This window comes from Ranitomeya imitator, chromosome 2 (assembly GCF_032444005.1).
Source record: "Ranitomeya imitator isolate aRanImi1 chromosome 2, aRanImi1.pri, whole genome shotgun sequence".
In the NCBI taxonomy this organism is placed as follows: Eukaryota; Metazoa; Chordata; class Amphibia; order Anura; family Dendrobatidae; genus Ranitomeya; species Ranitomeya imitator.
The window spans coordinates 109,524,721-109,596,809 of NC_091283.1; the positions used below are offsets into that span (position 1 = coordinate 109,524,721).

The 72,089-nt window shown below is 43.6% G+C and overlaps 1 long non-coding RNA gene across 1 annotated transcript; it reads right to left on the minus strand.

Annotated features, from left to right (window-relative positions):
- Positions 1 to 20,486: 20,486 nt before the first annotated feature.
- LOC138667223 (uncharacterized) lies at positions 20,487 to 43,092 on the minus strand. Its single transcript, XR_011318656.1, has 4 exons — positions 43,056 to 43,092; positions 25,872 to 26,037; positions 22,447 to 22,557; positions 20,487 to 22,099 (listed from the first exon to the last, which is right to left on the minus strand). It is a non-coding gene; the product is annotated as an uncharacterized lncRNA (long non-coding RNA).
- Between the last annotated feature and the right edge of the window lie 28,997 nt (positions 43,093 to 72,089).

Below are 72,089 nucleotides of genomic sequence, written 5' to 3' on the forward strand. Positions count from 1 at the left end.
ACCTTGCATTCATATTGAAATCTTGGTCTTTCACTCCAGTGCACATAATGCAAAACACGATAATGAGTGTCCTTGAACCATCTAACTCCTCTCTGCCAATGCAAATATTTGCACCCTGTATGCGCCATGATCCTGGCTATTAACTGTATGGCGCTAGATATAGACACAGTGTGTACTTTTCCATGGATTTTCGTGGAATCATTCTTTCAATTTGATTCTTTTCTTCCTGTCAAAATAATGACATCATAAGCAGATGTTCCTGATACTGATGTCAGTTTTACAGCTGTAAGATGCACCCTACACAATCATTTCCTATGTTTGGAAAAAGTGAAGCCGGAGAAGTTATAACCAAGCTCGTAAAAATGTCAAAACTGTAGCATCAGTAGGATGTCATATTGCTTAGAGGCAAGTGCAGCGGTGACTGCTTGTAGCAGTCGCTGAAACTACGAATAATTATGAGCATTTCTTATATTTCATTATACTAAGCAGGGAGCAAACAACTAAGGATAATGAAAACCTATGTTCACAGGGTAAGGCCGGCGTCACACATGCGAGTTTTACGTACGTAAGAGCGCAGAAACTACGTGCGTAAAACTCGCATAACATACGGCACAATGATTCTCTATGGGTCTAGTCCTATCAGCCGTATATTACGGATCCGTAGTATACGGCGTTCTACGGCCGCACAAAATCGCAGCATGCTGCGTTTGTCAGCGTATCGCGCAAAAAATACGCCAATGCAAGTCTATGGGAGAGCGTATAATAAGGAATGCATACGGACCATGCGTGTGACTTGCGAGAAATACGCAACTTACTGGCAGATGTCCGGAAATGTCCAAAGGCCTCAATCAGGCAGGTGAGACATGCTAATTAGCTGAAAAAGCCAGACAGTGAACCCGGAAGTCTGCTGCACGCCTCCACGGAGTGATATTCAGCATGGCAAACATTATCAATACGGACATGCTGATAATTTTGGTCCAAGAGAGGCCTGTCATCTGGGACCAAAGAGACCCAAATTATGCCAACAGGGCGCAAAAAGAGGCAGCATGGAGGAGCGTGTGTGGGTCCCTCTTCCCACATTATGACCAGCAGCCACGTGAGGCACAGCGACAGATAAGTAAGTACACCCATGTTTGAAATGTAATGTTCTTGTTAAACAGCAGGCCCTTACTACTTTGAATTTCTCATCCAGAAATTCTTAAATATTCATGAAAGAACTAGAAAGCACACCAGTAGATACATGGTGTTGTACATGATAAACGGATTTCATTAATGTTTTGAATAGGTGTCCCTTACTAACAGTGTTTCCCATTAATTGTCCTTTCTGTGATAGAGGTTAGGGGACTCTGTCCTTGTGGCCTTGCTTGATAATTGTGTGTATTTGTTAAATTTAATATTAAATGTGCTCCACAAATGCCTATTTGTATGCTACAATTAAATCTGTTTAGTCAATTACACCTTGTGTGAGCACTCTGCATAATGGGCTAATCAATGTGTTTAATTTTTGATGTTTCAGTGGGTGATGTTACAACAAGGTGGCGGAGTATCCGTGACCAGTATAGGAGGGAGAGGCAGCAGCGGGAGAGAAGTGGAGCCGGGGCACCTCCTAAAAAAAGGAAATATCTATATTTCGACCGCCTAACCTTTCTTAACCCCAACATGGACCTCAGGCCGTAAGTAAAAACATCACTAACTTTTTCTAATTTTTAATTTTGCGAAAATTTTTCAGTTAAAATTTGAAAAATAAAAAATTATTCTTTTTCAGAACTCAGTCTAACCTCACTGACAGGGAGACAGGGTCTGACTCTGAACTGGTCATTGACCCAGTTGGTGAAGGTGAAGACGTGGCTGGTCCATCTGCTGCTCCCTCAGGCTCCATCCCTCCTGGATCCTCCTCATCTGGCCAGGCAGCTCCATCTGCAGCCAAACCACACCAAGAGGCCCCACAGTTTGCATCTGCAGCATCAGCAGCAGCAGCAGCACCACCACCTAGCCAGGATGACCCTGGAAATAGCAGCAGCCCAACTGTTGCCCTGGATCCATCCCCACAGGCTGCAGTCAGACCACAGCGTTCACGCCGCAGGAGAGAGCTTATCCAAAGCAGGAGAAACGTGGATGCTGGGGTCATGAACTATTTGGCCCGGGTTCGAGAGGATGATGAAGAGGAGGGCTTTACAAGGAGCCTTGCCCAGTACTTAAGGTCCATAGAGCGGGAGTTGAGGCTTCGTGTGAGAGGGTGTTTTCAGATCCTTATTGACGCATGCACCCCCCCAAATAACCCATACAATCTCTTGCAGATGATTGAACAGTGGCAGATGTCACCTGAAAATATTCTGCGGCCTCAGAGATTACAAGGCCTGGCTGCTCAACAAGGATCTGAAGCACCCCCTCCACATCAGCCAACACCTCAACCCCAACCCACAACGAACCCACAATGGCAACCTCAGCAACATATGGCGGGATATCATCAACCATCCCAATATGGCCACTTGTCCACACCCAGTGCTGAAGGCTGGTCCCAACCTGGGTATGGACAATATGGTCATTTTGGGTTGGGGTATGATTCCCGACCATATGGTCAGCAACAGCACAGGTATCTCCAAAATCCTCGCCCCACTCTTCCAAGTTCCCAGCATCATAGCTGGGCTAATGTCCCTCAGGCCACTACAACATCTGCACAGGGTGCTCGACAATTGGGCCTACAAAGGCCACCTGATGCAGACCCTGAGCAATCTACATCTCCTGCACCTACCTACCAGGACTTGTAATTTTGTTATTTTAAGTTTTGTTTGTTTTTTTATACAGTGGGGCAAAAAAGTATTTAGTCAGTCAGCAATAGTGCATGTTCCCCCACTTAAAAAGATGAGAGGCGTCTGTAATTTACATCATAGGTAGACCTCAACTATGGGAGACAAACTGAGAAAAAAAAATCCAGAAAATCACATTGTCTGTTTTTTTAACATTTTATTTGCATATTATGGTGGAAAATAAGTATTTGGTCAGAAACAAACAATCAAGATTTCTGGCTCTCACAGACCTGTAACTTCTTCTTTAAGAGTCTCCTCTTTCCTCCACTCATTACCTGTAGTAATGGCACCTGTTTAAACTTGTTATCAGTATAAAAAGACACCTGTGCACACCCTCAAACAGTCTGACTCCAAACTCCACTATGGTGAAGACCAAAGAGCTGTCAAAGGACACCAGAAACAAAATTGTAGCCCTGCACCAGGCTGGGAAGACTGAATCTGCAATAGCCAACCAGCTTGGAGTGAAGAAATCAACAGTGGGAGCAATAATTAGAAAATGGAAGACATACAAGACCACTGATAATCTCCCTCGATCTGGGGCTCCACGCAAAATCCCACCCCGTGGGGTCAGAATGATCACAAGAACGGTGAGCAAAAATCCCAGAACCACGCGGGGGGACCTAGTGAATGAACTGCAGAGAGCTGGGACCAATGTAACAAGGCCTACCATAAGTAACACACTACGCCACCATGGACTCAGATCCTGCAGTGCCAGACGTGTCCCACTGCTTAAGCCAGTACATGTTTGGGCCCATCTGAAGTTTGCTAGAGAGCATTTGGATGATCCAGAGGAGTTTTGGGAGAATGTCCTATAGTCTGATCAAACCTAGCTGGAACTGTTTGGTAGAAACACAGCTTGTCGTGTTTGGAGGAAAAAGAATACTGAGTTGCATCCATCAAACACCATACCTACTGTAAAGCATGGTGGTGGAAACATCATGCTTTGGGGCTGTTTCTCTGCAAAGGGGCCAGGACGACTGATCCGGGTACATGAAAGAATGAATGGGGCCATGTATCGTGAGATTTTGAGTGCAAACCTCCTTCCATCAGCAAGGGCATTGAAGATGAAACGTGGCTGGGTCTTTCAACATGACAATGATCCAAAGCACACCGCCAGGGCAACGAAGGAGTGGCTTCGTAAGAAGCATTTCAAGGTCCTGGAGTGGCCTAGCCAGTCTCCAGATCTCAACCCTATAGAAAACCTTTGGAGGGAGTTGAAAGTCCGTGTTGCCAAGCGAAAAGCCAAAAACATCACTGCTCTAGAGGAGATCTGCATGGAGGAATGGGCCAACATACCAACAACAGTGTGTGGCAACCTTGTGAAGACTTACAGAAAACGTTTGACCTCTGTCATTGCCAACAAAGGATATATTACAAAGTATTGAGATGAAATTTTGTTTCTGACCAAATACTTATTTTCCACCATAATATGCAAATAAAATGATAAAAAAACAGACAATGTGATTTTCTGGATTTTTTTTTCTCAGTTTGTCTCCCATAGTTGAGGTCTACCTATGATGTAAATTACAGACGCCTCTCATCTTTTTAAGTGGTGGAACTTGCACTATTGCTGACTGACTAAATACTTTTTTGCCCCACTGTATTTATTTTTGACTTTTTTGGGTTTTTTTTATATGATTTGTCTCCACAATATTCTTTTGGATTGTGACTACATAGCAGTCTTTATTGTGGATGTTGTTACTAATTTGTTGTGCCACCCAAAAAAGGCCATTTAGATTCCAAAAAATGGTTATGCCAAAAAAATAACCAAGACCATAACAAATTTGCATTAGTAAAAATTTCTATTACTAACAATCAAAGTCTGGATGCGCTCTATTCATTCTTCCATCACACACACATGATATGCTGATAACCATATGTGAAAAAATTAAATACAAAAGACCGAGTTTATAAATTGGTTAACACATACTTTATAGATCAAAATAATTACACATGCAAAAATGCATTGTCTTGCCAGGGAGTAGCACCTTGAGGAGTCAAAAAATAATTTGTAAAGACATCACGAACTTTAAGACCAGAAAGTGGACGACGCGGAGGAGGGACATATGGGGTAGGCCTAATAACATTGTTCATGAGGTGATCAAAATTTGGAGAGGAACAATCATGTATTCTTGTGAAATTATGTAGAATTACACAGGCTTTGATCACTTCATTGATTGTAGCCTCACTCAGCTGGATGGCAGACTGAAGAACCCGCCATTTGGCAACAAGAATACCAAAGGCGCACTCAACCAGTCTCCGTGCCCTTGCAAGTCTCAAATTAAACACCCTCCGCCGGTGGTCAAGGTTGCGCCTGGGGTAAGGCCTCATGACGTGCCTCGTCAGTTGGAAGGCCTCATCTCCAACCAAAACAAAAGGCACTGCTTCCGCATTGGAGCCTGGGAGTTGTTGTGGTGGTGGGAGGTTCAACTGGTTGTCACGTAGCCGCCGACCCATTATGGACGAATTGAAGACCCTAGAGTCTCCAGTTCGCCCATAGGCCCCAATGTCTACAATTATAAACCTGTAGTTACTGTCAGCAACTGCTAACAGAACTACAGAGAAAAACTGCTTGTAATTGTAGAATTGGGAACCAGAGTTCGGCGGCTTACGCACCCTGATATGTTTCCCATCCACAGCTCCAATGCAGTTAGGGAAGTCACAATTATTTTTGAAACCAGTGGCGATTTTGAGCCAATCCTCCTGTTTGGGCTCAGGCAACACAATTTCATGAAGTTTCTGCCAGATTTGTGAACAGGTTATCCTAACAATGCCTGAAATTGTCGACCGCCCAATCAGAAACTCCAGGTGTAGACCCGCATAGGACAAGCCTGTGGACAGGAAGCTGCAATACAAGAAAAAGGTAAAAAAAACATTAACATGATGACTACAAAAACATGAATAAGCACAAGTGTATATTTAATTTACTATGACATTATTTACAATAGAAAAAGGTTCATTTTACAATCTTAATATACTAGAATATTTACACCATTCTTTTATATGTGCTTGTGGCTTCATGTCCAAGTTAAGTTACTGAAACATAGTAGGACACCACACAGTTTGTCAAAAAACTAAATAAAAAAAACAGTATGTGCGAATGTGGAATACATACCGTAAGGTAAGGAGCAGACGCTCCTCAGCAGAGATGGCTTTTCTCATCCAGGTGTCCTGATAGGTGATCCCAGGACGTAAGATCTCCAACAACATGTCAAAAGTCCTGATGGACATGCGACTATACAGGTAAAACTTGTCAGGATGTGCCCTCAAAGCTGAATATAGTCCCTGGCGTTGGGTCAATAGAGGATGTACCCACAATCTTCGTCTCCTCCTTCGCGGATCAACATTGACCGGATATGGCTGGCCAAAGCGACGAGACAACACCCAGTGAAGCAACACCCGCTGAGTTGTGCTTAAATACACAGGGTCAGACATGTTTGTAAGGTCAAAGCAACACAGCCAAAATATGCTAGAGAACATATAGGGCAGATGGGAGGGCTCCACCTGTTGTAGAGGGCTTAAATAGTGTGGTTAATGATGGTTTAAATGATTTGCAGGCCTGAAAACCGTTAAATGTCCATTTTGTGAGGGTGCGTGAAAAATACGCCATATGGATCACATACGGATTACACACGCACAAGCACATGAGCAAAATACGCGACCACACCTAAGAAACGCATTAACTACGGAAGTCGATTACGGAGACATTTTGGCGTATTGAACGCGTAGTACAGACGTATAATAATACGTTCCGTATTGTCTTACGCCAAGTGTGACGCCGGCCTAAAAGAAATGGTCACCAGGTGATGTCATTTTCTTCATTTCATCTGCTTGATGTCACATCATTTTCTTAAAAAAACAAAGCTCTAATAAACCATTCAAAAGAATGAACATTTCTATGTAAAAATGACTTGCTGTCCATATGTTCAGTTTATGAGCATTTTTAATTGCTTCAGGTTCCCAAAGATACCAAGCAGTTAAAAGAAGTGACCTTTTCCCCTCTGGAGACACTCTATACTTAAAGGGAACCTGTCACCTCAAATTGGCAGGATATTAAAATGATTTGTTACCGGTCCGATGGGCGACGTATCCTCTTCATTTCTCCACCCCGTATGTCCCTGTTTTCTGCAATATTTTAGGGAATAAGAGTATGCGTGTGCCATAGTTGGCACATGCGCCATGCAATCTTCGTATGCTTTGCCCTACTGCGGCCAAAGCCGAAAAGCATTACTGCGCATGCGCCCGTGCACTATGTCCCGGAAGTATTTCGCTGTGTTCCGGGTCATAGTGCGCGGGCGCATGCACAGTAATGCTTTTCAGCTTTGCCGGCAGTAGGGCAAAGCGTACTGCACGTGCGCCACCGAAGACTGCATTGTGCACGCGCCAACTATGGCACACGCATACTCTTAGTCCCTAAAATATTGCGGAAAACAGGGATGGACGGGGTGGAGAAATGAAGAGGATATGCCGCCCATCGGACTGGTAAAAAATCATTTTAATATCCCACCAATTTGAGGTGACAGGTTCCCTTTAAAGAGGATATCAGGGACTTTAGTTAAAAAAAAAAAAAGAAAAAGGCATGTACCTGCCTGTTGTACCTGATGCCGGTCATTAACTGCTCCTGCCAGTTCTTCAGCTACCCCCTATATTCAAAGAATAAATAATTCATAGCACCTCATAGCAAATAAAGGGTTAACTTTTACCCACAAGAGAGGCGCGCGTCAATTCCAGAGAGTCCTTCCCGGAAAACATCTAAACATTCAAATAGAAAATGAAGACAGCACCTCATACGTTGGTGAAAAAATCGCAGTTCCTTTATTCTGCCCTCTGTGGCGACGTTTCGATCTATATGATCTTTTTCAAGCACAGCACGTTACAAAGAACCCCGTTTAAATAGTCTCCAAAACCACCCCTTAATCCACAATAGCCAATCACCAACAAGTAATAACATTAACATGTCAACAATACACTTAATACACTTAAAAACATACCAACTCATCAGCTACCCCCTGTCAACACAGCTATGCGTTGAAAAACGATGAAGGTTGCACCACTATTTATCAAGAATGATTACTCTAGAACCTTGAAAATGCATTACTGCCATAGAAAATAGGAAAAAAGCGCTATACAATGTACACATGAAATATTTATCTGCAAAAATTGCTATGAAAAAATGAAGATACTTCACGCATAAATTGGCCAATGCATGTGAGCCCAATTCCCACATCAAGGTGTCCTTCATAATTGGGTTCCTGTCCTGTTTTTTCACCTCTCTGGGGCAAAAAAGCCTACAATTTAGGGATCAGGAGTGGACCAGCTAACTACTTACTTAAATTCACCTGTGGCTATTGGGAGTGGGAGTGCACATGTCCAAAAAAGGCTTAATACAAATAGAGAACAAGACCAGCACATCCAAGCTAGTGTGAACAGGCGCCAACCAAAAAAAACGAAACAAAAAAACTTCTTTTGGCTGGAGCCTGTGCAGGCAGCTTTTCATTCATTAGACAGTGGTTTACAGTTGGGGCGGTAGCATTAGCACGGCTCCTGGTTGTAAACTATTTAACCCCTTGAGATTGCAGAGTGGGACTTGACTGTACGGTGGACTAGTATGGAATATTAGTACAACAAAACCAGAGAACATGTTTTGAAGAGAGAAAGGGGCCTATTAGCGCTAAATAGTGGTAAGAGACCCACAGCCAAAAGGGAAGGCAACCCACTCCATAATAATAATAGAGATGAAGAGAACAAGGAGTATCTAGGGTATAAAAATATGTAAATTTATTAAATATACAAAATAGTCATAAACAAATGTCAAAAATACAAAAAGTTATATTTCAAAGACGTAAGTAAAAGTGCATAAGGGTGATTTGAAGGAACAGGTATCCACCGGTGTGCAGTGCCCAAAACATAGACCAGTCTGAAATAATCAGCGTGCTGGTAATATAAGTAGCCGCAAGTCGCCGCCGTAATAGCAAGTACAATAAGGTGACACAAAGTCCCCAATATAAAATACATATGATGCGACGCTTACCGCTAAGATTGAGGGCAGTAGAGCACACCAGGCTGGAACCAGATTAGGATGAAAGACCCCCTTGAGATTGCAGAGTGGAACTTGACTGTACGGTGGACAAGTATGGGATATTGTTGTTTTTTTATTTTGTTTTTTTTTTACAGGAGAACGAGGGTTTCTCTTGGATTGACAGTGTAACAAGGATGGAAAACCTGTGTGTTTAATTATATCATTAAAAGACTTAACTGTGTGTGTATTTTTCTAACCCTTTCATACTATTGGATTAATAATGGATAGGTGTCTTATTGACAACTCTTCATTATTAACCGGGCTTAATGTCACTTTACAATAGCAAGGTGACATTAACCCCTTATTAACCCATATGCCACCGCTATAGGGCAATGGGACGAGATACGCTAAGTGCCAGAATTGCCGCATCTTATAGATGCGCCTTTTCTGGGGCGGCTGGGTGCTGGTATTTTTACCCAGGGGGGTCAATATCCATGGCCCCTTCATAGGGTATAAATATCAGCCTGCAGCTGTCTGTGTAGCCTTTCTGACTATAAATTATAGTGGGGCCCCCACGTCATTTTTTGGGGGGTCCCCTTATTAGAATAGCTAGTAAAGGCTAAATATACAGCTAAGGGCTGATATTCATAGCCTGGGAAGATCCATGGGTATTAACCCCTTCCCAGGCTAAAAATATTGACCCTGGACATCGGCTTTCCCTCTCTGGCGAACAAAATTGCGCAGGAGCCCACGCAATTTTTTTCGCTTGTAGGATGGAGCTTGTGGAGCCAATAAATAGGCTTCCACCTTATTTATTCATGACTAGATTGTGGCCCGATTCTAACGCATCGGGTATTCTAGAATATGCATGTCCCCGTAGTATATGGACAATGATGATTCCAAAATTCGCGGCAGACTGTGCCCGTCGCTGATTGGTCGAGGCAACCTTTATGACATCATCGTCGCCATGGCAACCATTATGACATCTACGTCGATACTGTGCCCGTCGCTGAATCAGAAACGTGAGATGTCTACGTCCTTTATGACATCATCGTCGCTGTGCCTGTTGCTGATTGGTCGAGGCCGCCACGCGGGATTTCTACGTCGATGCTGTGCCGGTCTCTGATTGGTCGAGGCCTGGTGGCCTCGACCAATCAGAGACGCGGGATTTCCAGGACAGACAGACAGACAGAAAGACAGACAGACAGACGGAAAAACCCTTAGACAATTATATATATAGATTTTCTGGGCTGGGATCCATTATATGTCCATTTTGCAAGCCGGCGACAAAATCTCGCCATAAGGATGCCATACGGATGTCACACGGATGTTTAGATACGAGAAAATCGCATCCTCGCATTGCACACGGATGGCATACGGATCATCATACGGAGAATATTTGTGTGATTCTCGGCAGACAAAATCGGACTAATTTTTTTATACGTTGTGTCTGACTCCGGCCTAATGATCGTAATAAACTATTTGGTATAATTGTTCCCTCAAACACCCGACTATAATCCTACAAAATCGCTGACTTTCTGCAAGTCTATTAAGAAGAATTTATGCTGTTTTGAAAACAAAGGGCGGTCATAACCAATAATGAAGTGATTTAGATTTCTCTTCTGTTCATTTACTTAGCATTTTATTAATTGATATGATAATGCACGCTGCAGCTGTTTGACTACCATTGCGGCTATATATGACATTTACTCTGCCTTCTTTATCGGCCCTGGCAGCCATGATGACTTCATTCAGCCATCAGTCAATACTACCTATAAAGACATCAGTGAAAGTAATAGTGGGGTTTTGCATGAATTTTTTCCAACCATTTACATGAGTGAAAAATGCTGCAAATACAAGGAAAACATCTTTTTACACACAACGCAGCGCAAAAAAACCTCACTCCGAATGTGATTTTAGAGATCCACTTCATTTTGGTGGTACTTTAAAATGCAGTGTTTTTACACACAAAAAAACACACTGAAAGAATGCTGTAGTAACGCAGCATGAGAACATATCCTAATTGTGTCCGTCAAAATAATGCCATGAGTACACATTCATGATTCTGTCAGTGTATAATCATCGATGCAGTGGCTGTATCATGACAGGATCTGCCAACATTCAACAATTAATGAAAATGAGTGGATATTTTATACCTCATTCCCAAGCAGCCAAATATTTTAAATTGAAATTATGATTATATTGCAGAATTTAAAATCCCCAGCCTGGCACAGGCAGCATCATAAAAGTAGCAGCGGCATTGGCTCTGTGATTAGTGACCCTCCATTTACTATGTCTATTTAATGTCATTAAAATATTGACTGTCTGCCCATTTTAACACAAAGTACTAGCTCTGGATTCGCATCTATTTCTAATACATGGATCTCTTACCTTTTTCGCACAACCCTTTTAAATAGACAGGTGGCTTGGTACTTGCTGCTCTGCCCATTTGCTTCTATGGGAATTTCAAAAACAGATGAGCTATCCGTTTATACCCTACTCCCCCCACCCCTCACTCTTCCCAGCTCAATTAAAGTGGTTGTCCAGTCTAAAATGAGAAGTCTGCAGTCAATCTGTGTGACTGCAGACTTGTGAAACCTTCCAGTGCACGCTCTGTGCACTGCGGGGATTCGCCGTAATACAAAGCACTTGGATTGAGCAATGTCGCGCCCACTAGATGGGTTCTGTTGTATGACAGATCCTTGTGGTTTCTGATATAAAAAGAGGCCAAAACATAGATGTTAATGAAAATGGAGGCCATCACTTTTTTGGCAGCTTGCCATAGATTTTTTTTCTGGAGATAGATTACGGACACATTCCAATCAAACTGAATTTTCACATTCATATTCTCTGCCTGATGTGGTTCTCTGGGTGAGGGACGGTGTCAGATTCTCACTTCATATTTTCTCAGATACTTCCAAAGTGCCTAGCTTTGAGGATTTCCAGGCAAGATATTGGGTTCCTCCAACTGCTAAGTTCCTATATGCAGTATACAACTCTGTCAAGCAGTACGTGCAGTTTGGAGTAGTGCTGGTGTCCCTAGGCTTTCATAAATAGGAGGGGAACTTGAGTACTTCTGACTTACCTAAACCTCTCACACAAGCATAGTCTCTTCTCCAGTCATCTGTTGTCAAGCCTTTTGATAAGGCTTATGTTATACCAAACTTGACGTTGGAGGAATGAGGAGAGGTGGAAGATACATTTTATTCTTCAGTGGTGAGTGCTAGGGACTGTTTGACTATTTCTAAATTGAGTTTAAAATCCTCCGGAAAGGTTGATGAGCATGCTCGGGTGTTCTAAAAGTATTTTGGGCGTGCTCATAGATTTTGTTTGAGTCACCGCAGCTGCATGATTTGTGGCTGCTAGACAGCCTGAATACATGTGGGGATTCCCTAACAAACAGGCAATCCCCATATGTATTCAGGCTGTCTAGCACCTGCAAATCATGCAGCTTCGGGGACTCAAACATAATCTACGAGCACGCCCAAGATACTTGGAGAACATCCGAGCATTCTCAGAAAACTCGAGTAACGAGTAAACTCGCTCATCACTAATATAGGCCCTTTATCACATATGAGAAAAAACTTGATGCGTCCAACCAGTCTAAGGGCTCCATTCAGTGGCGTAGGAAGGGGGGTGCGGGGGGGGGCGGTCCGCGGCACAATGCGGGGGGCGGCCGGCGCTGCAGGAGAAGAAGAAAAAAAAAAAAAGACACCCCTTTAAATCTTCGGGCGGCGCAGTCCGCCGCCACGACCAGGGCCAGCTCCCCCCACCCCCGGACCCCGCCCCCCGCTCTAATACTCTCCTCTCCTGGTTCCTGCGGCTTCAGAGTCCTCTGACTCTGCGACGTCTCAAAGCAGAGGGCGCGATGACGTCACTACTGTGCGCGCCGCTCTGCCTCTCTGTCCTGAGCGTCGCAGAGCCAGAGAGACGCTGACTGCACCGGACCTGCGCTAGGAACGGGAGAGGTGAGGATTTTACTTTTTTTTTTTTCTTTATGTCTGACTGTCTGGGGGCAATGCTCGACACACTGGGGCAATACTGGAGACCATGGGGCAGATTGCTGGACACACTGGGGCAATACAGGAGACCATGGGGCAGAATGCTGGACACACTGGGGCAATACAGGAGACCATGGGGCAGATTGCTGGACACACTGGGGCAATACAGGAGACTATGGGGCAGATTGCTGGACACACTGGGGCAATACTGGAGACCCTGGGGCAGATTTCTGGACACACTGGGGCAATACAGGAGACTATGGGGCAGATTGCTGGACACACTGGGGCAATACAGGAGACTATGGGGCAGATTGCTGGACACACTGGGGCAATACTGGAGACCATGGGGCAGAATGCTGGACACACTGGGGCAATACTGGAGACCATGGGGCAGAATGCTGGACACACTGGGGCAATACAAGAGACTATGGGGCAGATTGCTGGACACACTGAATACTGGAGACCATGGGGCAGATTTCAGGACACATTGAGGCAATGCTGGAGACCCTGGGGCAGACTTCTGGACACACTGGGCAATGCTGGACACTGGGGCAGATTGCTTGACACACTGGGGGTAATATGCTGGACACACTGGGGCAATGCTGGACACTGGGGGTAATATGCTGGACACACTGGGGCAGACTGCTGGACACACTGGGGAAAGGCTGGACACTGGGGCAGATTGCTGGACACACTGGGGGCAGTGCTGGACATACTGGGGCAGATTGCTGGACACACTGGGGGTAATATGCTGGACACACTGGGGCAGATTGCTGGACAACATGGGGGTAATATGCTGGACACACTGGGGCAGATTGCTGGACAACATGGGGGTAATATGCTGGACACACTGGGGGCAGGACTTGAGGCATGGGCAGAATGTAGATACGGGGCATGATTGGAGACATGGGGCAGGATTGGATCATGGGGCATGATGGATACGATGGAGACATATGGGGCAGGATGTGGAGATCATATGGGGTAGAATGGATACTCATGAGGGCAGGATGCGAGAACATATGGCTGGAGCCAGGAATGAGATAAACGGGGCCAGGGTGGGGAATAGTGTTACCATAGGGGATAATTAAGGGATATTATTACTGCAGTGATGTATTTATTTTATTTTTTTGAGTATACTGTTTTAAATGGGGGGGCGGTCCTGTTACTGTGCAGAGTGACACTATATCACCTTTTTTTCTTCATGTGATGTAATGTAGAAGTTGTGAAAAATTAAGTAATGTGTTCTGCAAGCGGAGCTCGAGATAACTGTGTTATTTCCTGCAGAAACGAGTCCTGGCTGGAAGGAATGATGGCGGTCTGTGCTGGATGAAAGATGAAGGACTTCACCTAGAGACATCACTGGTGAGTCAGTGTTACCTATACACTGACACTATACACTGTATACTATATAGAGGTCCTGTGTATAATGTCACCAGTGATCTCTGTATTACCTCTACACAGACACTGCATACTAAGTACAGATCTCCTGTGAATACTGGCACTTATGGTGATAGTATTGTGGTTTTTTTTTTTATTACTGATCAGTATTGTAGTATTCAGTCACTATGTGGTGGTAATATGTGGTCTGGAAATGGTGTTGTGGTATTTGTCCCTTGTATGTAGTATTATTCGGTCACTATGTGGCCTGGTCATGGTGTGGTGGTATTAAGTCACAGGTGTGGCATGTGGGGGTGACACCATTAGGCCCAGTTTAAGTTCTACAAAACAGGAAAACCATTTTTGGTAACCTTTGTGTGTATTGAGCCGGGGGGGGGAGGGGGGGAGGGGGCGGCGCCAAACTCGGGAACAGCCCCGGGCGGCAAAAGCTCTAGCTACGCCTCTGGCTCCATTACATGTCAGTTTTTCTTGTACGGGGCTTTCTGTGTTTTCACTGTTCACAGATAGCACTCGTACTTATGATAGTCTATGGGGTAGTTAACATGTACGTTTTTTTCCTTGAACCGAATGGTCTGCATAAAAGCACGGAAACTTGCCTGATATTGATCCAAATCTTGGGTCAAACTTGCCAATTCAAGACTTCGCCTCCATGAAAAAATCTGGATAGCACACAGGTGCCATCCATGTGTTGTTCATTTTTCACTGTTTGATAGGAAAAACTTAACAAACTTCCATCTGTTTTTTTATCCCCCAAAAAACTGCTGAAGCTTTGATGGCAAAAACTGTCACTGACCAAACTGATTAAAAACATTGATGAATCTCTGACCTTTTTTTGGTGTGCAATAAAAAAATCACTGACGTCTGAAAGAACCCCTACTTTAAGAAATAGGAGTAAGTTACAATAACACAAAAACAAAACCATTAAGCTTTTGTCACTTTGCCCATTTAAAGGGCTGACTGTTGTTTCTTTTGCTTGTTTGAAGAGTTTACAACCAGGGCAAGTTATGTTTTAACTTCCCAAGTGCTGTTGAAGCATGCAGAAGTGAGAACTAATAAACCTGTGCCTTATAATAGACCACGAAACACCTCAATATGTTTGCACGATATAGAAAATTTGATCGTATTGTGTACAAACAATTAATTTGATTTCCCGCAGCCTGTTAAGTAACAGCATAGCTAATCAACAGTCTAAACCACCTCCTGCCAGCATGACCCGTCTCACTTGATAATGCCGCTTCATAGAGATTCTCTGCTCCAGAACAAGTTGTACTTGGCTGCCCGCCAGAGGACTGAGTGATCCTTCTCCCGCGGGATTCCAGAGCTTCCACAAACACAACAGGTCACTTTCCACTAATACGACATGAAAGAAAACATTTTGGAAATCTCAGCAACAATGGTGACTGGCGACCGATATATCTGTGTATTACAAATGTCTATTCACTGGGGCCTTGTAGTAGAGTTGATGTGGTCACAGGAGACAAATGAGAGTTCATGATATTTCCTGTATACCACAATGATCGATATCTCAACTTGCTAAGGGTCAGGCCCTGTCTGAGATGACAATATGTTGCCGTTTTCATTTAGCCCTAAACCCCTGCAGCGAGATTGTGAAGTAGAATCTTCCTCTCAGCCTTTTGCAATAGTTAATTATGACAGCAATAAATCACACGGTCTGGGTAAAATTGCAGATTCTTTTAAACCTGGCAAGGAAAAAATGACAATAATCGTTAGAGCGCTTGGGATAAAGTAGTCAGGTAGTTTGTACTTACGTTCCCTGAAAGATAATAATTTAAGAACAAAATGACTGGAAATAAAAAGATACATGCTGCAGCCTAAATGTTTCACTGTCTGAAAAAGTCACAACTGACTGACTCTGCAGGTATTAAAAAAAATGACCATTTTTCCTTTTTTTATAGTTAAAAAGGAAAACACTGAAATCACAGTGTGTTTGTGATAATAAAATGTTACTATGTGGAGCCTTAGCTTTAAAGGGAATCTGTCAGTAGCATCAACCCTCCTAAGCCATGTATATTATTATTATTTATTATTATAGTGCCATTTATTCCATGGCGCTTTACATGTGAAGAGGGGTATACATAATAAAAACAGGTACAGTACAATACAAGTCAGGACTGGTACAGGAGGAGAGGGGACCCTGCCCGTGAGGACTCACAATCTACAAGGGTTCGGTGAGGATACAATAGGAGAGGGTAGAGCTGGTCGTGCAGTATATGGGCATGTAGGTCACAGGAAGCTGAATAAAATGATACCTTGATATCTGTGATCTGATATCTAATTCCAGAGAAATATACACATTATTCTTAATATATAAATGAGCTGTTGAGATCGATGGACCAGACACAGATCTCCCTGCCTCTGGGGTTGTGTAATTTTTCCACCTGTATTACATTGCCCAATCATAAGCAGGCAGCAACATGCAGGGGAAATAAAAACACCACCACAATAGCTTAGAGCAGGTTTCTCAGTGTGAGACTTGTACTGAAAGAGTCTGCTTTCACTGATCTCAATGCAGTGTTGTGTGTGATTGCATAGTGATCTGAGTAGAGCAGATATACGTGTAATTACTAGCAATTATTAGCTTTCATCACGCCTGATGCCAGTGCTGAAGAAGGGGCAGTACAACAGAGCTGATGAGAGGAGAGCTGACAGAAGTGTTTATAATGAGACAAAGCTAAGCTCTGCTGTACTGCCTCTTCTCACACACTGGCTGCTGTTATGAAATCTGGAGAAGTGTTAGTAATCACTTTCATCTCTGCTCTAGCCCTGGCACGATGTAACCACACACAGCTCAGCAGTAAGATTAGAGAGAGCAGGCTGTCTGTCATTACATTTCTCACACTGACAAACTTTCCCTAAGCTATTATGGTGGCATGTTCTTTACCTTGTATGTTGCTGCCAGCTTATGATTGAGCAATGTACGGTAATACAGGGGCAGACATACCCACCTCCAGAGGCAGACTCTCAGGGAAATTTGTGCCCCACCCATAGATCTTAACAGCTCAGTTACATATTAAAAAAAATTATGGATTCCTCTGGACTAAGCCATCACATCGTTGATACAAATGTATCATTTCAGACAACTTTCCATGACCTGCATTCCCAAGTAGGTGAAGGGCATAGGAGGATTGACCCTTCTGACAGATTCTCTTTAAAAATATGTAACATTTATTCTGATTATGCAATTGGTTTCATGTACCCAAGGGCTTCAAAATACATAAAAAACAAACAAACAGGTAAACTCATTTGTATACAAGCTGTATCTACTTTTGAAGGTATTTGCGATGCTTTTGCTAATGTAATATACTTGTTTCATAGTGACTTAGCAAGTGTGCCAAGATCCCCACCAATTGCTGGAATGAGGTGGTAGAAGCTTCCGTGCCCCTTCAGATATTATAGGATACACTTTCTATAGCCTGTGCATTGCTCTGCTTGAGTCTCTAAGGTGAACTGAAAAAAGGAGATCAGAGGAGATTATGGCTTCAAATGCTCACAACTGACAATTTGATACACAATTCACCACTTGTAGGGGTTAGGTTTGATGCATATACTAAAATGTATTATATTCTGAAAACAAACCAGTAATTATTTGTTTTGTTTTTTAATGGTAGCGCATATATTACTACCATGTATCAGTTCCATTAATAGTAATGGCCCATAACAAAGCAGCTTCCGGCACCACAGATGGAAAACAAGAGTCACATCTTAATCAAACATAGCATGTTGTTTTGAACCAGTAGAATTATCTGCAGCCAAACTCAATGAACCCAAAGAAAATTTGGAAAAACATTATGAAATACTTCAAAGGTCGGCAGCCAAGTTCTAGTGTAAAACTATCACAACGTAACTACCGTAATGCATCTGATCATTTTGTTACAGCTTTGACAAATTCTAGAGAGCTGATCAGAAAAATGAACTATGACTAGTGATAGAAACCTGCTAATATTATTCTACTCATTTAGCAATAGAACGGGATAATTTATTCTTTCTCAATCAAAAATCGCTCACTCCATTTCTCATACACATCGGTACTGAGTATCATACCAGCGGAAAAGGGAGTCTAGGACACTAAGGGTTTATATAAAAATGTAGAAATTTTATTAACATGTAAGTACAGACAATACCACACAAAGATAACAAAAACATACAATAAATAATTATATAAAACAGTCCCAACATATGGGAAAAAGGGGAGGTCAACCAGTACAATAACACGGAGGGCACACACCTGTAGTATGATCTGGGTAAAAAATCTCATGCATATGACTAGTATATCATAGCGAAGGAGCGTACTCAAAAGGGGGGCCAACATACCCAGGCACCTATCATGCCATATCCTTTCAAATTCTACATATCATTGCAAGTCATGCATAACTTACCCATCTTTGTGTGGTATTGTCTGTACTTACATGTTAATAAAATTTCTACATTTTTATATAAACCCTTAGTGTCTAGACTCCCTTTTCCGCTGGTATGATATGCATCCTTTTGGGAGTGATGCTTCAATACGAATAGATTTACTTTGGGAGAGTTTTTTCTGACAGTAATTATGCTCTCGGCCATTAATAATATATGCTTTATGATTTATGTATACATCGGTACTGAGGTTGTAAGTCAGTATACAATGATGATAATAAATAAGCAAATTTAAAAAAACTGACCGTCACATCCAAACATAGATCAAGTGTGAACAGGTGCTGAACCTAGAGTCACCAACTCGTACACAGTCAAATAAATAAGGCAGCACACTGTAGCGCTAAAACGTGCAAACATGAAAGTTAAACTGCATTACTGCACTAGAAATATGAAAAAATGAGAGCGTTTAGCGCATAAATTGGCCAATTCATGTGAACCTGGTAGCCACATTAGGGCATCTCTCTTATACAAGGTCCTAGACTTTCCTTTCCTCGCTGAGAATAAATGTCTTCATCTGAATGGGTACCTGTGAAACCTCTTCCTAGACTAAAATTCTCTAGATACATTTAGTCTAAGAAGAGGTTTCACAGGTACCCATTCAGATGAAGACGTTTATTCTCAGCGAGGAAAGGAAAGTGTAGGACCTGGTATAAGAGAGATGCCCTAATGTGGCTACCAGGTACACATGAATTGGCAAAGTTATGCGCTAAACGCTCTAATTTTTTCATATTTCTAGTGCAGTAATGCAGTTTAACTTTCATGTTTCATGTTTGCATGTTTTAGCGCTACAGTGTGCTGCCTTATTTGATAATAAATAAGCAGTCACATAAAAAAGATAACTCTCCCCAGTCCTAATCAGTAGAACTAACCAGTTCTCTACGTTTCCTTCTTTGGATCTGATTGATTGAACTAAATCAATCTGCATCATAACAATAAGCCGTCATCTGTCATTGACCCACATGTATTCTAACAGAAAGCATCACAGTTACTAACAGCAACCAAATAAATCAAGTCATTTATTCTACAGATCCTGATGCTTTATGATGACAATGTGTTGCAGCAAAGAAATTATCAACTTAAGGAATGTTCATAATATTTACTTAGCTGTCAGTATGAGATCGGCACAATTGGGAGGCCACATTTTAGACAGTACAGCAAGGTGTGTAGCTTTATGAAACCTGTCATCTAATTCATGCTGCCCATGGTGCGGGCCACGTGAATCAGAGTCTGGCTGCACGATTGCAGCCAGATATATTTTTCTTTTAAACACTCTGGTGTTTTAGAAAAATATACTTCAAAGATTCAATATAGAGAGATTATCGGCACTCATAAGTGAAGATAAAAAGGATATTCTTTATTCAAGTCCTTTAAAACATAGTAGCGAGGAGATGAATAGCGGGTGCGGCTGTGCCATTCCTCTCCTTGCTACTCTCATTGCTATTATTTGTGTTAAAGGACTTGAACAAAGAATATCCTTTTTATCTTCACCGTTGAGTGCCGCTAATCTCTTTATTTTGAACTTACTGTTTTGCTTTCTTATATATTAGACCTTAGTGTTGGACGACATCTGCAAGGAGTTTGTATGTTCTCCCTATGTTTGCGTGGGTTTTCTCCAGGTTCTCCGGTTTCCTCCCACAATCCAAAGACATACTGATAGGGAATGTAGATTGTGAGTCCCAATGGGACAGTGATGATAATGTATGTAAAGTGCTGTGGAATATGATAGCACTATATAAGCAAAGCGTAATAAATAAATAATTTAAGCTACAAGACCCACAAGTTGTAATCAAAGTTTATTACGTTTTATTGCCCTATTATCTCCTAAGTTAGCCCTCCGTCTGTTCTCCTCTCCCACCCAGGGAAGAGGGGGTGCTACTGTGCTCCGTAGTACACCAACCCGACAAACAAGGTAACACGAACAAGGGTTAACAGAAAACTCCAGGCATACAAAATATTCACTCACATGTAACAGAGGAATGCACCGGGGTGTGGAGGTAGGGGAATAAACCAAAGTAGAGAAAGATAAGGAACTACCACACATACAAACCAAACAACAGTCACAGATAACTCCTCCAATTCTCCTCATATGTACCCCTCTCACCGTTAGCCATGCAGCAAATGCTAACTCTGACGAGAATTAGAAACAGAGCCCAGACTATAAAAGGAAAATGAGTGGCTAACCGAGCACAGCTGTGAGTACAGGGATTTCCAACATGGCCAATTATCCCCTTTTCTGCCAGAAGAAATAAACCCATTTAAAATGAAGGAGAAATGCTTCTTCTCAGCACCGGAGTAGGAGCAATCAGACGGTACGGTCTTCTGGCTCCACGCTGTTGCGGTAACCCCATGACACCATCCTAGCCTTGTGCAGGTCTACAATATTGTCCCTGGTGTCCTTAGACAGCTTTTTGGTCTTGGCCATGGTTCAAAGGTGGAGTGTGATTGAGTGTGTGGACAGGTGTCTTTTATACAGGTAATGAGTTCAAACAGGCTCAATTAATACAGGTAATGAGTGCAGAGTAAGGAGGGCTTCTTAGAAAAAAAAACTAACAAATCTGTGAGAGCCAGAATTCTTTCTGGTTGGTAGCTGATCAAATACTTATTTCATGCAACAAAATGCAATTTAATTATGTAAAAATCATACAATGCGATTTTCTGGTTTTTATTTTTAGATTCTGTCTCTCACAGTTGACGTGTACCTACGATAAAAATTACAGGACCTCTCCATTCTTTGTGGGTGGGAAAACTTGCAAAATCGGCAGAGTAGCAAATACTTCTCTTCCCCACTGTGTAGATCAGGAGCTCACAGTGCCTTTTGGCTGTAAACTGCTGCCTATGCCACCTCTCCCACTGCAGCATCCCTCATCATAATGTGCATGTGTGTTTTTAAGAGAGGGAGCAAATAACTGTAGGGACCACATCCATTCTCTGAGGCTTTTGTTCTACTGGTTTCTATTTCGATTTTGGCATTTTTTGATGTCTTTTATCCCAGCATGATTTACATCTGACCTTTTGTGTGGCCAGTCCGTGTACCCATGATGGAACCCATTGTACCATATTAAAAGTTAGTGGGGTCCACTGGGCACCACCGGTGTTCATCATAGGGTGGATCTGAGAATGCTTTGTCATTTCCAGTATAGGGAACACATAATGTGAACAAAACCTTAGTTACATGTAAAAAAAAAAAAATTTTGAGATCATGTCACAAGTTAAGGAAATAGTCAGCTTTGTTTAAATACATCAATATGAGTACACTTATTACTTAAGGGGGATGTCTCATGAAGACAAGCCTTGTCCATATTCCCTATTAGGCATGGACGGCACAAGACTGCTAAAACAACGAAAATAGGATGGATGACTCAGATCTGCTATTGCTTGCCCCCGGGAACAATTGGATGAGAAGTTCTCGAGCACAAACTGCTGTTCTGACATGTAAAATTCTGTGCAGGGAAAGAAAAGAGATTCATTAGCAAATGGAAAGTTGGAGCAGAGTCGCACCTTACAAGAAGAGAGAATACATCGTATCAGTTAAAAAACTGCAAGCAAATTGTACAAAGCAGAAAGACAGCGGCTATTTTTTTGCAAAACATACGTTGAAGCAAGTAGAAGGGCAAAGAATTTCAAGAATGCTTGAAGGATAAAGACAGACATCACAAAACCTTGTAGAACTAAACCTATTTCTAGAATTCGTCTATTATGTTATGCAACCGAAAAACGAGAACACAATGTTTAAAAGGGGAAAGCAAATATTTATCGAGGTAGCTATGTACATGTGTACATTACTCACCTCTCCGGGGTTCAGTGCTGGGAGCTGCCTCCTCCGTCCTCGGCCGCTGGGTCCCTCAGCTCCTCTGCGGAAAAGCGATGCCGTGTGAAATGAAATCTACGTTCCATATAACTGTGAAAATGATTATTGGAATTTTCATTGGCAAAACGAATAGATTGCAATAATAACATATTAAGGAATCGCTATTTATGCATGTTTTTACATATTTTCTATATATAAAACTTCACTTTATTTCCCCTTCATCCTATAGCTATATCCTGTAAAACATTGCTGCTATATTTTGATTAAAAAATGCAATTTGGTCATTAGGATTAGGATTTTGGTAAATAGCAGCAGTAAATGTATACTCATCGTGCTTTGATTGGCAGGAACATGTCCTTTCATCTAGGTGTACTCAGCATCTAAGTAAAGAGCCCGAGCCACCTCTTTCACTGGTGACTCATCTTGGTTGTGCTGGCAAATAGATAATAGCGTGTCCCTGTAAAGAACCATTGATATTAATCATCCCACGTCTGGAAAAAATGAATCACCGTTTGTCCTATCTGATATTCCAATTCAATATCCATCCCAGGAGTGCAAGTACTGACAAAGTCATACACCGCTCTCCACAAGGTCTGCTGTGCTTTGCCAATAAAACCTCATTGAAAGAGACCAGACAGGGAATGGATAGCCTGAGTTTATCAACGTATGTTATATTGTTCTTACGATCCTTTGGTTACAGCGATGAGTCAAAGTGAAGATGAGACACTGCGGATCAGAGATTCTTATTTCCTTATCACCAGCACAAAAACTCATTTCTACAGTAACCTGGTAAAAATGCCCTGGCAACTGCAAAACAGGACTGCAACAAAGTGACGTATTCATGATAATAAAAATAATCCTAAAACTCATCCAGCTAAGGCTTTTTATCATATTGTGTACATCTAAAGTAAGCTGAACAGGAACCACTACTGCATTACACTGTTACACACTTGTTCCGGGCTTCACTTCCTTCCCCTGGGTCCAGTGCCCTCTGTTGTGCTCCACATCAAGTTTTACTGCTTGGATCAATGATATCATCTCCCTAGACCTCATTTAATCAGACACCTGTGTGTTGGGATTGAGACTCTAGCTTTATGTTTGGTGTGCTCAATCATCTGTGCTTCTTGTGTCTGTGCTTGCATTCATTCCTGCTGGGTTTTACTCCTTCCATCTGGCTGCTCCTGAGATTGCTGTATGTTCTAAGTCTTTGCTGCCCACGTGCCTTCCCACATCAACCACCAGGGTCCATGTGCCCACCGGGACCCGAGGCTTAGAGAATCCATCTCAGAAGGTAGCCTAACATACTCTAGCAGTGGCCATACTCATTAGATATCTGTTGGCCGAGTGAGAAGGTTTTTCCACCAACATAGAAGAGGATTCTTTACTGTTAGGGCAGTGAGAATCTGGAATTCCTTGCCTGAGGAGGTGGTGATGGCGAACTCAGTCAAGTGGTTCAAGAGAGGCCTGGATGTCTTCCTGGAGCGTAACAGTGTTGTATCTTACAGTTATTAGGTTCTTTAGAAGGACGTAGATCTGGGGATTTATTCTGACGGAATATAGGCTGCACTGGATGGACAAATGTCTTGCTAACTATGTTACTATGTCACTATGAGTGCTTCTCGGCTCAACCAAACATTTATGTATTTTGTATGGGGCAGAGGAGTAAGACAGGCCAGACAACTCTGGAGGTTCATTAGCTGAACTGAAAACAAAAGGATCAGGCATGTTAAAATTGTCTGAACTTTCTCTCCCCCGATATTCAGGGAGAGTCGAGAGACCCTCGTACACATTAGATAGCTACCCAGTCCTGCTGCTAATGACGGGTTCAGCCAATATTATTCTGGTGCTTGGCCTGCTTTAGCTCAGCAATCGCTTGGGTTCATATTAAAATTATACCTTTATCAAGATTGCAATGAGTTTCACCAAGCACCGTGGGCCCTGCCATCTATCCAACTTTGCTGGGTGCTGCAGCAAAACCTGCTGATATTAATACAAACTCAAAAGAATTATTAAATTAATAAACATAAGAACTACCAACTTCATCAACAATATGCCCTAACTTATGATGGCATCATCCCAAAACAGAAGGAAAAACAAGACTTATTTTGCTTTGCTTATGCCGTCTGGCACAGTGAAACAAATGACTGTTTTATTGTTATTGTTTTTGTTTTCCTTTTAATATAATCATTTTAATTGTCATGGTTGCTATGGGTTAAAATAACAGACACTGCAAACCTACCTTGTGAAACATGAACACAGCACTTTTGTACTTCTATTTTACATACTTAATTATCATCTGCTTTATAAGGCCGGTTTCACACGTCAGTGGCTCCGGTACGTGAGGTGACAGTTTCCTGAAATCAATGTGTCACTGCACATGTCAGCGTGTTTTCATGGTCCGTGTGTCCGTGTGCAAAACACGGAGACATGTCAGTGTTCGTGGGAGCGCACGGATTACACGGACCAATTAAAGTCAATGGGTCCGTGTAAAACACGTACCGCACACGGACGCTGTCCGTGTGCAGTCCGTGTGCCGTGCAGGAGACAGGGCTACTGTAAGCGCTGTCCCCCCCACGTGGTGCTGAAGCGGCCATTCATATCTTCTCTCCAGCAGCGTTCGCTGGAAAGAAGATATGAAAAATCCTTTTTTTTTTGTCCTCGTGTTTAAAATAAAGATCCCTGTCCCCACCCCCCTCCCACCCCTTGTGCGCCCCCCGCTGTTAATATAATACTCACCCGGCTCCCTCATAGCGTCCTGTCCTCGCTGCACCTTCTCCTGTATGAGCGGTCACGTGGGGCCGCCGATTACAGTCATGAATATGCGGCTCCACCTCCCATGGGTACAGGGATCTTTATTTTAAACACGAGGACAAAAAAAAAAAAAAGGATTTTTCATATCTTCTTTCCAGCGAACGCTGCTGGAGAGAAGATATGAAAGGCCGCTTCAGCACCAGATGCAGGGGACAGCGCTTATCTCTAGCGCTGTCTCCTGCACGCTCCGTGTGGTACCCAGTTGGCACACGGGCAGCACACGTGTGCTGCACGTGTGTGACACGGATGGCCTACGTGAGCTCACGGAGACACGGATAATTCCGGTACCGATTTTTCCAGTACCGGAATTATCTGGACGTGTGAGACTGGCCTAAAACAGTCAGGCCAAAAAGGTCCCATGAATACAGATAGTTGATGATACATCTTCAACTGTCAACACTATGGCTATTTTTGGTACCACTTGTGGTACCTAATACTATCTGTGAACCATGGTGGTGGTAGTACCATGGTTTTGACCTGGTTTGCTGTATCTGCACCAAGATAGTTTGCAATCATTGATGAAACAATTAATTCTGAATTTTATCAGGAAATTCTTAGCAATAGAGTGCTTTCCAGTAAGTATTTTATCTCACCTCAACGCTGCATTCACAGATACACTGCTCAGTACTGCTGAATCACATCCTCCAAATCGTCGCTGCTTCTGAACATGTTTTAAAGAGAAGCAGGAGAGCAAGAATCCCTGCTGTCTCTGTGTACCGTGTCTGCAAGATATCATAGCAGCTTGTCTCCACCTACAAACTAAAAAACAACTGAACCTTAGAGTCTAGAGACTACAGAAGGAAAACCTACTGAGAAAATTCAGAATACAAATCATGTAATGTACAGAAATAATTTAATTCCTCATATACTATACACACGCACACAACTTATTATGACAAATCTAAATCTAGGGGTATGCTTTAAGAATCTACAAACAACTAACTCCACCTTCTTCATAGCTGACATAACTAATTCAACATTTCCTGGAATGGAGATTTGGACATGCCAACCCAAATGAGTTGAACAGGTCTTCAACGCAGTGATAACTGCAGTGAAACTTAATTTTATGCATCCCAACTATATGGATAGATAAACGCCATGATCTTTAGGAATACACAACATATTATGGTCCTGGATTTTCACAGCAAAATCCAGCTTAAAAATGTTAAAGTTATAGGTGTTGCATATGGGGTACTACTATGTGACCTAATATCGCACCGTATGAACAGGGCAGTAAACCACAACCACCTCTTCCTTGGTCTGAGGGCCCTTGCTCCTTCCAACCATACTGTCACTGTTATTTAAGATAGAGTTGAGTTAACTCTATACATACATGACTCTCCTTGCTCCATCATTGTTTTCTGCCCAATGTATTGTCTTTTTGCACATAATAGGTACCACATTGTTTATTACAATTATAACTTTTCTTTACACTTCTTTTTTTCCTCTTTGCTTTATCATGGTACTTGTCTTTGACATTTTGGACACTATTCTGTCCATCCTTCCACGGAGGCCATTACAGCTCCCATTTGTAGGTTTCAGACATCAGAGCACTAATCTATTCATCTATGTTTCCCCTACAGCACATCTTGCTCACAGTAATTGTAACACTGCTCAGTTTTACGACAGCAGCGCAGCAGTAGGTTTCTTCCTATAGGTGAAGCTTTGGAGATAAATTGTGACTGGATGTTCTTGTGTTTCATATAACTCCTAATTCACCACTGATGCACTGGTGATGTGAAAGGGGACATCCTCATCCTCACTATATATTTTAGATCAAAGTATCAGGTAGCAGATTGTTGCTCACGCTCATCTATCATGTTCCCTCAATTAAGATTTACCTTAAATACCTGCATTCCTTATGAACTTTTTTTTGTGTGTTGTGCTGCTCCTCTGTTAAACCTCCTGAAAATGTATGAATAATTTGATAAGTGGGTGTCATCGTTCCACGTATTGAACGGGAGTGTCTCTAGACGGCCTGCTACTATGATAACTGATTGGACAGTGTTCGATTGCTTACGGACGCCCCCTCCCCAACTGGTAGCACCCAGTTGTCAAACAGTTCATAAAGTTGTAGCATGTACAATGGTGAAATGGTGCAGTGTAAATTCTATAAAAAGTTGCTCCAGAATGTCTTTATTATAATTTTATTAGACGAGCAGTGAGAATAGAGTCTACAGGTTCTCTCTGACTTTTATATTTTGCAGCATACAGCACATTTTGGAAAATCCATGTATGTAATTACTTGAGGATGTTCTAACACTGAACAAATATTTTATTTATTTGATTCACTTATATAGTACCATTATTTCCATATCCCATTGCCAACATCATCATCACTGCCCCATTGGGCCTCACATCTACATTCCTTATAAGTACGTCTTTGGAGTGTTGGAGAAACTCCAATCACCAAAAGAAAACCCACAGAAATACGGGAAGAACATAAAAACTCCTTGTAGGTGCTGTTCTTGGTAGGATTTGTCCCCAACACACCAGCTCTGAAAACCAACAGTGCTAACCACTGAGCTACGGTGCTAACCACTGAGCCACCATGCTGCCCATATCAGACTATCCATCTGACAATTAGGAAATCTTTTTGTTCATGTCTACCAAAGCAAAGTTTACATTGGAGAGTGAGCAGATACTTGTACCTTTGATGTCCGTGGTATGCAGAAGATCACTTGCGGTTACATGAGGCTTATGTAGGTTACAAATTAAATGAACCAAAGGATTCCTAGGGTGATGATTCACATAGCGTAACAATAACAGTCGGCACTTCTCTTATGTCCTAGCTTCCACATAAATGTGATTTGGCCACAATGCCCCAATCTTCACTGCCTTTAGATATATTAAGATAACATTAAGTAATTTGGTTTCCCGTACAAGCAACGACGTAGCGTAAGGTACAGGACATTTTCCTTTACATATCTGGCTATGTTGTTACTTATATTTCTATTGTCTCGTTCAACGCCGCAATTTGTGTTCTCTGCCCAACATTAAATTTTAACCAGTATATGCCCACGTAATGTAAAGTATCAAAATGTACTTAGGGAAGGTAAGTGCATCCATAATCAAGCTGATAGTTTACTTAGCAGTTAGTGAGAAATATTCAGCCCTTCAGACCCTCCATGCTCGCTAATAACACATCTTCGATTGTGTTCATTAAATGGAGATTTTACAGCGTGATTAAAACTCCCTGCGTTGGACAACAGGTGCTTCCAGAACAGAGCCCTTATTAGCATATTTTTGCTAAGAGATTACATAGGTGATGTTCCAAGCTGATTAATTGAATAAAAGCACATGGAGAAGACACCCATTCATAATGAGAGGACAGAATCCACCGAACTACTTAATAACCTGCGAAAGGCTGGCGGCGATCAGTGAACCCTGTAATGGCAGAAGAAAAACAAGTGTTGCTCAACCGCGAGCATGGAAACTGCCGGACGATTTTTGTGTTTGGGCAGTGTTTGTTTTTATTGTAGCCGAGATGGAAGATGAGACGAAAACAATAATTAGAGAAGAAGGTGTGGCCCTTTATAGTAAGACAGACAATAGTACCACATTACATTAGGGAATTACTTACATCATCTTGTTCCTATTTCAGTCCAAGTTCCCCAGGGAAAAAATAGAACTGGTGATTGAAGTTCAATGTGATTTTATAAGCAGTCAGGTTGGGCAATTGAGACAGCTTTATTTTATATTTATTTACTATGTGCCAAATGATTACTCAGCACCGTACAGGTTGGGTATACCGGGAAAGCAGGTGGCTGGGACTGGATGTGCTGTAACTAAACAGTAATGTTCTAGTCTTAGGCTACGCTCACACAAGACCATTATCCATCCAGGTGCTGTCCGTGAGAACAAAACTGACAGCAGATTACAGTCTCACGTTGGTGGGATTTAGACATTCACATGTCATATGTTAACGACGTGTACTCATAACTTACCCACAATTCCACTCTCTGGGAGGTGAGTGGGCGTGGGGGGTCTTCGCCGTGCGATATATCAATCGCATTAAAAACTATGCATGCATTTGCATTATACTTATGCATATAGATTCCTGTCAGAGAGGAAAGATACTCATTTACATCACTGCCATGGAATGCTACAGATCTCTTGCAACGGCAGGAAAGAACCATTGTAACTTAGTAATTAGAATATACCGTCAGGCTGATTTTTGTATTTTTGAAATATTAAAGAGGTTTTACATTTACTTTTATGTCCATAGGCTCGTGCTATGAAAATAAACCGGTACTCACCTTCCACTGGTTACAGGGGTTGCACAGGGTTTATCAGGAAAATCTGCAGTTACTCTATGTGACTGCAGACTTGTGAATCTTCGCATAGCATGCAGCACACATTGTCAGGATTCTCTGGTGCCAGAGACGAGACCGAGTAGTCGAGTGACCACACGTATGCAATATGCATGCTCCGGGCCACATTCCAATTAGACATTAACGTCCCTGTTCAATTTTAGACTTGTAAGTCTAGTTGGAATGTGAACCAGAAAACATGAAGAAAAAGTACATGCATATAACAGGGATCACCCAAACCGATAAGAGTGTCAAAAAAGCTTTATTATAGAAAAAAGTTGGAATGTGATCAAGAGTATGAATATCATACTTGTGGTCAAACGACCACTCGGTCTACCTACTGGCATTGGAGAATCCTCACAGATTCACAAATCTGCAGTCATGTAGGGGGGAGGCTGGGAAGAAGATGTTGTGGCAACAAGCAGGTTGTGACTATGCTGTTGAATTTTATATACAGGGTGGGCCATTTATAAAGTTGCATCCAAAATGGCCGCCATTGTCACCACCCATCTTGAAAAGTTTTCCCCTTCCCATATACTAATGTGCCACAAACCGGAAGTTGATATCACCAACAATAGTGATGAGCAAGTGTACTCGTTGCTCGGGTTTTCCCCAGCACGCTCGGGTGACCTCCGAGTATTTATGACTGCTCGGAGATTTAGTTTTCATTGTGGCAGGTGAATGATTTACAGCTATTAGCCAGCTTGATTACATGTGGGGATTCCCTAGCAACCAGGCAACCCCCACATGTACTTAGCCTGGCTAGTAGCTGTAAATCTCCGAGCAGTCATAAATACTCGGAGGTTATGCGAGCGTGCTCGGGAAAACTCGAGCAACCTTGCTCATCACTAATCACCAACCATTCTCATTTTATTTAGGTGTATCCATATACATGGCCCACCCAGGTGTATCCATATAAATGAGCGTCCAGAGAAAACAGAAAAGGTGGCACTCACCCAGCGATGTAAATGAAAAAGTCCTTTATTTATCCATACATTAGGATGCGGACATGCCTTTCGGGCTGCAGTTTAAACGAGAGGTGCAGGGAGGGAGCCGGATGACGGTGAGTGCCACCTTTTCTGCTTTCTCTGGACGCTCTTATATGAATTGCTGCTTGGTTGTGCACCACTATGCGATATTAGTCCACGGATTGTCTGTCTGCCACATGAAACTTTGTTTATTTGCAGCGATTTGCCCATCTCAACTACCATCGGAAACCATTCATCCTGGTGCCGTCATACTTTTTTTTTGTATCCATATAAATGGTCCACTCTGTATATTGATGTGTGATAATGATAAAGTAATGTTATATTTTATCTCTATGGCGACTGTTGTATGTTCGATTCTCCTATGAGCTATGCCTATGGCCGTCCCTGGGAAAGCGGAAGGTCTGTCCACCCTGGGAACCACGTCTGGTTCTGTTAATGTTTAGCCTTGTTCTCCTTCAAGAACTTGCACTTGATGAGTCCCAGACTCTGACTGCCTGTAACAAGGAAAACATTTTCTATAAAACCTCAGCTAACCCCTCCCAAACTGTGGGATAATCCCAACACTATTATCTATCTAATCCCTAGTGTAGTGCAAACTGTATCCCTACTTACTGTATGGTTTCTCTAGTGGACAGACCTCCCAGGGACGGCTGTAGGCATAGCCTGTAGGAGAACCGAACACACAACGCCGGCCATAGGGATCAAATATAACATCACTTTATCACACATTAATATATAAAAACAACAGCATCATCACAACTCCCCTGTTGCCACAACATCCTCTTCATCCCAGCCTCCCCTACAGTCACATAGAGTAAAACCTGGATAACCCCTTGAAGCAATATCTATGCAGCTGACACCAGTCTTTGTTCATGGTCTGCAGTTATCTCTGGGCCCATGGATTGCATTTCTTAGCCTCACCTGCCTATTAAGCAGTAAAAAACAGGCAGCACCCGGCCGGCATCCATGTGCTTTTTTTCCACAGGGCCATTGACTTGCATTAATGACTTTGATCTGCAACATAGAGAAAAGTAGGACACGTCTGGAGTTTTTCTATAGAGAATCGTCTGCAAAAAATGTATGCGTAAAAAAACACAACAGACGTACAAAAAATAGAGGGATGCATGAAAAAGCCATAGTTGTGATTCATTTATTTTTCCCTAGGCTTAGGGATATAAAACATTTTTAATTTGACACCCAAATTTAATATCCATATCATTTGATAAATACAATTTAATAAAGAAAAACTAAATTTCTGGTCAACTTCTGGTCCTAAATATGATTTCTGTGGTTGCTTTACAATAAGAGTACTTTAGCTGTGCATGCCCGAAATATAAATGAGGGAGCCGAATTCCAGCAGAAGTGCAGCTAGAAGTGATAATGATAAACAGTGACTCATATAAGCCAGATAGAGGCTTTTAAGTAAAATTCAGAATACAGAACAGATAACAAAAACTTCCTGACTTGCAAAACACTTGTGAGACTTTTTTCTCAAAAAAAAAAAGTAAACTGTGTTGTAGATGGACCCTGGTCCTTTGTAGATAATCAGTAGTGTCCCTATAAGGAAAGGTGATAAGACTGAAGTATTGCTGAACATCGCCAGCAAGCGGATATGGCTTCGGAGTGTTAAAAAGTGATAAATTGTAGCAAGCATGTGTTCTAAACTGTGCACTGTTCTTCCTTGTTTTACTAAAAAAAAAAAAATACTGACACACTTAAATATTTCCTCTCTTCTTCAAAATCTTGGCAAATGAATGAGTTTTAAACTATTTAGAAACAAAACTAGTTAAAAAAAATAAAAAACTTTTATTCCTTTGTGTCTCTTTCTCCAGTTCTCTGAATGCAGCTAAATTCGGTGGGTCCCCAGGCCCCCTTGTCTTAGGCTGAATTCACACACCCCTGTGAGTGAGATTTACCAGCTGAATTAAGCCGACTAATTTTTTTTCTCAGGTGTCATCCTAGTTGCATGATTTTTTTCTTCTATTGAAGACTTTCTGAATTTTTTTTACAAAGTCTGTCTTCCGCGTGTAACTATTATACATAGATCACCAAAGACTTTAAGGGCTCATCTCCACTTGTGTGAGAAAAAAACGGTCCGATTTACGGACCGAAAAAACTGATGTAACGTCTGCGAGTGCCATGCGAGTGCCATGCGAGTGTCATGCGAGTGTGATGCAATTTTTTTATCGCAACATCCGTATGACATCCGTATTGCTGTCCGATTTTTACGCACGGGTCTCCTTAGAAAAGCCGGCAATTCAGCGCAGAGTACAGTAAAATCACACTGACAGGTTAGATTAGAGTAGATATATACACATAGAATAGGTATATACACATATATATATGTCAGGGAGACACCTATATATATATATATTTATATTTCATCCAGCGCGATATAGCAGAAAGCCGGTAATTCAATTACCGGCTTATGCTTTCTCCTTCCTAAACCCGACATGATATGAGACCTGGTTTACATACATTAAACCATCTCATATCACCATTTTTTGAGCAACTACAATTTTCTTTTCTGAAAGCTGTTGTCATCAGAGCTTTATATCCATATTTTTCAGTATTTGATCAATGTGTCAGCTTTTGCCATCAGTGTTTCGGCAGTTATTTTCACTGATGAATAGTAAATTGCAAAGCTTCTATCCACTGCAGTGTTAAAGGGGTTTTCCGTTCTGGCTATAAGTCTGCAGTAACTCTATATGACTGAAGGATTGTGTATCCTTACATCGCACCCACTGCATGCTAGGAGGATCCTCTGGTGCCAAGAATGGTGGGCGCTTGACCACAAGTATGTGCAGACTAGATGGGAGACGCCTCGCATCTATTCAGAATGTGGCCGGGATTATGCAAACCACATGCTTGCAGTCATATGACCACTAGTGTCATGACTCTGTTGTCGGGTGACCCAGGACCATGGCCTCCTTCCCTGTCCCAAATGCTAGGGAGGCCCTAGTTTGCCCTGTTCCCCAGGTTACTTCTGATGGTGAAGAGGCCGGGGCCACGTACCTTGCTTTAGATCCTGAATCCGATCTCAGTCTGTGCCCGTCCCCATCCAGGGAAGAGGGGAGTAGTTGTGTACCGTAATACACCAACCAGACTAACAAAGTAATATGAACAGGGATAAAGGAAAATACGAATCACACAAATATACACACATAAACAACAGAGGTAAACACCGGTGAATGGAGGATGTGGTTAAACCAAAGTAGCAGAAGAAAGGGATTAGCACACATTCAAAACCTAGCAACAGCCACAGATAAATCCACCGAACGCCTTCCTCCAACAACAACCACCAGCAACCTCCAGCCATGCAGCAAAAGCTAACTTTGACAATGGGTGCTAGCCAGAACACAGATTATACAGGAGATGGGAGTGGCCAACAGTGAACAGCTGAGAGCCTTAATGCAGGAAAGCTTCAAGTAGCTCTCAACTGAGCAGATTAACCTCTGCAGTGCTAAAAGAAATATACACTGTTTAATATGAAGGTGAAATGCTTCTAATTAGAGCAGGAGTAGGAGAAATCAGACGCTGCGGTCTTCTGGCTCCTCTCTGTCATGGTAACTCTGGTAAAGTCCTGACTCCGGTGCCGGAGAATCCACATAGCGCGCAGTGTGTACAATGTGAAAATTCACAAGTCTGATGTCAAACAGAGTAACTTCAGAATTCTGGCCTAATACCGGACAACCCCTTTAGTCATGACCTGCATATGGATGAAAACCTTTTGGGTCCCTCTATGCTCCAAGGCCCCAGTTTGACTGCAGCACCTACACTCATGTGTATGAAATTCATGATTCACTGCATGCTACTGTAGTAACGTTGCCCAGTTTCTCTGTCATATTTAATTTTATACTGTCTAATTCTAGGTAATAATAAACCTTTCCCATTGTTTTCTAAACAGCAGTTATTGTTTCAAGAAGCGGCTTGTCTGTCCCACCCCATTGCTTATGGGGAGCTAGGAGGAGATGACTTTTGGCAGTGCATGCCTTTGTCAAAGAACTACCTTACGTGTAAGGCCAGCTTATGGGATTTGACTCATCAAAGTGCACCCCCTACCCCTGACTGTCCTGATCTCGCTCCTTACACCCTCGGCAAATAGTGGATTTTGCTGACAGAAAGTCACTGCAATCCAGGCAATTATAGTATCACATGGGGACTATTGAGACAAAAGGCTATATTTGTAATACAAGGATGTCTCGAGTCTGCCAGATCAGGAGGTGTTTTCTGTTTTCCGGTAGTTATGCTTCATACTCTAGGTTACATATCTGACATGCTTAAGCGCTTAGTCATCTACTGCCTGCACTGGTCAAAATACTTTACTCCTTCAGATCAGATCATCTTTCGACCCACATAAAAATTCCCTACCCTAGATGATAACATTTGCTATCAAAGGTTGTGTCAGCACGATGATTAGATGGGAAACACGCGTATGAGGCATGATCTGACCCGGCAAGGAAATTACGAAACAACAATTACTACTGGCATTGAAGTAACTTCCCCACATTTGTCTCAGTTCTATCCACATTACCTGGAAAACTAGTTACAGAGGACCTTTCATTGGATTTTGTTTTATTTAAATTGAGTACTTCCTCCAATTGGGGCTGTTTCACTAATTCTGGAAAAGTTTTTTTCTTTTTTCTGAGCCCATCCATCCGAAAATTATTGTAAAAAATATGCATCTTTTTAATCCAACCAACTGAGGGTGCACCACAGAATTTTTGACATAGAGGAGAAAAAGCACACGCCCTAAGAGAAGTTCTGTGGTATGTGCTCAATTAGTTGATGGGTAAATTTACACCATGATTACCAGGGGATATAACTGTGGAACAGAGGGGCACAGAAAATAAAAGATAAAACCGTTTTAGAGTCAGTGGAGTAGCGGCAATTGAACTCAGTTTGCAGAGAAACATATGCCCAAAACAATATATAAATATAAATAAATGTATATCCTTTATTAATGACATTAATAAAAATCGAAATAGTTGAAATGGGAAAGATCATAGACATAATTGACATGGGAAAATATGTTAAGTATATTTGCAAGGAGCCTGACTATTACATTACAAAAGTGATGCCTGGACTGTGTAGCCACAATCAAACCATAAATGGGGTGAAATATAGAGAGACAAAAGTAAAAGCACACAACCAAAAAAGGTAAGTATAAAAAATTAAGCCATTTAGCAAGAAATACATAAACCCATCTGTAGGGAAACACACCACACGCGCGTTTCACTAATGCTTCATCTGGGGCATCCTCAATAAGAGACAGGGATTTCATTATTTTCTACTGGGCTAAGCAACTATCAGCAGGTAGTTGCTGTGGAGACATGGGGGGGTCGGCGGGCACCCCAATCCGCTAGCCAAAACCGCATGGACCAGGGATTGTCCTGCCGAATGCCCACTCTCCTTTTAACGTGGGCATAATGCTGTTCAGATAACACAGGATGAGGGTAAAACAGTGTGGCAATGCTTTAATGAACCACAAAAAAGGCAGATAACACGCAAAACAGTCCCAAGACGATACCCAAGATGGTGCACATTACAGAGTCTCACCATTCCACTGACACGCCGGGATAATAGCAGCTGTTACTTCAGAGCTTCCAGAGTTGACTAGCCCACTTATGGCACACACACAGAGAGGAGGTAACGACAAGCTTAGGAAGATGACAGTCCATCGAGGTACAACGCCAGCTGACCTGAGGGTGACAACCTGGCTTCTCCAAACATCTCCATGGATCCAGGTGACCATCGGGTCCTGATCTTGGGTTTTTCCAAACATATCCATGGTTCAGCGATGGTCAATGGAGCAGATCTGTATTCTTCAAACTGAGGCCGAAGTTCCGTAGGTTGAAATCCTGTAGAATAATAAATCTGTGTCCCCTGTGGTGGAGTCATATCTTGGCTGCTGTGCTGTGTCTGGTCCTTTGAATGTCTTGGCTGAATCTCTGGCTGTCTCTCAGTCTCTCTGTCTCATAGAGGCATATCATCTCTTTTTATGTTTAATGCAGCGCCCCAGAGTCCTGGTCACTGCAGTAATGTCGTTCTTCCACCAGGGGGAGCGATGTTACGTCTGATGGCACCAAAGGAGTTCACCCTGCCAGGTATCACAGCCACACACACACTTCACACGCCAGCCACCAGGGGGAGAAAAAGGTTCTATCTATTAGGCCACTCCTCACACTTGGGTAAAACTGGGGGTTGGTTAGGAAGTCAGGCAGAAGGAGTCAGGAAGTAGAAGGAGTCGGAGCCAGGAGGAGGAGAGGAGAGGAGCAGACTGGGCTCGGCCCAGGAAAGGGAAAGAAAGACACGGAGCTGCGCCTGCAACCCATGCGGCAGCCTCCTAAGAAAGGACAAGAAAGGAAGTGTGCCGTAGTGAGTGAGCACAGAAGTCATAGCAACAGGAGTGAAACATCAGTGGGAGACCAGCTAGAAGCAGGCTGCCTCCATCTGAGCGCAGATCCGGTGGCCGGAACACCGAGGGAGTAATAGACTCTACGCTTTACTTCAGAAGCCGGCAGGGCAGTCAATTCCAAGTTGGCTGTCCGACCTAAACACCTAAGCAGACAAGGTGGCAACGTGGAGGAGGGGCGACGCTAGGGTCCCTATAAAATAGCCTCAGGCCACCACCGTCATACGGGTTATGTCCTATCCATCTGAGGGACAGAGAGAGAGAAGTAACAAGAGTGAGGACCTTATGGTAGCTAATGCAAATAGGGACCTACTACATTACTGTGCGCAAGGGGAAGGCTACTGATTTCCACCTGGATAAGGGGACTCTGGAATTGCCATCAGACCGGCCGGACTCTGCCTACCCTGTCATCCGGCACCCTGGACTGTGGCTGCTGAAACCTTCAGTAAAGGTAAAGAGACTGCACCCATTGTGTCCTCGTTATTTGCCGCACCTTGCACCATCCACCATGACCATCTACACTTCTGGGAAGCCTGGAGACATACTTCACCTGTGGGAAGGTATACCATCTAGCTGCCATTCCATCACCCCAGCGGACCCCTAAGCAGCGTCGGTCACCCTGACCGAATACCACAGGTGGCGTCACGAACACTACCGTTATTGTTATGAACAGGTAATTCAGAACCACAATGGACCTTGAAGTTCAGAGCACACAAAGTAACCTGACAATTACCAAAAACATAGGACGAGCTCTGAGACGTGGGAACTCTGCTGACCGCAATTCCTAATCCTATCACACCACACTAGAGGTAGCCGTGGATTGCGCCTAACGCTCCCTATGCAACTCGGCACAGCCTGAGAAACTAAAAATGCAAAGTCCAATAGTAGAGAAAACACACATCCGCACTGCTCAAAGGTCCAACTCAGTGACCGTATTATAATATCGGTCTAGCACCACAGAAAGTGATACTGGCTGTATGAATCCTTTACACCTGAATCAACGGGGTGCTGCTGCCAGGAAAAATGTGTGCAGAATCCAAATGGCAAAAAAGAAAAAGTAGGCGCGCACTTACCCTGTTGCGGTGAATATCACTTTATTAGGACATATAAACAAACGGATAGCAGGGAGGGATAGGGTCAGCCACGGACAACGATCGTTTCGTGCTCTACGGCAGGGGTCCCCAACTCCAGTCCTCAAGGCCCACCAACAGGTCATGTTTTCAGGATTTCCTTTGCATTGCACAGGTGATGCAATTATTACCTGGGCAAGACTAAGGAAATCCTGAAAACATGACATGTTGGTGGGCCTTGAGGACTGGAGTTGGGGACCCCTGCTCTACGGCACTTCAACGGGTCCTAATGCTGAGTGGAACAGGAAGGAGTTTTATAGACCCATCTGGATCCCAGACTCCTCCCCCTGGACTCCAAACATAAACAGTGTTACATTTAAAACAAAATGGTATTAAAAACAACAATAATAATATAGCACATGCTGAGAACTACAAATAAACCGAATACAGCTTTTAGAAACCAAGATTGAGACACTTTTATAAGAAAACCGACATGTCGACTTTGTCATTTAAACCAGATGGTCCTGCTGCGTCTGCGCGCAGGATCCATCTGGCTTCTCTGCGCAGCAGGAGGCGGCGCAAATCCCCTCCTCCCTCAGGCAACGAGACCCGCTCCAAACCCGCAAATCTTAGTACTTGGGCATCTCCTGCATGGCAAGTGTGTAGATGGTCTATTAACCTTGGAGCTCCTTTCCCTGTTCTAATGGAGTAAAAATGCTCCCTAATCCGAACAAACAGTGGGCGGAAGGTTTTGCCAATATAGAAGCGTCTGCATGGACAAAAAAGAACATAGACGACATGGGTAGTCCTGCAAGAAATAAAGTCCCGTACAGTGTGCTGGATATGACCTACTCTAATTCTATTACCTGTATGATGGTACTTGCAGAAGTTGCAACCCCCGCATGTGAAGTTGCCTTTAGGGATACTATCTGTGAGCCAATTATTTTTGGTAGTGACAAAGCGGTTGCGGACTATGCTGTCTCTAATGTTTGTACTGCGACGGCTAGCAAAGAGAGGTCCCCTATCTATTATTTCTTTGAGGTCAGTATCTTGACGTAAAATACACCAATTTTTACGTATGACGGTTCTGATGTGGTTGTCAAGAGGGCCAAACTTAAAACTGAAGACAAACTTTTTTTCTTCTTTTTGTCTTTTTTTGGAGGTGGTGGAAAACCTTCTTTTAAAGGAAAAACAAGCTTTGGGTGAAATACAGGGCTGGTCTGATGTGATTGTCCGTAGTGCGGATAAAGGTGGCAACGTGGTGCTGCTTACAAGAGAATATTACAAAACAGAGGCATTGAGACAGTTGTCAGATGATACAACGTATTTGAAGCTTAAGGGGGACCCTACGGTAAAATTTAAAAATCTCTTGCGTTCGTTGCTAAGAGATTTTGTGGATAAAAAGGTGTTTTCTTGTAAACAGGCTGAAAAGCTACTACCGGATTTTCCGAGACGCCCACATTGGTATCACATACCGAAATTACACAAATCAGTGGAAGCCCCCCCTGGCCGTCCCATAGTGTCAGGGGTTGGTTCGTTAAATGAGCCTATCTCCTCTTACATCGACTGGCTGCTGCGCCCCCTGCTGTTGGATGTCCCTTCGTTTATTAAAGACACGGGAGACTTTCTGAATGTGATTAAGGATTTTGAATGGCAGGAGTCATATGCTCTGACTTCGATTGATGTCGAAAGTCTTTATACACGTATTCCACAAAAGTTGGGGGTGGAAACAATTAGAAGTATTTTGGAGAATACTCCCACTGGTCATGACACTGTGGAGTTCATTTGTGATGGACTCTCGTTCATTTTAGAACACAATGCTTTTTCTTTTGACGGCCAGTGGTACCTGCAGACGGTGGGTACCGCTATGGGTACCCCCGTCGCATGTACCCTGGCAAACCTCTTTCTTGCGAGGTTTGAGGAGGAATATATTTATTCCAACAAAAACCCATTTCTTCGACATATCAAGCTATATGCTAGGTATGTGGATGACATGTTCATGGTGTGGGATGGGCACCAGGATGCCTTCACGGAGTTCGTGAGGTACCTGGGGACATCCAATACCATGAACATGGGGTTTACCTCGCAATTTGGAGGCACCAACTTGGTCTTTTTGGATGTCCAGTTACGCATTGAGGACGGGGGGATCTCCACTAGAGTATATCGTAAACCCTCGGCATGTAATTCTTTATTACATTATAACAGTGCTCATCCGCCATACATGAAGGGATCTCTGCCCTATAGTCAACTTCTTAGGGTTAAGAGAATCAATAGTGATCCTGCAGGTTTTGCGCAGCAGTCAGTCGATTTGATTGGAAGATTTAAGAAACGTGGGTACCCCCCATCTATTTTAAAAAATGCCTACGATAAAGCAGCAGCCACGGATGTTTCCACCACCTCCAAAAAAAGACAAAAAGAAGAAAAAAAGTTTGTCTTCAGTTTTAAGTTTGGCCCTCTTGACAACCACATCAGAACCGTCATACGTAAAAATTGGTGTATTTTACGTCAAGATACTGACCTCAAAGAAATAATAGATAGGGGACCTCTCTTTGCTAGCCGTCGCAGTACAAACATTAGAGACAGCATAGTCCGCAACCGCTTTGTCACTACCACAAATAATTGGCTCACAGATAGTATCCCTAAAGGCAACTTCACATGCGGGGGTTGCAACTTCTGCAAGTACCATCATACAGGTAATAGAATTAGAGTAGGTCATATCCAGCACACTGTACGGGACTTTATTTCTTGCAGGACTACCCATGTCGTCTATGTTCTTTTTTGTCCGTGCAGACGCTTCTATATTGGCAAAACCTTCCGCCCACTGTTTGTTCGGATTAGGGAGCATTTTTACTCCATTAGAACAGGGAAAGGAGCTCCAAGGTTAATAGACCATCTACACACTTGCCATGCAGGAGATGCCCAAGTACTAAGATTTGCGGGTTTGGAGCGGGTCTCGTTGCCTGAGGGAGGAGGGGATTTGCGCCGCCTCCTGCTGCGCAGAGAAGCCAGATGGATCCTGCGCGCAGACGCAGCAGGACCATCTGGTTTAAATGACAAAGTCGACATGTCGGTTTTCTTATAAAAGTGTCTCAATCTTGGTTTCTAAAAGCTGTATTCGGTTTATTTGTAGTTCTCAGCATGTGCTATATTATTATTGTTGTTTTTAATACCATTTTGTTTTAAATGTAACACTGTTTATGTTTGGAGTCCAGGGGGAGGAGTCTGGGATCCAGATGGGTCTATAAAACTCCTTCCTGTTCCACTCAGCATTAGGACCCGTTGAAGTGCCGTAGAGCACGAAACGATCGTTGTCCGTGGCTGACCCTATCCCTCCCTGCTATCCGTTTGTTTATATGTCCTAATAAAGTGATATTCACCGCAACAGGGTAAGTGCGCGCCTACTTTTTCTTTTTTGCCATTTACAGCCTGAGAAACTAACTAGCCCTGAAGATAGAAAAATAAGCCTACCTTGCCTCAGAGAAATTCCCCAAAGGAAAAGGCAGCCCCCCACATATAATGACTGTGAGTAAAGATGAAAATACAAACACAGAGATGAAATAGATTTAGCAAAGTGAGGCCCGACTTACTGAATAGACCGAGGATAGGAAAGATAGCTTTGCGGTCAACACAAAAACCTACAAAACAACCACGCAGAGGGGCAAAAAGACCCTCCGCACCGACTAACGGTACGGAGGTGCTCCCTCTGCGTCTCAGAGCTTCCAGCAAGCAAGAAAAACCAATATAGCAACCTGGACAGAATATATAGCAAACAAAAGTAACACAAGCAGAACTTAGCTTATGCAGGCCACAGGAACGATCCAGGAGGAAGCAAGACCAATACTAGAACATTGACTGGAGGCCAGGATCAAAGCACCAGGTGGAGTTAAATAGAGCAGCACCTAACGACTTAACCTCATCACCTGAGGAAGGAAACTCAGAAGCCGCAGTACCACTCTCATCCACCAAAGGAAGCTCATAGACAGAACCAGCCGAAGTACCACTCTGGACCACAGGAGGGAGCTTGGCCACAGAATTCACAACACGTTATCTATGAACTCTCCTTTTTTATTGGGCACCCCTCATAGGGCCACGGTCCGGGTCGGGCCACCGTGACATCCTCGCTGAGGGAACTGAAGGACCCGGTACCAAGTACCCCATTGCCCTTACGTGGGGGCGATCCATTTAACAAGTGTCCTTCAGTCCAGCATCACAGGTAAGGGGAAGAATAGCCGTGTTTGATTATGTAATCCATTTGCATACATTTTTCTCCTCTGTTTTAGAAATCAACAAACTATCTGGTCTAGAGAATGTATAATTAGCATATCAGCAATCATCACTGTAACATCATTCTGACAGATGTTGATTGACAACGGCCTCCCGCTGCGTTAGGCTGAGTCAGCTGTCAATCAACATAATGTTGGCAGTGAAACCACGCCAATAGTGCAGAGCTGAAGTGAAGGAACCTCTCTGTCAATGTGACGTCACAGGAAACAGGAGAATCACCACTAAGAGCAGTCTGTCACCCCTCTGAGCCAGGAGACATCGCACGGCAGAACAGGCAGTTAGTTATTGAATACTTTCCAATAAGGGCATAGCCCCATAGAAAAATGAGTGAAAGACCCCCAATAATCCCTTTAAGAAACTCAGCATCTTTTCACTTTGACTCTATTGCTCAAGTGAAATGTTTCATTCCTGTTTTATATAATACCATTCATTGGCATTTGTTTGGGCAGGATAACACCGTGTAACATACGGCTACGATAATGTAAAACAGTCAGTGCAACTTCCTCTAAGAGAATATGAAAAAATGGGTGAAAGATGCAAGAAAACATACTCAGCAGCTGAAATCCCTCAGACTGTGACGATGACACCTGAACAGGGAACACTGGAATAAGCTTAAAGCAAAGCAGCAAGTGTCACAATGGGGGGCGAAGTTAAATAACCCACATACGTAGAATATCATTGTAAAAGCGGCTTGTTCTGCGCCTACCTTACTTTCCTCCAGGCTGACATTGCGTGATGTGATTGTACAGGTGACGCTGCAGTCTGACTAGGTGTATGCTAATGTGCAGATTACAACAGAATTTGGACTATTATGAGCAAAAATAATTCAGATGTTTTATCGTTCACATTTACCCCGGTGTTTCTCAGCAGTTTCACAGTAACAAGGTGGAATGCAGGGTGTTTCACTAGAACTGTAAATTCCGGCTTACGGCACCCTTCTCCCTGCTGTGCTAAAGACAAAACAAAGTGGGAAAACGCACTGCAATGTCAATGCTCAGACACAGGAAATTTGTGATAATCTCATCAATGTTTTAATGCTATTGTTAAACAGAATGTCAAACAGAGGTTTTTAGGACAAATGTTAAGTCAACATGATGGAAACATTTTCATTGAATATTAAAGGGGTTATTAATGTTTTTTTAAACTACTTAGTATGAGTTAAAATTACAAGAAAGTCATATTCACCTAAATTATCCTAAATGATCCTCTACTGCACCCATTTATGGGGCTTCCTGGTCTTCGTTGGTCTCTTTACTTACTGGTGTTCCACTGGTGCAGTTGTGACCCCCCCATACAGCCAGTGATCAGTTGCAGTTGTCACATGCCCATGTCTAGAGATCTCCGGAGAATATTATATTTCTTGGATGGATAACCCCTTTAGCTCATTCATTTCACATTCATTTTACAGCTCTAACAGCGAAGAACAAAACAACATGGTCAATTAAATGTCAAGGCTCTCCAGGTGAGGTAGATCTTCTAAGCCTATGTCCGGCATGTGGGCAGCGAGGACTTGGCACACTCTGAAATCTCAGGAGCACCAGAATGAATGGATGAAATGTGGAACCCAGCAGGGATGGTAGCAAGTAAAGTTCAGTATGCACAGACGGTGGAGCCCACCAAACATAAAGGGCTAGAAACTCAGGTGTGTGTGTGATGGATGTGTGTGGTGTGTGTGTATGTGTGTGTGGTGTGTGTGTGGTGTGAGTGTGTGTGTGCGGCGAGTGAGTGTGTGTGTGGTGTGTGTGTGGTGTGAGTGTGTGTGTGGTGTGTGTGTGTGTGTGTGTGTGTGTGTGTGTGTGGTGTGTGGTGGATGTGTGTATGGGCCCTAAATAGTTCTAGGGAGAAGATGTAATTAATCCACATTGGGTAGCCTGCATAACCCAACGTGGAGCTCAACAGAGGGAAGTGGACCAAAGAGAAGGATGTGAAGCCAAGAATACCTGGGACAGGAGAGTAACACTACACAGGGGGCCAAAAAAACTAACATTTCATACAGCTTTACGAGAAAGGGTCCATTTACATGGACCAACCAGCAGCACGAGATGAGTAAACGGTTCTCAATAGGCAGTCATTTAAATGTCTGTTTACGCCAGCAGACCAAAGTAAAGAATGTGCCCTGAGCGACCCATACTAGATCATTCAGTGCACATAGGCAGCGTTGGTTCTCGGGAGCACGAGTCCTGTTTACACAGGACAACGTACATCCAAGAATGACAATCTTTTATGCTGCACAAAATATAATTTCAACGAGCGTTTAGTTTATTCGTCTAATGATCACAGCCTGTTTACACGGCAAAATTACCATGATACAAGCATTTTTAACATGGCTTGATCATAATTATCTTGCAGTGTTAAAGCCCCTTTTCTCTCACGTATAAAGGCATAATAATTAGTCATGAGCGAGTGTACTCATTGCTCAGGTTTTCCTGAGCATGCTCGGGTGGTCTCCGAGTATTTGTTAGTGCTCGGAGATTTAGTTTTCGTTGCCGCAGCTGCATGATTTACGGCTGCTGGACAGTCTGAATGCATGTGAGGATTGCCTGTTTAGGAATTCCCACATGTATTCAGGCTGTCCAGCAGTCATAAATCATGCAGCTGAGGCACCGAAAACTAAATCTCTGAGCACTAACAAATATTCGGAGATCACTTGAGCGTGCTCTGGAAAACCCGAGCAACGAGTATACTCGCTCATCACTAACAATAATAATACATCTGGTCATTAGAAGATCTTACAATTTGGTAAATGCATCTTCAGGTGAGCAACACCAGACAAATTACATAGATTCATTATTTAGCAAAACTAAGACAAAATGAAGAAACAGTAAAAGAAAAATTAAGCATACATCATGAATTATTTGCTTTTATACATATTAGTCCATATAAATCTAGATAGAACACATTCAAAGATCTGATGCACAAAGAAAGCCCCCCAAGAATATTATTCAGGGCAACGAATGTTTAGTTCAAACATATAAAGTTTATTTCATCTATACTGTAAATAAAATCTCATTTTTAAAAAAAAACGTCCATAATACAAGTGTGCAAGTACCTCCAATGCAAGAAAACTACTAGTTATATGTGCTTGATAAACAATCCTGATATATAACTGACACTAGTTTAGTACATGACTTATTTTATGTCAAATTTTATATAACAAATGTTTATACAGGATCTAAATATATCTTTGCAAGGAGAATATAGCAGCTTTGATTTTTAACCTTCTAAAGTGCCAATGCGCATAACTGAGTACCTATGTGCATAGATTTGCAGAGAGCAGACTACAATAATCCTTATATGCAAAAGAATGGTAAGTATAGCGCTACTTTTACTGTCCCTCAAATCTAGGCACAAGATCCCTACATAATTAATACATGCACCCTTAGAACGAGAAATGGTAAGTATATAAATGAAAAAACTATCTAAACATATTCACCTTGTCAAGCACACATAAGACCAGGGATCCCTAAGCGCGTTTCGATATGTTCTTCACACGAAGAATGAGATTTTATTTATAGATGAAATAAACTTTATATGTTTGAACTAAACATTCGTTGCCCTGAATAATATTCTTGGGGGGCTTTCTTTATGAATTATTTGCTTGTAGAATCACCTTTAGCAGTAATAACGTCTGCAATATGTTAATTAACGTTTGTGGGTATCATTTATGCACATCTTTCTTAAGTTCCCATTGCAGCGTTTCCATTGGGTTGGGGTTTGGACTGTGACTGGGCCATTGCAACACCTTGATTTTTTTTCTTTCTTTTTTTTGCCATTCTGATGTAGGTTTGCTACATGACCCATTTTTAGCCAAGCTTTAGATTTTAGACAGTTGGCCTCACTTTTGACTCTAGAATACTTTGGTACACTGAGGAGTTCATGGTTGGCTCAGTGAGAGCAAAGTGCACAGTTACTGTGGCTGCTAAATAAGCTGAAATCATCACCCTCCACCATCGTGCTGGAGGCTGGTATGAGGTGTTTGTTCTAATATTCTGTATTGCAGGGCATTATGGTTAAACACCTCCACTGTGGTCTCATCTGTTCAAAGGACATTATTCCAGAAGTCTTGTAGTTTGTTCATATGACATTTTACAAATGTTAGCCTTGCTGTCATACTCTTTTTAGACAGAAGAGACTTTCTCTTGGCACTCCTTAGAAATAACCTATACCTGTTCAATCTTTTTCTAATTGTACTGTCATGAACTTGAATATTTATTTGCTGAGTCCTTTAGGGTCTGAGCTGTAGCTCTTGGTTTTTTTTACAATTCCTATAAAAAGTAAAGTCTGACCTTGGGGTGAATTTGCTGAGATATACACTGCTGGGAAAAATTGTCAACTGTCATGAATGTGTTCTACTTGTGAATGTTTTTTTTACACTGATTGATGGACTCTAAATTCTTTGGAAACAGTCTTACAAACCTTCCCAGATTGATGTACACAATTGCTTCTCTAATCCCTGTTGATAACTTTTATCTTTGGCACTGTGATATCAAATGGCTGAATGTTTCAGACCAGCAAACTGCCCAAACTTCTGTTTCTACAGAGGTGGTCATACTTGCTGATGTACAATTAATCACGTGCATTTTATTAGTAACACTTGGCTGCTACTTACATTCTTAACTCATGTGGAAGCTGTAAGGGTACACTAAATATTTTACATACTGCTTGCAGTTTTGCTTATTTGTTTTTTAATAATGACATGGTATAATTTGTCATTGTTGTTCATCTGTGGTTGTATTAACCTAATTTTAAGAATTTTTAAGGACCAAATGTTTTTTATTTTCTCTTGATATGTAAAACCATAGAATTCAAAGAGGGTGTACTTTCTCCAGACTATATGTCTTTGATTTTATGAATTTAGATAATCTGTCCAGCATCACCAAATATATACAGATTAAATTATATTTGTTTTTGGCTGATTCACTTTCCAATAAATGTTGATGCTAAAACGACATAATACCACCATAAAGTAAAAGAATGATGGCATCATACACATCTTTAAAGGGAACCTGTCACCCCCAAAATGGAAGGTGAGCTAAGCCCACCAGCATCAGGGGCTTATCTACAGCATTCTGTAATGCTGTAGATAAGCCCCCGATGTATCCTAAAAGATGAGAAAAAGAGGTTAGATTATACTCACCCAGGGGCGATCCCGCTGCGGTCCGGTCCAAAGGGTGTCGCGGTCCAGGGCCTCCCATCTTCATCAGATGACATCCTCTTCTTGTCTTCACGCTGCAGCTCCGGCGCAGGCGTACTTTGTCTGCCCTATTGAGGGCAGAGCAAAGTACTGCAGTGCTCAGGCGCCGGGCCTCTCTGACCTTTCCCGGCACCTGCGCACTGCAGTACTTTGCTCTGCCCTCAACAGGGTGGACAAAGTACGCCTGCGCCGGAGCCGCAGCGTGAAGACCAGAAGAGGACGTCATCCTATGAAGATGGGAGGCCCCGGACCGGACCGCGACGCCCATCGGATCGGACCGCCCGAGGTGAGTATAATCTAACCTTTTTTTCTCATCTTTTAGGATACATCGGGGCTTATCTACAGCATTACAGAATGCAGCAGATAAGCCCCTGATGCCGGTGGGCTTAGCTCACCGTCGATTTTGGGGGTGACAGGTTCCCTTTAAAGTGGTTGTACACCCGAGAAAATTTTCGGCAAGTAGTGTAGCTTGCCAAATCCCAACGGTGTCTATACACACACATTAGGATTCGGTTCTGTTTGCCTTAATGTGTTGACACTCTAGTCAGAATGTGATGGCAAGTATGCAAATATCATATCCTTGTAGTCATGTGACAACTGCTGGAACTAACAGCCAAAGCCAAATCCTAACGGTGTGTACATTACTCACAGTTAGGAATCGGCAAGTTGCAGTGTTTGCCGAGCATCTACTCAGGGCGGACAACCCCTTTAACAAATACGACTGTACCAAGAAGGATATTAGGATAAATATGGCAATATAATAGCGGAATACCGCCACCCTATAACCAAATATATAGTAGTGATAATACCACCATACTGATCATTAACCAAAAGCACTGTGCCAAAAAATAGATTTTATCACCATACAGTGACCATATAACGGTAATATCAGGTGTACACCAGTGATCATTCAGCTTTCCTTTTCTCTTCCTTTCGGCCCAAACCGCCATCTCTTCTTTCATCCATGACTTGTCACTGCAAAATGTAACACAGAGACATCTTCAGCTAAAGGTACCTTCACACATAACGATATCGTTAACGATATCGTTGCTTTTTGTGATGTAGCAACGATATCGTTAAGGAAATCGTTATGTGTGACAGCGACCAACGATCAGGCCCCTGCTGGGAGATCGTTGGTTGCTGAACAAAGTCCAGAACTTTATTTCGTCGCTGGATCTCCCGTGGACATCGCTGGATCGGCGTGTGTGACACCGATCCAGCGATGTCTTCACTGGTAACCAGGGTAAACATCGGGTTCTAAGCGCAGGGCTGCGCTTAGTAACCCGATGTTTACCCTGGTTACCAGCGTAAAAGTAAAAAAAAACAAACACTACATACTTACCTACCGCTGTCTGTCCCCGGCGCTGTGCTCTGCACTCCTCCTGTACTGGCTGTGAGCGTCGGTCAGCCGGAAAGCAGAGAGGTGACGTCACCGCTCTGCTTTCCGGCCGCTGTGCTCACAGCCAGTACAGGAGGAGTGCAGAGAAGCACAGCGCCGGGGACAGACAGCGGTAGGTAAGTATGTAGTGTTTGTTTTTTTTACTTTTACGCTGGTAACCAGGGTAAACATCGGGTTACTAAGCGCGGCCCTGCGCTTAGTAACCCGATGTTTACCCTGGTTACCGGCATCGTTGGTCGCTGGAGAGCTGTCTGTGTGACAGCTCTCCAGCGACCAAACAGCGACGCTGCAGCGATCCGGATCGTTGTCGGTATCGCTGCAGCGTCGCTTAATGTGAAGGGGCCTTTACTGTTTTTCCAGAAACCTCATCACATTTCTCCACATTTACACTTGCCATATCTACATATATAATCGACAGTTGGGACTTCCGGCCGCTGTCCCTGAATCTCATAAGGCACCGCGGCAGTGCCACTTGCGCAGGCGCAGTTCGTGGCTGCAATGCCACGAACTGTGCCTGCACAAGTGACATACATGTCTCCGCTATTCCCATGCAGGCGCAATACCAGCCGTTTCGTTACTACGCATGCACGGGAATAGCGGTGACGTGTATGTCACTTGCGCAAGGCCACAAACTGCGCCTGCACAAGTGACATTCACATCACCACTATTCCCGCACATGTGTAGTAACAGCCACAACTGTGCGCTCTACCCGCTCTACACGTGCATGCGTGGTAACGACGCGGCTGTTACTGTGCCTGCCTGGGGAATAGCGGTGACGTCTTTGTTTTACTTGTGCAGCCATAGTAACAGCCTTACAGCCACGAACTGCACCTGCGCAAGTGAGAGATATACGTCACTGCTATTCCCAGTAACAGCCATAACTGCGCGGTGTACCCGCGCATGCTTACTTACGATGTTTGATTACCTCACGCAGCACAAACTTCTCGACAGTACCATACTGTGTATCAATTTTGTCTACTGAGACACAAAAATACTGTCTACTACTGATATGTACATAATTCATACCACTGAGGCACTGCTTATGGATTTGCCATTTTAACTGTACTCAACAAAAAAATAACTAAAAATATTTGGCCTCATCACCATACAAAAATGCAGAGGGATGATATAGAACAGATATGTTGGAAAGCGCAAACGGTGTGAGACTTGTCCGTTGCTCCTGTCAGCACCACTAAGTATACACAGATGTTAATTTCACCGCACTCCCAATGCGATAGCATTGGGCCTATTTCTAGTAGTGCTATAACCAGTGCCTTAGACAGTAAAAGTGACTCCTCTGTGCCCTGCACAGTTATAGTGTCCCACATAATAATAGTGCCCCCTCTGTGCCCCTACACAGCAATGTTCCCTGTGTACTTCCACAAAATAAGAACTAGGGGCATGAAAACAAGGAAGCACAATGGAGGGCTTTATAATAAGGCATAATAGGAGGACATTATTATATTAAAGAGGCCTACGGGAACATTATTTCAACTAGGTACCATGGTCTTCTTATTAGAATGTCCCCTATTTTGACTTATTAGAAAGCCCCTCATTGTACCCCCTTATAATGCCCACCACACCCTTCATTATGCCTATGCAGCACCCCAGGTGGCCGGTTGCTGCAGTGATGTTGCCTTCCCTTCGGGGAAGGTGATGTCATGCTTGGAGGCAAAGGGGATTCTTTCTATCAGGTAAGGCACTTACATTCAACACATCTGAATCTAGGCCAGTAGGGGGAGCTCAGGACCCGGATTCAGGGGAGCGTCCCTGAGCTATAGGAATCCTAGTCTGGAGGAGGAGCTAGTAAGTCTCAGTGAGTCTGAGGGAGGAGAGAAGGACGTCTGGAGCAGACGTGGGGGCCGAGCAGCCACGAGGGAGATGCTACCCCTGGAAAGAGTGAGAAGCAGAAGGAGAGTTGAATTGTGGAGGACCTTAGAGGGAAGAAGCACAGTGGAGGAAAGGGCTCAGGAGGGGAACAGTGGAAGGACACCCTCAGAGCCAGAGCGCAGAAGCCGGGTACGGGGAGCCCGAGGTCGTGTTGTTCTCCATTACGCGCGACAGAACCGGAAGGGCATAGAATTATATGTCAATTGCCTGTAACAAGTCTGAGGTGAAGCAGTAGCCCTAAGAGCCAGGTCATCTAAGAGATCCTATAAACAGGCTTAAACTGCCTATCGTACAGACATCTGTCTTAGGACAGGAGAGAGGGGACTCTGTCAGCAAGCTTTAAGCCGCAGGGACCTCACCATCTGGCGCAAGTAGGAAAGGCTTACGGACCTCACCTGAAGTGGGATCCCTAATTGCCTCCAAGCCGGCCAGACCACAGCTACCCTGCACTTGGTACCCTGGACTGAGGACTACAACTACCATCAGTAAGCCAGGTAAAGACTTTGCAAACCCGTGTCCTCATTCTTTGCTCATTTATTGGCTTACACCATCTTGCCATACACTTGGGAAGCCCTGGGGATCCCGCTTCACCTGTGGGAAGCGTCACCATCTTGCTGCATACCATCACCCCAGAGGACCCCTTTAGGCAGCGTTGGTCCTCACTGACAGAAAACCACAGGTGGCGTCACGAACATAGACATTACAAATGCCCTTAAAAGACCTTCCCCTTTAATTGGATGCCCAGGGCCACGGACTGAGTCGCAGCCACCGTGACATCCCCTTTAAGACCGGACCCGGTACCGAGTACCCTGCTGCACTGGCGGGCGTTCCACCTACTCATAGTAATAATAATGCCCCTCTGTATCTGGCAAAGTATAAAAAAGCTAATAATCACCTCACTCCGGCCTCTTGCAGGTCAGAAGCAGCTTGCAGTCTATCCAGGGGCAGACACAGACAGAAGACGGCTCTTTGTGATAACAATATGAGGGTTCCTTGCAGTCCAATTGCTCAAAATTCCATCTGCTTTAGTGGTGGTCATGGGCCCCTTTACCTCTGGGGCTCCTGTGCGGCAGTACCAATAGTATATCTGCCCCTGAGCCTAACTGTGCAAGTGATGGAGCCGGGAGCCAATGCCTCTCTGCTCCGCTACAGTTGTTAACAGAAGCCATGTCCTGAGGGTCCCGATATTGTTGGAGGTGTGGTAGGCCAGTGCGGCCTATTGCTGGAACAACCCATCTGGCATTTGACCGGTCCGGTTCTGGGCAGAGCATAGTGGATTCTTGGTGCCCTCCTCTAGGCACATGCCCTGGCAACCTCCCCCCTACACAGCTACATCTTTCATATATATAATCATAATTATGAAAAGATAATTAGTAGGTGAAGATTGAACACATATGACTTAATGAAACCACCTTTTAGTTTTGAAAAAAAAGAACATCACACACAGAACAAAATTAAGAATTTTATATTCACAGCTTTGATACAAAGGTGTATGTAAAATAGCATCACATCCAATAAACCTGATGAAAAACAGCCATGGAGACGGGGGACACGTGCGCTAAGTCACTGATGGCACAATTTTCCCTGAATAAAATCTAACGCAGATTGTGGTTTCTAATATATTACAACTTTTCCTCTGAGGGAAATGCGCTTTTTTGTTCAACGGCATCTTTTAATTACACATGTGATTTGTTTTTAATAATGGGAGGAGTGCTCAGAGTGAGACATAAATATGAATTAATGGAGCTCCGGCTTGCAATTTATTCATGAACATCTCAATAAAACGGCATGATTTAATTCTCTCAGTTAACCTCTTTAGTACTGACGGGCTCCTTCATGAAACTACGATGATTAAAATAAAAGATGATGCTACCAAGATGGAGTTTTAATGAATATTGAAATTTGATGACAAATGTAAGCACAGCTATAAACAATAGATTTTTTTTTCAAAGAGTAAGATATAAAAAGACAATAAGATGGCAACAGACAGAATGGAGGTGGGGGAAGTAGTTTAATTAAATGGAGATTTTCATCATGTTTTTGCTACCCCTTCTGAGAGCAGCTGTCATTTTGATAAAATCACAGTTTTCTCTTCAACAGATCTAGCAGTTCTCTGAATTCTGAGCTCTGTATAACTCCGCCCACACCACTGATTGGCAGCATTCTGCTTATGCACAGTCTACATACAAAGCTGCAATCAGTGGTGGGGGCGGCATTATACAGAGCTCATGAATATGGAGGACTGCATGGCAGCAAGTTTACTAGTCCTCTGGTGATAATCTCCTGCTGATAAAACAGTGATTTTATCAAAACTACAACAATCAGTCCAATAAGTGGCACATCGCTGGAATCAGGTACTTTGCCTTTACATTATGCTGCTCTCAGATTAAACGGCAAAAACTTGTTGACAGATTCCCTTTAAAAAGAAAATGATTCTGTCTATAGGAAATAAATCTAGCTATGTATAAAAATATGCTACAAAGAACTGATACTTGGACCCGCTGCACCATGATAGTACATTTAATTCAAGGCCCAGACAGGTAACCACCTTTGCCTGTTTTTCTGGTGTTTTTTCTAGAATAGTGGAGGTTTTTTCCTCTTTTTCCTCCTTTTGTGCTTTTTGCTGTTAGAGTAGGACTGGCAAGTGTGAGGACCCATGCCATGGGTTGCCAGCTTACATATTGTGGCCATAATACCTTACATATCTTGATATTTGTATTTTTCGGGGTGCAGTTGGGCCCAGATGGTTTTGTAGACTGTGGCCTCTGTTCACACAGTACGCATTACAGTTAGCACTGGGCAGCCTGCCACAGGGTGTTATTAATAGGCTATGATCCAGATGCTGTGCATTCTCTGTGTGAACACTGCTGCAGATTATTTGTTTGCACTGGTGTGCCAAGCAGCCAATCCCTGATTGTAGGCCGGCTGTCTCATTGGTATTACCGCACCAGTGCAGTTGCCATCTTTACTTGGGTCCGCTGCACCATAATAGTACATTTGATTCAAGGCCCAGACAGGTAACCACCTTTGCCTGTTTTTCTGGTGTTTTTTTCAAGAATTGATATGGCCTCTTGTGTCGCTGAGAAATCAGTTAGACATATAAAAGTTCAGTTGCATATGTCTGCCATGTACTCGTACTCCCAGTATATAGCTTCCTGGCATTTTTTTGTTGTCTTGCAGTTGTAACTTAAAGCAATATTGGCTAAGGCATAAGAGTAATTGAGTGAAGCCTGCCATCGGACAGTAGATCAGTGCTGTGACCCATCATAACAGGTACGCTGTACCTTTAAGTCCACATAAACGCATAGGCCGGGTTCACATTAACGTTCGGCTGAGCTGCAGAGGGCTGCGAACTTTCTCCGTTAAGCTGCACCCACTTCCGCATTTCTTCCGGTTAGCTCCGCCCACTTTTGCATGCGTCCTGCGTACCTATCTTTAACATTGGGTATGCAGGACATGCGGATGTATGCGGATGCGCCATTTTGACATGCCCACCGACCGCACGGGGACACAACAAGTTGCAGAAGTAGGCAGAGCTAAGCAGAAGTAGGCAGAGCTTAACGGAGGAAGTACGCAGCCCTCCGTAGCTCAGCCGAACACTAATGTGAACCCGGCCTATGTGTTTATGTGGACTTAAAGGTACAGCGTACCTGTTATGATGGGTCACAGCACTGATCTACTGTCAGGCTTCACTCCATTACTCTTATCCTCCTGGTGCAGTGCCATTACTCATCCCCTGCTGGGATCATTGAAGCGGCCTCTGAGGGACACGCGCATTGACTTTCAGTTGTCAATGTTCTCACCCAAAGTCCAGCTGAACGAGCATACTTAAGCTGAACCTGACAGCTGATTCCTATCACCCGAACCATGGTCCAAGTGAATCAGACACTGATGGCATTATTGCAGCCTGCTGACCTCATCATGACACTTCTCGTTGTGGCTGACGAACGCTTCTCTGCCGCAGTCCTGGCGCCACAGTGATCAAATGTATTTGCTCTGAAAGATACAAATACATTTGAATGTGGAAAGAAGAGAGTGGCGTCTCCCAAACAGCTCCGGAGGTCACAACAAACCCTTTGGGCACGTGGGCCATATGTTATGTGGATCTGGACTTAAAGGTCCCCAATCATTGACCAGTGAATGAACGATTAGCAAGAGTTTGCTCCTTTATCAGTGATCTTATGTTTAATATATTGCCTAACCAGCACTGTGACACTTAATTTTGACTATGGGTTAGGTCTGACTCCCAGTGATGGCACGATATCAGATGAGGATACCCCTTTAAATGAATTCCTGTTGACAGAATATTGCCGCCATCTTATTCTGATACATATTTTTGGTGAATCCCACAAAAAAAACAGCAAGAATCCAAGAAAAATCCTACAAAGTCTATAGTCTTGAAATATTATCAATGTGTGAATGCCTTGGTGTACGTGACGGAAGCCTGGTAGATGCCATTGCGCTGTATTATGCAACTCATCAATGAGGACTTGCAAAACCGTGAATACTGCATTTATACACATCACATTAGGTGACAGACCTTAACCCTGTCTGACTTCATGGGTAATTTTAAGAAGAAAACATGTAAAAAAAAAAAAAAAACTTCTGTGAAGGACGTATTTGCCATAATAACTCTTTCAGATGTAAATGCAGCATTGTGCGCAGCGTACACGAGGGTCTGAATACATGCAATTTCTGGTACAGTCATTACACCCTTAAAGTGGATAATAATAAGTGACAGATTTATCAGCTGTCATAGCAAATAATTTACAGGTATTAATAGGGAGCTGAGTAGTTTCATTTTTTTTTTTATAAATACATTTAAATGCATTAATGATATTGAGGCAACTAGAAGAAAAGGAATTACCAAACCACGAGGAAGAGTAAAGGCCACTATGGACATACTATTAATTGAAAACCAGCTGTACTTTGTGTACCTTTAGTGATAAAAGAATCAATTACAACTTGATTTTTTTCCTGCATTTGACTATGGATTCTTAAACAAGGTAAAAACTGTAAAGAACTGGAAATATCTTTAATGGCATCGTCATCTAGAGCATTAATGGCGTATTAATCGGATATGGGATAAATGCTTGATGGGACCCTCACCTATGAGTAGAACATACTTGAACTCAGACTCAACTTGATTACATAATTTTAGGTGCTTTTGATACCAATTTTTTTTTTTCTGAAAACGGTACTAAAAAGTGTATAATTGAAGAGACCCTTCTGCTAAAAGACAAATGGAGCCGTCAGACATTCCACTAATAAACACTTCCTAATTATTAAATATGAGCCGCAACTAATTTTGTTTTCGGTAAAATTTGCTTCTAACGTTGAAAACATTGTAACCTTGACATTAGCGCACCCAGCGCTGAATGCAGAATTATCACACAATGCTTTCGTTACAAACGAGGTAGAAAACATGACCCCTGTAGCCACTTTTGAAAACGCTGTTTGAAAAATATTTTTTTCCAAAACTGAGAACTGCAGGATGACTTCATAATTACATATCTGAACCGGGTAACAAAGGAACAGGCAATTAGTAACAAAAAGGATTTTGTACACCAAATGAGCGAACACCAAGATAATCCTGGTTCATTGGGATCTGAAGAGAATGAGAGTGTTGTTCTCAAAACACAAATGTTAATTCTCTCCCAGCAGCATAGGATTTGATTGGTCTGCTCTGGAAATCACCGGAGAAAGTTTCAACATTACAACAACAAAAAAATTGATGTTAAGTATTTAGTAATCAAAACTGGACAGCATAATGCATATATATGGTATCAGAACTATTACATTACAGAATATGCTGGGTGCAACAGGTCTTATATATTCATGCTTTACTGTTCCTCCGAAAAAACAACAGTGCTGCCCAGCATAACATGGTATATAAGATGCAAGCCAAAATAGTATGTTGGAGAAAATGGGATGCCGCCAAACTGCAAAACGGCACAGCCTTCATCAGGGAGGGTGATATGATATCCCAACAGGAGACGCCTTAGCTTGTAGTGATAACACCTTAGTTTGTATATCCGTAAACTAAACCACAGTGCTGCTATCTTCTCCTTTGATAGCTCTTCCAGATCCGATGTAGCAATATAGGTAAGTTTGAGGCTACGTGCACACGCTGCGGATTACTCTGCGGATTTTTCCAGACTAATTTTGGTAAATCTGCAGGTAAACTGCACTGCGGAATTACTGCAGAATTACCGCGGAGTTACAGCGTTTTTTTTTTTTTTTTAAGATTTTGTGCGGATTCCACCTGCGGTTTTACACCTGCGGATTCCTATTAAGGAGCAGGTGTAAACCGCTGCGGAATCTGCACAAAGAGTTGACATGCTGCAGAATAAACAATGCTACGTTTCTGCGCTTTTTTTCCGCAGCATGTGCACGGCGGATTTTGTTTTCCATAGGTTTACATGGTACTGTAAACTCATGGAAAACTGCTGCGAATCCGCAGCTTTCAATCCGCAACGTGTGCACATAGCCTGAGAGGTTTTCCACTACTACCCAGTGTCTGATCAGTCGGGGTCCGACACCTGACACCCTCGCCGATCAGCTGTCATTGGTGGCAGCTGCAGACAGCAATGCTCAATTGAGGAGCTGCTCAGTCTTCTGCACAGGTACTGCACATCCACCTCCTACAGATTTGAAGCGGAGGCAGATGGGCAGAACCCAGCTGCATCCGCTATCAGAAAACGGAGCAGCTCCAACACTTCAGCACCAACATGGGGAGCAGCTGATAGGCGGGGGTGCCAGGTGTCGGACCCTCGATCGATCAGACACTGATGACCTATCCTAAAGAAATGCATTCCCCACTCTGCTTCCTCCATGGTCAAGGCAACTATGCAATTGGATGACAAGTGATGGATGAGGCTGTGGCTGATTCCACTGCTAGGCTGGTTATTGGCAAACTCACAGTGAGTGTATGGTATATACACCTCCGATTCCAACCCATGGAATATATGTATATATCCTGGTACGGTAACTGCCAACTCCACAACAACAAAAAGAACATGTAGCTGCCACCACCGATTGGGCACCCATTACAGGTAGCATATGGCTTCAGGGGTGCCGTTTAGGCTATGTGCACACGTCCGGAATAATTGCAATGGTGCTGCGGGTAAAACGCATGCGGAATTGGCATGCTTTTTTTTTATCTGTAGCATCGCTTGGAAAACTGATTGACAGGTTGGTTACACTTGTCAAACATAGTGTTTGACAAGGGTGACCAACTTTTTACTAGTGATGCTGCCTATTCAGCATCAATAGTAAAAAGATATAATGTTAAAAATAATAAATCGTGATATTCTCACCTTCCGGCGCCCCCGGCAATCTTCCTGCTCCTTGCGATGCTCCCGTTCCCAACAATGCCTAGCGGCAAAGACCTCAGATGATGTAAAGGTCTCACAAGACCCACGTCATCACAGGTCATTGCCGCAAAGCATCACTGGGAACGGAAGCATCTCGAGGAGCGGGAGCGCTGCGAGTGACACCGGAAGGTGAGAATATCACGATTTATTATTTTAATTCTTTTTTTTTAACAATTATATGGTTCCCAGAGCCTGGATGAGAGTCTCCTCCCCTCCACCCTAGGTACCAACCGCACATGATCCGCTTACTTCCTGCATGGTGGGCATAGCCCCATGCAGGAATTAAGCGGATCAATGCATTCCAACGCAACATGTGCACAAAAATTGCGGATTGCATTCTAATAATAGGATGCTTAATGTATGCGTTTGTTTCGTGGTTTTATCGTGTTTTTATAGTGAAAAACCACAAAAAAAACACGGAAAATCCTGAACGCGTGCACACAGCCTAAGGCTGGGTTCATACTGCGTTAAAGCAGCCCGTTCAACGCATGCGTTAAACAGACTGCGTTAACGCAAGTGCCGAAATGCGATCGCGCTTGCACAGATAGAGATGCTTGCAGATGCTCTATTTGCACTAGCAGTGACGGACCTGGAAACACTGCAACCCGCGTCTGAGCGTCCGTCACAGAATGACGGCACATCGCTAGCACATGCCCATTATGGCATGCGTTGGCGATGCACCCGAAATAGGGGTTAATTGCAGCGTTAACGGACTGCGTTACACCGCGTTATGCCGCGGTGTAACGCAGTCTGTGTAACAGACTGCCATAACGCAGTATGAACCCAGCCTAACAGATAAAGAAAAACAGAGCTATTAAATGTTATATATTTAATCCAGAAAGGTAGGCGGTGTTTATAAAAAATGTACAAAGATGATACCAAATGGAAACAAAGCCATACGATATATGCAATTATATAAAATAAAATGGAATAATGAAAGAGCATTACTAAACCTGATGTCACGAAAATGGTTCAGAGCTTAGCAAAGGGAAGCACTCCGATTGGGAAAATGGACCACCCTGACACTATGACTTTCAAAACGAACAAAGACAGAGACCAAAACTATCAATTTTATTAGCTCATTGCTTCTCCCTCATACCTCATGTGGAGGCTGATTGTGGGATGTGTTGGATGTTTATGAGGAAAAAAAAATGTAGTCAGCTTACCGGTCTTCAGAGAAATCCCCGGACCTGCCAACGCCCAGAACGGATCGGGGTGAGTGCCCACGCCAAATGGAGACAAGAGGAGAAATGATCCAGCTGAAGGCGGAGGCAGTTCAAACTTTGTGAAACTTTATTGGACAACTGAAACAATATAGCGTTCATCAAAAAAATCTTTGCATAGCGAACACCTGATACACCAGTGAGGACGATCAACGCGTTTCAACTATGAAGTCTTACTAATGATCTATGTTCATGAGATCCCCAACTTACAACATAGCTAAATATTGGATCAATGCAAAACCCCCAAACTCATATCTTGACATCGGAGACAAAGGGTCTAACTGCAATTGTCCGGTTTTCTTTGATGAGAAGAAGCTCCTTCCTTGGAACAAATGAAACTTCTGCACTTCTCTGCCTCTGCATAAAAAATCTCAATCTGTCTCTGTGGCGCCCCAGGGTCCTGGTCGTCGCAGTGGTATTGCTTTCCTCTCGGGGAGAGTGATGCTACGATTGGAGGCACAGAAGGATAACTACATCTAGGTATCACAAACATGCAACACATTTCACACTCCAGACCACCAGGGGGAGCTTCTGCTCCTATTTATTAGGTCACTCCCCACATATATACAGTATAACTTGTAGTCTGTAGGGAGAGTTAGTAAGTTCCAGACCAAAGTCTGAGGATGATGGAAGGTTAAAGGAGCTGTGCATGCCCTCAGAGCTGCAGCTTCCAGAAAGAGACATTCAGAAGGCAGAACTGTATTGCAGCGAGCGTGAAGGAAGGCGCAGCAAAGGAGAGGATACCAGAAGGGGACCAGCCCTGCACAGGCTGCCTCCTTCTGAGGTGCAGAATCCCAGTAGCCAGAACACCGAGGGAGTGAGGACCTTTATGCTTTACTCCAGAGACTGGCAGGACAGTTAATTGCAGGTTACCTGTCCGCACCTATACCCAGGAGGCACGGTGGCACCCCTCAGAGGCCGGGGCGTGATAGAGTCCCTATAAACAGCCTCAAGCCACCAGTCATACGGGTTTGTCCTATCCTATACGGGGGACAGAGAGAGAGACACCACATCTGGGAGACCCTTATGTGAAGCCATAGGCAGTAAGGGACTACACCACTACAGCGCAAGGGAAGGCTACTGATTTCCACCTGGACAATGGGACTCTGGACTTGCCTCCAAACCAGCCGGACTCTGCCTGCCCTGTGATCTGGTGCCCCGGACTGTGGATGCTGAAGTCTTCAGTAAAGGTAAAGAGACTGCAACCTTGTGTCTTCGTTCTTTTCTGCGCGTCTCTCCATCCACCATCTACACACCATCTATTTCTTTAAAGACCTTTCCCTTTTACACGGATGTCCCAGGGTCACGGACCGGGTCAGCCACATTGACATCCCTCTGTGAACCGCAGGACCCGGTACTGTGTACCCCACGGCCCCATGGGGGCGATCCAAACTTGGCATCACGAACAGGATCTACTAAACCCCGTAAATCGGGTCATGTGCGCCTAAAGACTGTGCCTAACTGATTTGTGCTAAAAGACTGTTTAACTAATGGACTGTGATTTGCCGCCAAAAATTGCCGCCAAAACCGCCGCCATTACAGCGTCACGAGGAGCGCCGGAGAAGAAGGGCATGCCATCATGGGAGGAGACTACCAAAGTGGCACGAATAGTGATGAACGCCCCCTACGAATGCTATTACTCAATGAGGACCTGCCCATCTGCCAAAGAGGTCCGCCTCATGATTTGCAATGGCGGGAACCAGGAGGAGTCCCGCCCCAGAAAATGGAGGAGCAGCGTGCGTGTGCGGCCACAGGCCCAGGAGTAGGGATGGCGACCAGCGGGTACCTGAACGTCGACAAAGTGACCCAAGACCGTTTCGAGCCACTGGAGGAGGACACAAGTTTGCCACTGCTGGAGGATACGGGCTTCCTGGAGCCGCAGGTGGAGCCGCTGAGCCGCCAACTCCTGGATACGGAGCTGACCACAGTGAAGAAATGGAAGTCGGCCCTGTGCAGGAAGATCGCACTGGAAGAGTTGCAGTCCTGGCAGCAGCTGACTCCAGCATCCTCATCAGCGGAGCGGACCGGCATCGGTGGAACCACATCAGACGCAGGTATAGAAAACGATCCTGCCCCAGTGTCTGATCCTGCCCTATACCGTCTAGCTGCCATAACATCACCCCAGCGGACCCCTTAAAGCAGCGTCGGTCACCCTGACCGAATACCACAGGTGGCATCACGAACACAAGCTTTATCCCTTTAGAGACCTTTCCCTTTTACACGGATGTCCCAGGGCCACGGACCGGGTCAGCCACCATGACATCCCCCTGTGAACCGCAGGACCTGGTACCGAGTACCCCACAGCCCAATGGGGGCGATCCATCTCTCCTCAAAACTTTTCTCTGCTGTGATTACCTGGTCACTGCAAGAGATCCCTGCTTTAAAGGAGGTTGGAGTGTCAGCTCTTCCTATATTTCAAAACTTCCTCTGTTAACTAGTTTCTCTCTTCCCTAGCTTTAATTAATCCCATATGTTCAGTGTGAGGGTAACATGTCCCCTCCCTGGAGATGTCTTATGGATTTTTTATTTTTTTCTATGACCGGCACCTCCTCCCACCACTCCTTGCCCCATCATTGGATCACAGTTGTTTGTCTCTGGATCCTGTGGGTGCATGTTTGTTCTGTCTCTACTGCTATTAACTTGGCTCCTTTACCACTTATCCTGACCTCACCGCTCCTACCTCAGCTACATATACCGAACCTGTGCTACCTGCCCTGACCTCGAGTTGTCTGACCAAGTCTTTGCCTCTTGCACCTTGTACCCCTCTCTCTGCCTCTCCGGTCAGCTGCTGCAGGCCCGGGGACAGCCCTGGAGTGGTACCTGGTGTCCACCGGCGGTTCAGCCCATCCTCACATCAGGGGCTCCAGTGACGACCTGGTAGACACTTCGTTACTCCCCTCCAAGTTAAGCCTGGCCCATGGAACAGTGGGTCCACACCCACCAACGTTACATCGACAGCCTGTTTACACTGCGAGATATTCATAAAATGAGCATTTGAAAGAAAAAATAGTAATCTTTCAGTGAAAATCCAGCTTCATACTATTTGACCCCCATAGAAAACAATGAGATATTCAACTGTATAATAAAAACAGGGGTGTGCACGGGACTGTATATGTGTACCTTGTATCCGAAGTTGGAGTCACAGTTGTAAAGTAATCTGTATCTGAATAAACCTTCATTCAGATATCAGTGATTTTTCTTGTACTCAAAAGACTATACACATATACTATATACTATAACAACACATATAGTGTAGATATCGTATGTGAGAAATGGACTAAACCTAGTGTCTAAATCTCATGAAGGAAAAATATATATCTTTGTACCATGTTAGTCAGTAGATAGAAAAATATTCAAATTATAGAGTCCTCAGTGCTTGATACCCTTTAAAGGCTAAATGAAAAGATCGTAACAAATTGCAAGCTTTCAAGACTACTCAGGTCTCTTCATTTTTACTTTAATTTGTTTTTCTGTGATTTTATATTTCAGACGCTTTTGTTACTTTCAGAACATTGAAACTGACAGTTTTGCTGAGAGGACGGCACTCTCCAACGGTGATGATACCTCCGATCTGGACGGATGCACAGACATGCTCTTGTGGCGTTTCTCAAATCGGTTGACCTTGCGGATGTAGTACAAGTAGTCCCGGAAGGTGACAATTGTGCGGTGCATATTCATCTTGGTGACCACTCTGGTCAGAATGCGACCATGAATGTAGACGTTACCAGTGAAGGGACATTTCTTTTCAATGTCTGTGCCCTCAATTGCCTCTTTGGGCATCTTAAATTCAGACTAACATTCTAGTAATAGAAGGGTAGCTTCTCTTTGCCGGTCACACGCTACTTGTTCTGGAAGATAGTCGGCTGCTTCCAGGGCCGGACTGGCCATCTGGCAATTCTGGCAAATGCCAGAAAGGCCTGTCTGGTTGTGCGCTGCCTTGTCTGCAATGTTGTTAACAGAATCGGTGTTCTTAAGATACCCATACTGTTAAGAGTTGTGACTGAGTGCAACGTCACTGACTCAGTCACTTACCCCACCTGGCCACCGGCATTATTACCCCACCCCACCGGCCACCATTATTAGAAATATTGGATCTTGTAGTAAATCTTGCTTGACTCCATCCAGGGTAATATTAGTAATATATCCCATTGGGGACGGGGACAGCATGGGTCTGTGTGATTTCAAATGCCAGTCCTGAATTTCAGCTCCAGTCCGTACCTGGCTGCTTCTCATAAGCGCTCTCAGCATGGATATCCGCCAACTTTGCCTGCTAGGTGAAAAAAAGCTAAAAATGTCATGAAGGCACACAATTTCTAGTATCTGTCCACATATTACGCTACAGAATAGAGATGTGAATACCTGTGTTTGCACAAGGATCGAAGGTATAGGCCGTAACTGAGTGGAAGTATTCAGTCATGATGATGTGTGTTCAGGTAAGGAAAACTAATATACCACAAGTCAGTCCAGGCCAAATAACAAAATATTTACATATGTTCTCACGATTTTGCAATGACTTTTATAAAATCATAATCTTCCTCAGCAGAGTATTTAAGGTCAAAAGTAGCTCTACTGCTAACATGGGGTAATTACACACTTGATGCCTGGGGCAGCAACACTAATACAGAGTGTATTGAAAAAGTATTAATGAGCACACCACCATGTACGGTTATGAAGAAAATAAATTAATGTAAACTTGCCGAAACCTCCATTGTGAATTCTTTCCAAAATGTCACAGCTGTTATTATATTGTTCAGAATTAGCTGGGAAAAAAAAACTTTGGTTGATTTCGCCCCTTTGTTGCTATGGTGGCGAGATGCTAGAGAAATAGTTATTTTTGTGGCTGTCGCTGACTTCTGCGCTATATGTTTTAGGCTATGTGCACACGTTCAGGATTGCTCGCAGAAAATTCCTGAGAAAAACCGGACATTTTCTGCAAGAAATCCGCAAGAAAACCGCATGCGTTTTTGCCGCGTTTTTTCCGGACACTTCCCAATGCAGTTTGTAGTGGGAAATCCGCAAAAAAACCCGCAAAATTAATGAACATGCTGCGGTTTTTACCGTGATGCGTTTTTTTCCCGCATGTGCACAAAACATGCGGAATTCATTCTAAATGATGGGATGCTTATTGTATGCGTTTTTTTGCGGTTTTATAGCGTTTTTATTGGGGAAAAAACGCAAAAAAAACGCAACGTGTGCACACAGCCTTATAGTTTTATCATTGCTGACTATAAACAAATGTAACCTCCCCTGGAAAAACCATAAATAATAAAGAACTATCTGCCATTGCCATTTGATGATGTAATATTACATTATAACATAGGCGAATTGTGAATATTTCAGATTTCTATCATTTCATCTGTGACCCTAATTCCCAAAAAGTTGTGACCCTGTGCAAAATGTAAAGAGAACAAGAATGCAGAGATTTGGAAATCTCTTACAACTATATCTCATTCACAACAGAGCAAAGAACTGAAAGCAAGGAGGTCAAGATTACACATTTTTCCATTTTATTTGAAAAAATTATTTCATTTTAGAATTGATGGCAGCAACACATCTCACAAAAGTAGTGACACGGCTTCTCTTTACAACAATCTAAACATCTTGGACCTGAGGAGACCAATTGTTAGAGTTTTAGGAGAGGAATGTCCCATTCTTGTCTGATGTAGGATTCCCGCTGATCCATAGCTCTGGGTCTTTGTCGGATTTTTCATTTCATATATGTTTTCTATTGGTGAAAGATCTGGACTGCAGACAGCCTGGTCATCATCATCTTCTGTGAAGCCATGCTGTTGTGATGGATGCAGTATGTGACTTAGCATTGTCAGGCTGAGATATGCAAGGCTTTCCATGAAACAGACATTATCTGGATTGGAGCATATGTTGTTCTAAAACCTCTATCTAATGCTCAGCATTGATAGTTTTAAGATGTAAGAGCTGCCCATGCCGTATGCTCTAATGCCGTCCCATACCATCTGAGATGCAGGCTTTGGAAATGTGCATTGATAGCAAGCTGGATGGTCCCTCTTCTTTTGAGTCCAAAGGACATGGCGTCTGTGGTTTCTATGAATAATTTAACATTTTGATTCTTCCAAAAGTAGAACAGTTTTTCATATTTCCATATTCAATTAACTTTGACCCAGAGAAGGCCATAACGTTTCTGAATTGTGTTGATATACTGTATGGATGCTTCTTTCCATGATAAAGCTTTACATTTTATTTGTGGATTAAATGGTGAACTGTTTCCACACTCATTTCATCTTGGAAGTATTAAAGGGAATCTGTCACCCCAAAAATTGTATATGAGATAAGGCCACAGGCATCAGGGGCTTATCTACAGCATTCTGTAATGCTGTAGATAAGCCCCCCGATGTATCCTGAAAAATAAGAAAAACAGGTTATATTATACTCACCCAGGGGTGGTCCCGCTGCGGTCCGGGTCCGATGGGAGTCGTGGTCCGGGTCCTGCGCCTCCCATCTTTATACGATCACGTCCTCTTCTTGTCTTCCTGCCACAGCGCTGGCGCAGGCATACTTTGGCGCAGAGCAAAGTACTGCAGTGCGCAGGCGCCGGGCCTCTCTGACCTTTCCCGGCACCTGTGCACTGCAGTACTTTGCTCTGCCCTCAACAGAGCAGATAAAGTACGCCTGCGCCGGAGCTGGAAAACAAGAAGAGGACAACATCGTATGAAGATGGCCTTATCTCTTATACGATTTTTGGGGTGATAGATTCCCTTTAATGAGCTTATGCAGTGATTTGCACAACTGAATCATGCCTGTTTTTAATGCAGTGCCTCCTGTTGGCCCATAAATTATGAGCATATAATGTTGACCTTGCCTCTTTTGCACGTGGATTTCTCCAGAAATCCTGGAGGCGACAGGAGGTGGCAAGAGTTTGGACGTGCGGCTTGAAGGACAGGGCAGAGTCGAGAGCTACCCCGTGGCAGCGGATTTCAGGTGCAGGAGAGAGCGTGATGCCGTTTACTGTAATAGATAGATCAGCTAGGGGGGATGCGCGAGGTGGGTGAAAGATGATGAGTTTGGTTTTGTCTACATTTGAGTTTTAGGAAGCGAGAGTTGAAGAAGGATGATATGGCTGATAGACACTCCGGGATTCTGGACAGCAGAGAGGTGACATCTAGGCCAGAGAAGTAGATCTCAGTGTCATCCGTATACAGGTAGAACTGGAAGCCATGAGGCTTTATGAGTTGTCCTAGGCCAAGAGTATAGATGGAAAAAAGTAGGGGCCCTAGGACAGAGCCTTGAGGGACTCCAATAGAGAGAGGGTGGGATGAGGAGGTAGTGTGGGAGTGGGAAACGCTAAATGTGAGGTTGGAAAGGTATGAAGCAATTCAGGAGAGGGCAAGGCTGTTGATGCCAAGGGAAGAAAGAATCTGTAGCAGTAGGCAGTGGTTGACTGTATCGAAAGCAAAGGATAGGTCGAGAAGGAGGAGGATGGAGAACTGTCTGTTAGCTTCGGCTGTAAGTCATTAGTAATTTTGGCCAGAGCAGATTCGGTGGAGTGGTGGAGGTGGAAGCCAGATTGGAGGTTGTCAAGAAGAGTTAGATGAGAGGTGGGAGGAAAGTTGAGCATGGACATGCTGCTCAAGGAGTTTGGAAGCAAACGGGAGCAGTGATATGGGGCGATAGCAGGGCATAGCAGTTGGGTCAAGGTTAGCTTTTTTGAGGATGGGTGTGATGGTGGCATGTTTGAAGGCAGAGGGGAAGGTACCAGAAGATAGCAATATGTTGAAGAGATGGGTTAGCATGTTAGTGAGGTCGGGGAGCAGGTGGGAAGGGATGGGGTCAAGTGTACAGGTGGTGAGGTATGATTTGGAAAGGAGGTGAATAAGCTCTCCTTCAGTGATGATGGAGAGGGAAGTTATTAGGGAAGAGCAGAGGTCTAGTATATGGAGTGGTTGGGGTGGTGGAACAGTAAAGATTTTTCTTGTTTGATTGATCTTGCTTTTGAAGTAGGTGGCAAACTCCTCAGAAGAGATGAGGGGAGTTGGAGGTGGCAGTGGTGGGCGGAGGAGAGAGTTAAATGTGCCTTACAGTTGTTTTGGGTTGTATGATAATGAAGATACAAGGTCAGTGAAATAGGTCTGTTTAGCAGAAGTGAGGGCTAGTTTGAAGGCAAGTGTAGCTTGTTTGAAAGCAGTGAAGTCGCCTGGCAGGCGTGTTTTTTTCCAGCGCCGCTCCGCGACCTTGGATGCTTGTCGGAGTTTTGTGGTGAGGTTGTTATGCCAGGGTTGCCTATTGATTTGTTGCACTTTTCCATGCATGAGAGGGGCAACTGAATCTATGGCTGATGTGAGGGTGAAGGTATAGAAAGCGGTGGTGCTGTCCATGTTGTGGCGTGAAGATATGGAGGACAGGGGTAGAAGGGAGTCTTTGAATGTCTAGGTGTGCAAGGTTCCTGCAAGGATATGGTAGTGGCTGGACATGGGCAGGTGAGGAGGACAAGGATGAGAAAGTCAGATAGGGGGAAGGGAGAGTTTGTGAGATTAGATAAGGAACAGAGGCGCTTGAAGATGAGGTCTAGTTTATGTCCATCTGGGTGGGTGGCTGTGAAGGACCACTGTGTAAGTCCAAAGGATGAAGTAAGGGCTAGGAGCTTGGAGCGCCAGGGACGCTAATGAAGAAAGAGGAGGTGGCGCCCGGCTCGCACAGGCCCGGAGTGACGACTGTGCTGCATCTGATTATAAGCGTTTATTTCGTGTGCAGGGAGCATAACTCAGAATGCAGCATTTGAGCTGCACATGGTGGCTCTTTTAGTTACAAACGCCTGAGGGGGGTGACAGGTTCCCTTTAACATTACACACAAACCTTGACTCTAACATTGGGCATTATATTGAGGGCAGAATGCATAGTCCATCCCAAGTAAATTCTGCTATAAATGATTCAACATCACATCAGCCTTTAAAAGTCACTGTACTACATTGTGAAGTACAACTCAAGTTTTCCTCTTGAAAGAACCACCTGAGTGTTTGTTTTCACTTCCCCACTGGAGTGGTGCTTAAAATCCAAGTCCCCTGCCCAATCTGATACTCCTGTTCATCTCATGCAGTTTGTGACCTGCTGACTGCTCCAGTGTTTCATTGTTTTATGGAGGGAGCCGGAGGTCACTAATCATTGTAAGTCTTTGAGAGCCTCATTCTGTCCTCGTTCCGGCTCTCATAGACTTGCATTGAGAGCTTGTGATGAAGCTTCTGACTTCCGGCCATTTAGAAGCTGATCTCACTGGCCCTGAAAAACAGTGAAGACTTCGGAGAGTGAGTATATGACCGATGGCAGGGGACTTATGTTTAAAGCACCACTCCGGCAGTGATCAAAAAGAAAACGCTGGAGTGGTGTTTTAAAGAAGCAGTACCAGAAAACCATTTATTGTATAGTTTGCAGTTTACATATTGCAAATTGCAGTGATTTTAATTTTCTTACTAAGGGCTTAGTAAACCACGATATCTAAATTACAGAAAGTAATTTTTTCCGAAAAACTGCCTGTACCACGTGCCACTCCAGAGAGGCAACGGGAGATTAGGGAGGTTAATAAGTGGCTCAAGAATTGGTGTAGGAAGGAGGGGTTTGGGTTCCTGCAGAACTGGGCCGACTTCTCAGTTGGCTACAGGCTCTACGCTAGGGACGGGCTGCACCTCAATGGGGAAGGTGCAGCTGTGTTGGGGGAGAAAATGGCTAGAAGGTTGGAGGAGTGTTTAAACTAGGGATTGGGGGGGAGGGTATTCAATTTATAGGAGGGGAAGATAGTGCAGCTAGAGACCTGAGCACAAATAAGGAAGATGGGGGTGGCGGTGGCATGGGGGGTGCGGTTTAGAACAGTTTATAATTTCAGAAAGAATAGAGGTACAGAGAGGAACATTAAGTGCATGTATACTAATGCCAGAAGCCTCACCAACAAAATGGATGAATTAGAATTAATGTTGTTGGAGCATAATTATGACATGGTGGGGATATCTGAAACATGACTGGATGAGAGCCATGACTGGGCTGTTAACTTGCAGGGTTATAGTCTGTACAGAAATGACCGAATGGATAGGCGAGGGGGAGGGGTGTGTCTATATGTAAAATCGTCCTTAAAACCCATCCGGCGTGATAAATTACTGATAGGGGTTTGTTATAAATCTCCAAAAATAATGGAAGCAATGGAGAATATCCTCGTAAAGCAAATAGATGAAGCTGCGACTCAAGGGGAAATCATTATTATGGGGGACTTCAACTACCCTGAAATAGATTGGGGAACAGAAACCTGCAGTTCCAGCAAAGGTAATCGGTTTTTGACAACTATGAGAGACAATTACCTTTCACAACTGGTTCAGGACCCAACAAGAAGGGGGGCACTGCTAGACCTAATATTAACCAACAGGCCAGACCGCATATCAAATATAAGGGTTGGGGGTCACTTGGGGAATAGTGATCACAAAATAATACGTTTTCATGTATCCTTTAATAAGATGTATAGTAGAGGGGTTACAAGGACACTAAACTTCAGGAGGGCAAATTTCCAACGGATGAGAGTTGATCTTGGTGCAATTAACTGGGACGATATCCTGAGACATAAAAATACACAAAGAGAATGGGGGACATTTATTAGCATCCTGGATAGGACCTGTGCACAGTATATACCGTATGGGAATAAACATACTAGGTATAGGAGGAAACCAATATGGCTAAATAGAGCTGTAAGGGGTGCAATAAGTGACAAAAAGAAAGCATTTAGAGAATTAAAGGAAGTAGGTAGTGATGAGGCATTAAATTAATACAAAAAATTAAATAAATTCTGTAAAAAGCAAGTCAAGGCAGCAAAGATTGAGACAGAGAGACTCATTTCCAGGGAGAGTAAAAATAATCCCAAAATTTTCTTTAACTACGTAAATAGTAAGAAATTAAAAAATGATAGTGTTGGCCCCCTTAAAGGGCCACTGTCACCCCCCTCCAGCCGTTATAAACTAAAAGAGCCACCTTGTGCAGCAGTAATGCTGAATTCTAACAAGGTGGCTCTTTTAGTTTTTGTTTCTGTTATTCCCACAATAAATGTATTTATAATTCTGCTGAAATACCTATCTTTGTCCATGGAGGCGGGACTGAAGCCTCCTCTTAGAAGCGCCCAACTGCCGTCAGTCATCTCTTGTGTAGATTTTCGTCGCCCCCTCAGCACTGTTATTGTGTGAATTCTGGTGCCTGCACTCTTCTGCCTTGCGCAGGCGCATAGAGCATTTGCCGTCCTAGCGCTGGAGCCGGGTTCCGTTCTGCGCCTGTGCGGGCAGTGTGGCCACCCTGTTACTGAATCCCCGCCCTGCACTGTGTTATGCATTATGCACAGTGCGGGGCTGGGATTCCTGGGCATGCGCACTGCGCTTCTCAGACGCTCCCCAGGTCCCCCGCCTTTCAGCGTTGCCGGAATATACAGGTATCCTTGCCGGCGTTTGGAGCAGCCGCACAGAACAACGCTGGAAGGCGGGGGACCTGTGGAGCGTCTGACAAGCGCAGTGCGCATGCCCAGGAATCCCAGCCCTGCACTGTGCATACTGCATAACACAGTGCGGGGCGGGGATTCAGTAACAGGCTGGCCGCACTGACCGCACAGGCGCAGAAAGGAACCCGGCACCAGCGCTCGGACGGATAATGCTCTATGCGCCTGCGCAAGGCAGAAGAGCAGAGCGCAGGCGCCGGAATTCACACAATAACAGCGCTGAGGGGGCGGCGAAAATCTACATAAGAGATGACTGACGGCAGTTGGGCGCTTCTAAGAGGAGGCTTCAGTCCCGCCTCCATGGACAAAGATAGGTATTTCAGCAGAATTATAAATACATTTATTGTGGGAATAACAGAAACAAAAACTAAAAGAGCCACCTTGTTAGAATGCAGCATTACTGCTGCACAAGGTGGCTCTTTTAGTTTATAACGGCTGGAGGGGGGTGACAGTGGCCCTTTAAAAATAATCTGGGTGAAGTGGTGGATGAGGATGAGGAAAAAGCCAATATGCTAAATGACTTTTTTTCATCGGTATTTACACAAGAAAATCCCATGGCAGACAAAATGACTAGTGATAAAAATTCCCCATTAAATGTCACCTGCTTAACCCAGCAGGAAGTACGTCGGCGTCTAAGAATCACTAAAATTGACAAATCTCCGGGCCCGGATGGGATACACCCCCGAGTACTGCAGGAACTAAGTACAGTCGTTGATAGACCATTATTTTTAATCTTTAAAGACTCCATAATAACAGGGTCTGGCGTATAGCAAATGTGGTGCCAATATTCAAAAAGGGGACAAAAACTGAACTCGGTAATTATAGGCCAGTAAGCTTAACCTCTACTGTGGGTAAAATCCTGGAGGGCATTCTAAGGGATGCTATACTGGAGTATCTGAAGAGGAATAACCTCATGACCCAGTATCAGCACGGGTTTACTAGGGACCGTTCATGTCAGACTAATCTGATCAGCTTCTATGAAGAGGTAAGTTCCGGATTGGACCAAGGGAACCCAGTGGACGTAGTGTATATGGACTTTTCAAAAGCTTTTGATACGGTGCCACACAAAAGGTTGATACATAAAATGAGAATAATGGGGATAGGGGAAAATATGTGTAAGTGGGTTAAGAGCTGGCTCAGGGATAGGAAACAAAGGGTCGCGGTTAGCAGTGG